This window comes from Anas acuta, chromosome 13 (assembly GCF_963932015.1).
Source record: "Anas acuta chromosome 13, bAnaAcu1.1, whole genome shotgun sequence".
Lineage (NCBI taxonomy): Eukaryota > Metazoa > Chordata > Aves > Anseriformes > Anatidae > Anas > Anas acuta.
In genome coordinates this window covers 21,259,414-21,329,712 of record NC_088991.1, presented here as the reverse complement: position 1 = coordinate 21,329,712, position 70,299 = coordinate 21,259,414, and the positions used below count along the sequence as shown (strand labels likewise).

General features: G+C 44.0%; 3 protein-coding genes and 1 long non-coding RNA gene across 8 annotated transcripts in view; 1 reads left to right on the top strand and 3 right to left on the bottom strand.

The window, feature by feature from the left end:
* The first annotated feature begins 18,566 nt into the window (after positions 1-18,566).
* On the top strand, positions 18,567-25,103 carry LOC137863621 (uncharacterized). Its single transcript, XR_011101003.1, has 3 exons — positions 18,567-18,673; positions 19,325-19,432; positions 24,629-25,103. It is a non-coding gene; the product is annotated as an uncharacterized lncRNA (long non-coding RNA).
* Positions 25,104-29,614: 4,511 nt separating this feature from the next.
* LOC137863620 (V-set and immunoglobulin domain-containing protein 4-like) lies at positions 29,615-37,213 on the bottom strand. The gene is made up of 8 exons (XM_068696920.1): positions 36,999-37,213; positions 34,175-34,531; positions 33,155-33,436; positions 32,836-32,931; positions 31,990-32,055; positions 31,421-31,534; positions 31,069-31,090; positions 29,615-30,731 (listed from the first exon to the last, which is right to left on the bottom strand). Exons 1-8 carry the CDS (start codon positions 37,051-37,053, stop codon positions 30,521-30,523), a joined length of 1,203 nt encoding a protein of 400 aa, XP_068553021.1. The 5' UTR covers positions 37,054-37,213; the 3' UTR covers positions 29,615-30,520.
* Positions 37,214-43,130: 5,917 nt separating this feature from the next.
* Positions 43,131-53,075, bottom strand: LOC137863749 (V-set and immunoglobulin domain-containing protein 4-like). Of its 4 annotated transcripts, none has more exons than XM_068697157.1 (11): positions 52,920-53,075; positions 52,371-52,565; positions 50,109-50,465; positions 49,219-49,500; positions 48,900-48,995; positions 48,054-48,119; positions 46,959-47,012; positions 45,888-45,956; positions 45,055-45,168; positions 44,652-44,673; positions 43,131-43,502 (listed from the first exon to the last, which is right to left on the bottom strand). In XM_068697157.1, exons 2-11 carry the CDS (start codon positions 52,423-52,425, stop codon positions 43,316-43,318), a joined length of 1,302 nt encoding a protein of 433 aa, XP_068553258.1. In that variant the 5' UTR covers positions 52,426-52,565; positions 52,920-53,075; the 3' UTR covers positions 43,131-43,315. The 4 variants fall into 4 exon arrangements, with proteins under 4 accessions (XP_068553258.1, XP_068553260.1, XP_068553262.1 ...); XM_068697160.1 differs by lacking the exon at positions 43,131-43,502 and adding an exon at positions 43,562-43,724; XM_068697159.1 differs by lacking the exon at positions 46,959-47,012.
* Positions 53,076-57,074: 3,999 nt separating this feature from the next.
* Positions 57,075-70,299, bottom strand: part of LOC137863869 (heat shock factor protein 3) — a 15,445-nt gene continuing 2,220 nt past the window's right edge. Inside the window, exons 1-12 of one of the 2 annotated variants that reach the window (XM_068697412.1) lie at positions 69,835-70,299; positions 69,604-69,731; positions 66,924-67,048; positions 66,004-66,079; positions 65,236-65,297; positions 64,763-64,844; positions 64,346-64,479; positions 62,997-63,242; positions 61,832-61,937; positions 61,385-61,450; positions 60,166-60,232; positions 57,075-59,601 (exon numbers count right to left, since the gene is read on the bottom strand). The exon at positions 69,835-70,299 is cut by the window's right edge and continues 18 nt beyond it. In XM_068697412.1, coding sequence (XP_068553513.1) covers positions 59,270-59,601; positions 60,166-60,232; positions 61,385-61,450; positions 61,832-61,937; positions 62,997-63,242; positions 64,346-64,479; positions 64,763-64,844; positions 65,236-65,297; positions 66,004-66,079; positions 66,924-67,048; positions 69,604-69,696 — 1,389 coding nt within the window. In that variant the 5' untranslated portion in view covers positions 69,697-69,731; positions 69,835-70,299 and the 3' untranslated portion in view covers positions 57,075-59,269. The remainder of the gene's footprint in view (positions 59,602-60,165; positions 60,233-61,384; positions 61,451-61,831; positions 61,938-62,996; positions 63,243-64,345; positions 64,480-64,762; positions 64,845-65,235; positions 65,298-66,003; positions 66,080-66,923; positions 67,049-69,603; positions 69,732-69,834) is intronic. The other variant, XM_068697411.1, reaches the window with a different exon arrangement.

Here is a 70,299-nt window from a genome sequence, read left to right as displayed (position 1 = left end):
TCAACAATTTGCATAAAAGCTTGAGGGAAGGTGGAATGGAGCTGTGAGGCCACCCCAGACCAATCGAAATCTTTTGGCACTATTTTTGTCGTTTTATGTATCTTCCCTTCAGACTGGGCATATGTGTGTGTGCAAGCACAAACATGTTTCACTCCTCTAAGGCCACTCTTTCCAATCCTGAAAAAAATTTTACACTACACTTGTATTTCCAGCCTTTTGTCTCAGTTGGAGTTTTAATAAATTGTAGTAGGTTTCTACAGTACTAGTGAAGTATTCTTGATCTAGGTGTTCCTGCTCCTGCAGGGGAATTGGACTAGATGTTCTTTCAACATCCATTCCAATCCCTAACATTCTGTGATTCTCTAAGAATATGCTCCAATGATTTATCTAGCGTAGGGTTAAAAGGCCCAAGAGATAGATTTAAAATCGCTTAGGGCTTGCAATGACATAAAAAAGTGCATGGTTAAAATACAAAGGCATTTTCTATTTCCCTTGGGAGCTTATATCTCACTATTAGGGTGCTTTACTTGTTAGTTTACTAGTTAGTTTAATGTTCCCTTTGTACAGTTTTCATAGTCCTCCCAGCTGAAGACTTCCAACCAAAAGATGCAATTTCCCACCATTCTTCCTATCTCTAAGTTTGTGCCTCTCCTGCCCCTCTGCTCCTCTGGTTACTCTTTACCTAGGGTTCCAGGGCTGCACAGTGTGTTCCTCAGGGGAGAAGTCGGCCATGTGATTTTATTTCCTGGATTAAGATCTATAAAAAGTTCCATTCCTGGAATTAGAAACCTCCCAAGCCCATCCTGTGCCCAGTGAGACACAGACGCCTTGCAGCAAAGAAACCTCTCCACCTTCCTTTTGTAAAGTTGGTAACAACAGCGTATGAATCTAAGAGCCTGTGTTAAAAATAAATGACGGGTCCTAAATAGAACAATTTCCCTGTCCCAGACCAGGGTAATTCTGCCTGTGAATTCTTCCAGTTTCCACTGTTAGCCTCCTTCCTTCTTGCAGGATCTTGTACAGGGTCTGTGTGCGGTCCAGGAGCAAAGCAGCCTCAGGCCTTGTAGGGTGCTAGGGGTGGATGGTGTACAGACCCAACCACCCCTTCTTCCTCTGCCTTTTCCCCTTTGCATCCAGTCAGAAATTTGTGCTGAGGGGGCCTGTCAGAGACAAGTGCCTTCCCTTCTGTGCGTCAGCCCTGCTCCAGGTTCCCTGTGCCTTGCCACTGTGGCCTTCCCTGGGGTTTCTGTCTCTTCTGCAAAGGCAGAGGAGAGTAGGGAACAAAGCCAGCTGCTGCATGGTTCAGCACCAACATCATGCTGCAGGTGCAGACATCTCTCTTCGTTCTTTTGTCATGATTTTAGTTATATCATTAAATCTTTGCAAATGAGTAACGATGCCCCTCAGACACGTATTTTTTTGCAGTGGGTGGTTTACATGGCACTGCATGGTGGCACCACTTGCACACATCTGAAGACAAATTTGTACAGGCATAAGGTAAAATTTAGGTGTCAGTAATCTCTGCTGGGTTCTCACTGCCCTAGGCTTGCTAGCATTATCTTCTGTAACAGCTCTACAGTAGCTTTGTAGATCTGCACAGTGGACACCATTTCAGGCTTTTGGATGGCTGACACATGTACAACACTTGCTGCCATGGATTTCATCTCCTTAAAAGGCATTGCTTTCAAGTCTTGTGGAAGCTGGAGGACCCCCATCCTATGCCATTGGTTGGGGAGATAAGAAGAAAACCAACAACCTAAAGTATTCACTTTCTCTTGAGAAGCCCTGCATTTCCAATTGTTCTCTGCAGGGTAGCAGAACTTTGGACCTAGGTGTGTGTCAGAGTTGTGATGGAGGGGGACCATAAGCTCTGTAGGAGGTCCTCAGGGCCTGGAGACATGGCTTAGCAAACAATTAGACTTCATTTTCATGTCCTGTTCCATCCAAACACACTCAATACCTTGTCCTGATCGTCAAAACTGTGGCCCTCTTGCTCACATAGAGAAGACAGTCATGCACAAAAAAAATAAAACTAGCCATCTCTCAGAGAAGGCAGGGCTATACTACAGCTCTTCCCGAATTATCTTTTACTCTAAACAGTGAAATAGTTTCCACTATTGTGATGAGCAATTGCACTTACCTAAAAGTCTCCTGAATTTACTCAGTATCAAAGGCTCAGAGGACCTGCTTCTCTTCCAAGCTTTTAGTATCCCTTGCAGATGACTCTGTATCCTAAGCCATTCTCTCCTGCTTTACTACCCAACCCAGAAAACAACAGCAACAAGTTTTGAAGTATAGCTATGTCCTGAAGTTATTATTTCATGGTGATGTAGGAGGCTAAATAGATCACAGTCTAGCTTTAGTGGATGTATTTAGTGCTGATAAAAAGGGTCTCCACAAACTGTGTAAAGTGACAGATTCTGCTTAGCTGTAGTATAGATACATGTTTATACATGTGTAGCAGCGGATGACCTGACAAACACTCGTCTATTTTATATAACTAATCAAGCAGACCGGCAGATTGTGCTGTCTTGCCTTGCATAGATGACAGACTGCAACAAAGCTGTGGCTGCAGACGAAAGACTTCCAGAGAAAGTAAAGTATCACTTGATATGCTTATGCCAGCAGAGGATTGCAAGGGCTACACTTTCCAAATCAATACTCCATCTTTCTTCCTTAGCTTCTTTATAAACACAGTTTCATGATTTATTTCACAACATTCATGAGTAGCTCCCTTAGCCACAGCAGAAGTGATATGGCCTGTCGTTTCTCCAGAAGAGTGTACTTCAGTTAAAGGCAAGAAGAAAAGAAGCAATGGAGGACAGGGGACAGCCGACAACAGGATGGATGGTAACATCCATTGCTGAGTGTAGAAAAGCAGCCAAAGAACTGCCAGGGTTTCAGGTCGTTTTGTGAGGGTGCACGTGAAGGTGGTTTCCAAAGACAACATGTACTGAACTTTGTGCTCTCTTTTTATGTATTAGTTTAATCCATCCAGGACTCACTGAAGGAAAAGTAAGATGAGATCTGATCCCCTCCAGGAACTAAGAAAGCAGAGGTCCTCCTGAGCTTTACCTGATACTTTACTGACCTCCTGCTCTAACACATCCATCAGCAAGATTGCTGGTCTTAAGACCTTGACACTGACTACAAACTCAGCACAGGCAGAGGTATCCCTACCCATTTCAGGATTGGGGCACAACTTTGCAAGTTTTGTAAGAAGACATTTCTGCAAACAGTTGGACTGTTGACACTCCCTGTTCTGTGAAATGGAAGTTCAGAGACATTGTGTAACTTCTGCCCTTTGATTTGAATGAAGTATTCATTGCAGGCAGACTCCCACCCAGACCCAGAGGTATAGACGCACCCCTGCAGGCATAACTGGACCTACAGTGTTTGATTAAGAACTCATGTCTCATGGCTTTCTGAATGTTTTTATTTTTTTGTGGCTTTTCCCCTCCCTTCTTTGCACTAGTGCCACGCACTTCCTAGGATAGAAATTAGTAGGAGAAAAAAATAATGGTGGAGACAGGCAAGCAGAAACATCTGTCAGCCAAATGGTCTCTCAAGACTGAAGCTCCAATTTTCAGTCTATGAACAGCACTTTTTGTCTCCTGCCAGAGGGTGAATCTGGATGGGTGCCCAGAAGTCAAACAAGGGCTGAGTAGAGAAAGCATCAGCACAGCCAGTAATACAGGAAAAGGCGGAATTTTTGTGGAATCTTCACTCTTTCCTGCTGGTTTCCTGCTTACTACATGTGAGTAACAGAGACAGCTTTTGTATTGGAAACTGAAGCAGAGCAGCTATTCTGGGATGGCCAGATTGAGAAAAATAGCCCCTGGATAACCCATTGCCACCAACCTGACTTTAACCTTCTTTGTGCTCTACAACTTGGCTAACTACTGCTCCAGTTTCCAGGAGTGTGGTCAAAGTGCTCTCTCTTTCTCTTTATTACTCTCATCCCTCTGCTAAAAGTCTGTCAGCCATCCATCATTAGGGAGGATGGGAATGCTGGAGGTCAGTGCAGCTACTGAACCTAATGATCTCCCTCACATCCACACAAGCAGCTCCAACTACATGGTTTTTCACTCTTGTGGTCATAAGAGTTTCTATTTACTGATATTATGTTGATGTATGTGATATATTTATTCAAGAAAATTTCCCTCTGGAGACCTCACAAACTTTTTTGGTGCAAGGACTAGTAACAGTCTTTCATTTGAGTTTCCTGCTTTTAAACAACAGCAACAACAAAAAACACAAACAAACAAACAAAGACACTACTTCCAGCCCCAGGATGGTGTAATTCATGTATGTTTGTATGTTTTTATAAAGAGGTTACTTTTAACTCAAAGCCATTAGCCTGGTGGAGGAGCTTGCTTGGGGTCCTGGCAGTATTTTGCACAGAAAGGAGGAAAAAAAACAACTCACAAAAATATATCATAAAGCAGGTTTAGAATGACTTGCACTGTAAACCTGACCTACCTGAGAATAAACCTCAGTTAAGCTAAATGAATCTACTTCTTTTGTATGAAAGAAAACAATTCATGTCCCATTTAAAGAAACTGGACTACAAGCAAGTGCCAGAGAGATGGGAAACAGAGATAATTCACTAACCAACGCTCTGTTACCGTTATAGTTCAAACGTGATTAATTCCTGTGGAATTTGTTGTAATATTAGTCCTGGTGACCTCATTTGTTATACATGTCGCTGCCATTAGGACTCCAATGTGTTGCCTAAAAGATACTGAGCTTGCAGTCATCTGTGCTGTACCTGCTGTGAGGATATCTTGGATCTCCCCATCTGCAATTCCTGCCTAGGTCTTCAACTGTGGCAGTGGTTTTGTAGATGAAGCTGTCAAAGGAAAACCACTGACAGTGATTCAGATTGTTTGGAGTTCAGGACAAGTCCAGTATTCCAGCATGTGTAGCCTTTGCCTTGCTGCTGCTCCACTCACTGAGAGATCCCCATTTCATTTAATTTGTCTTTGTTAAGTTTCAGTATTCTCTTTTTTGTTGTTCATCTTCCTGGTCAAATCTCTTCTCTTCATCCATCTTCTTACTTCTCTCTCCTGATGCATACCAGGGCCTGCTGGTCCAGACTGTCCTTCCACCCACAGCATTACTCTCATCTAAGCTTGATTAGTACATAAAGTGGGAAGGATTGAATCAGTTTTAAGATCTCTTTTTGTTGCAGAATGTATGTGGGATGACTGCACCTACTGTTAGAAGTTGCTGGACTCAGATCTGCCCAGGGTTTGGAATAGTCATCCATTTTCGATGAAGTGATTGCTGTGGTTTCCTCTAACATTAACATTTCCTCTAACATTAACATTTCTCTAACATTAAACTTTCATGCAATTAAACAGTTCACCAAACACCTAAAGTCAGATTAATGCACTGTTACTGAGTTTGAGCCCTGCTCCTAAAAGTTACCCAGTGTGTATCCAGCAAGCCAGCAGATCCAGGAGATTTTGTGTGGGTGCCTGGCACTTACTGTGTAGTAGCAGAACTCAGACCTGTTCAGTGTTTCACAAAATCTAGGCACACTTTCTAATCACAGACCTTAGTCTACCTTGATCCCAACTAGCCTATATTCACTTTGCAGGACTGCACAATAACTATGGTTAATGCACGCTGACTTCACAGCAGCTGTAAAACTTTGGTGTCTGCACCATGAGATATATTATTAATGATCGATTTCTTTGTCTTCCCAAGGACATTTTGTCCTGTTCTCTGAATGTACTCTGCAAAAATGACTTAATGCATTTCCCTTGGCTTCATTTCATATCATTCTTCTTAATTTTAGCCTCTATCTGAAACCATTGGGGTGAGACTGTGCAAAAGGACATATAAGATTGAAACCCAGTTAGAAAAGTGTCCTAGCAGCAAGATCTGTAAAATCTTGGCATCATTTCCCAAAGTAAGGAGATGGAAGCCCTATTACTTAAATCACGTTAACCTGGGCTTGGTAAGCAAGGGAATGTGCATCAGGAAACCAACTTATGCTGGGCCAAAGTGCCTTTCCTTTCATACATATCTTCCTACCCCAGGCGTGAGGATTGAAACATGCCATGGAGTGCAGATGTTTCTTTGTTGTCTTCCTTTTTGAAACTGAAATAGAGTTTGATTTCCTTTTGCCCTCATGTTCTATGGATGCTCCCTGGAAGAAGATTGGTAGAAATAAATAAGAAAACATGAACTCATGTCAAAGATTTGCTGAGCAAATATTGAATTATGGAATAGCAGAAGAAATGGCAGTTCCCTGGTAATGATCATCGCACTGGAAGCAGAGTGGCCCTGTATGAGCCAGTTGTATTTGCAATGCAGGTCAGTTTCTGACCAGTACATCCAAGCTGAGAGCTGCCTGTGAAGTGGAGAACATGTTCACAGGTTGGAACAAGAAAATAATTTAAAACAGTGAGTCAGTTAGGGAAAATAACATGGGGGCAAGGAAAAGTTACAGACAGAAGGTGAACTGTATTGAATACATTACTGACCATGAGTAGCTCCTGGTGCGTTCAAGAGAAGACGAGCTATTTAAAAGATTCTAACACCCTTCCAAACATATCAGAAGTCTTTCTTCTTAAATGACTTTTTTTTTTTTTTTTTTAACTTAATGACCCTGAAATAGTTTTAACTACTTGTCTACCACATGTGGACCAGCCTGGATTCTAGGAATAATCAAAGATTCTCTCCCAGTCCTGATACTGCTGCTCATGTATTTCTGTTCTCTACTAACAGTGGGAGCAAAGTAGCTTGCTGGGTATTTGAAGAAGAACAGCTAAGACCTGATGATCTCTTGAGGTCCCTTCTAACCCCTACAATTCTGTGTGATTCTGTGCCTTCAAAACCATTTCATCATCACATGCAGCCCTGATCCCAGTTTCTTTAGTATCAACAACACCTGAGCATGGCACCACTAGTGCTACATGTGATGCATAAATTGAATTTTGCTACACTCCCTGGTAAAAATCCTGCTCCTGTTCCCTAGGTGGCTTGCTTTCCTTGGCTTGCTGCACAGATCTGGCATGTCCACAACATCCCATTCCTGCCTGAGCTCCTCATGCAGTGTGCATCACTCACACTCTTGTTTTGCATCAATATGAACTTCATAGTAAAACTGATTTTGTGATGCTTCAGGCAAGAATACACATATTACAGGGCTTGAATCATTATATAGCAGCTGATGATCACTGAAAAAGAAGAAACAAAGAACAGTTTAGGAAGGCTGAAGGTTTCCTGATGCTGTTGGATGTCTCAGTTGGCAAAGCAATACATAAGGTACATGATGCCCTGATCACATCCCTGCACCATCAGTTGATTGCCAGGCTATGTTTATGTTATTAAACAAAACATTGTCAGCTTGTGAGCTTAAGCACTGGACCAGCGATCATCTGTCCTGCTTAATTATTAGCTCACACTCTGGCACTGTTTCAGCTGCTGCTAATTAATACTCTCTGAAATTATGCCTGGGCATTGTTTGGACAATATCATAAATCAGGAAGCACTGCCAAAAGGCAGCATAGGCAGTACAGTTCCATGCTGTGAAAACACTCCTCTGATGGATTGCAGCACAGGCTGTGTGCTCTTTCATGCTCTTTGAACTGGAAAGAAAACACACGAAAAGTTAAGGATTATGTCTTAGGACCACAAGGCCTCCACATGCTGGAGACCTGGTACCAAGAACTTACTTCATTACGTGGACACAATCAAAGCTGTGCTGTTTGGCCTCAAAGCTCAGAGAACGGCCTGTTGCATTTGGGGTTGTAGGCTGTGTTATCTGGGGGCTCTCCCAGAATACTGCTGTGTTGCAGTATGGGTTAAGAGGAAGGAAGAGGAAGGAAGGATTAAGGATTAAGAGAAAGGAAGTTTTTCATTTGGAAGGAAAAAACTCTCCTTTAAAGCCTGACAAGGGCTAGCAGGGAATGAAAGAAAATCAGAAATCATATTTGGGAAGTAGCTCCATTGTGCCACTTCAGCCTTACTGGTCTTCTTTGGACTTTATTGCTAGTATGTTGGACTTGATGATCCTTACTGGGTCCCTTCCAACTTGGGATATTCTATGATTCTATGATTCTATGTTTAAATCAGGCCCACAGCTAAATGCAAAAGTTCTTAGGAGCATTATGTTCAGAGTTTTCCTTGCTAGAAAGAGTTTCCCCTGGTGGTCTCAGCTGTTCAGGTAGGCGAGCAGCTCACTGGCCCTGCAGCAGGGCAAGCCCTGAGCCCCGGCCATCACAGCAGCGGCTGCCCAGGGCTGCCACAGTCCCGTGGTGTCCCTGGCCCCCAGGTGTTGGAGGACTCGCACTCTCAGCTGTGCTTTCAGCACCATCTGCTCTCTCTGCTGAGCTGCACGGAGGGAGCTGAGCATCAGCACAGAAGCCAATGGCCAGTTTTGTGTGGCAGGTACTGACCGTAAACGGTAGGTCCAGGAGCGGCACAGTCTAATCTGTCAAACATTTTCAGTGCATCGTAAGCTTGAGAGAGATGCTGAAGATGAGATTTTGTCAGAAGTGAAATGCTTCCAATTTTTGTTATGTAAAATAAAAAATATAGGGGAAGACAAACTTGCTTTCAAACTGTGGTTACACTGTATGTTTGTGAAAGTGTGTACGAACTGAGAAAAGTTTAAAAGACAAAAAGTAAACAAACTCTAAAAGCATGTGAAGCAAGGAAAGATTTTTATATTTTCTCATGGGAACATGATGCAAAAGGCAAAGAACCAATAACAGAAAGAAAAAAAAGTATCCCAAATATGCATTTATTTTATTCTTCCCATATTTTTGCAAGTGAAAAATGTTATATAGAGAACCTGGAGAAACCTTTCATTTTGTCAAGTAAATGAAAAGAGTAAATGAAATGCAGAGAACCATGCCCCACTCAGTATGAATATGTTTTATTGATGTTGTATTTATTGATATGTTTCATTGATTTCCAAATGATTGAAGTGAAAAAATGTGGTCTTGAATAGAGAAACAAAGAGTTTCTGTCCCTGAGAAAATGACATTGCAGAACATTTTCACTGACAAATTGCACCAGTGACAGCGTGACTCGGAAGGGCTAGATGATGACCTCTGGGTAGCTCTGGGCAGGAGAGCTTGTGGGACCCCAGGAAGGGAGCTAGAGCCCTGCACAGATCAGCAGGGGAACTCCAGGGCCTGCTGCAGGAGTGTGGTGCATTGGCAAGGCTGTGCAGCTTACAGAATACACTCTGCCATTTTATCAGCATTATCCTTTGCTCGCCATACCCTCGTGCTCATATGGATTATAAGGGGAGGGGGAGGGGGGGGGGGGGAGAAGGAGGATGGCACAACACTACTTTCTCCTAAGGCTAGCTCTACCTTCCTTGGGAAGGTTGAGGGTTGCTGCAGGTTGTGGGTCAGCTCAGTTCCTCACCTTGTTTCTCATCCTCTCTGCCCTGGCACCACTGCCGGCTCCTTTCCTGCAGGACATTCCAGTGGTGAGTACGCATTGCACCGCAGCTGACACCTCATCCGCATTCCAAGTGCTGGCTGTGTGGTGTGGTCTTTCACTCACCTATCCCTTTTGCCCCTCACACTTTCCCTGCCTGGAGGCACTAGTAGCATAAAACTTGTTCCAGCGCTCATCCGTACTGGAAACCATTGCAGAATTTACAGGACTGTAACTGCCAGATAAAGAGAATTACATTTGCCTGGGTCAGGCTGAAGGAAACTGAGCAAAGCAAATCGGGGAAAACAGTAGAGCTCATTTTTGTGTCTTGATGGTCAAAGCAGCTCTGCCTCTATGTGCTGGAAGTCTGCTTTGCCCTTGCAAAATGGATCCTGCACCTAAATCTGTCCTTTGTGAAGACTCTCCATTTTCTCTTACACCTGCCAAAATGAACCAGAGATAGTAGTTGTGTGGAAGAGCAGACAGCCCCCTTCCTCAAGTTCTCTGTCTTGGTGTCTCTGCTGTTCTGCTGAGGAAGGCAGCTACTGCTTGAGAAACACACCTGACGCTTACCTCTGTGCAGCAGCTCAGTGAGGTGACAGGTGCTTGACAAGAAGGCAACCTTGTGCAGACACAGAACATACCCTGTGAGCAGGCACCGGTCCATTCTGGGAGTCTGCCAGCATCTCTGCTCATAGAAGCTCAGGGAATAGAGTTGCTCTCCAAAACGCACTGTGCTTGGATGTCCAACTGAGATGTTGGGACTGGGAGGGATGAGGCAGGCAGCTGGCTGTGATGGTTCTGATAATTGCTTGGTTGGGATGTTGACATGAACCAGCTTCCTAGGATTACTGCAATTACCAGGCCCTTCTTTGTCTTCTTAATCAAGTTCTAGCAGAACTGACTGTCAGCTAGAGCCGACAAAATAATACTAAAGGTCACATTTAGCCGGTAGGATGGCAATTCCCAGAGCAAAGAATTCAGTACTGCTGCTTTGACTTCAGTAGCTGTTATTCAGCAGGACTGCTCTAAGCTGCCTGGGAAAATGTCTCTGCCACTGCTCCACCACTCCGTCTTCTGGGCTCCACGAGCAGGCACAAGCCTTTATTTGCATTATTTTTACACGAACTTTAAAAACAAAATCCAACCCCAGACTGAAAAGTCGCCCTTGTATTTTTCAGACCAGCAGCTCTTTCCCTGGAGAGATCGTAAGCCCAGGATTGCAAAGAATGTTCCCATGCAGTTCCCACAGCACCGCCCGTCATGGAAAAAGGGGCTCTGCCAAGCAGCCGGCCACCCGAGGCAGCGAAGGCAGCCGGACTCCTTCGGCACGCTGAGCGAGCAGCCCGCTCCGCACGGCACCGGCCAGGAGCCGCCCCGTGCCCCCGCGTGGCGGCCCCGTTAGCGCACAGCCGGGGGGGGCAGCGGCTGCGCTGCGCTCAGAGCCGCGCTGCAGCCCGGCGCGGCGCGGGGCTCGCGGCTGGCGTTGGGCGGCAGCGCCACCCCGCGGCGGAGCGGGGCCCTGCCGCCCTCAGCGCCCGGCCCCGCAGCCCTCGGAGCGGGGGCGCCTCGCGGTCGTTTCGGGTTCTCCCTCGAGTTTTCAAGGAGCGCGCTCGTCTTGGGCCTCCCCTCCTGAAACGCTCCGTGAGCACCGGTCGGGTCTGGCCGCCTGCCGGTGCCCGCTCATCTCGCTACAGGCGCGCGTGCTTTTTCCACTGACCACCTCTAAGAGCCAGGTGGCAGCCAGAGGTGGGCCCCGTGTGCTTTAAGAGCTCTGCTGGATGTGCAGATTGTTTTGGGCATGGAGACAGAAGGAGGGCAATGGAAATACAATCCTAGAGGAGGCCAGAGCAATTAGTAATGTGAGCACAGAGCAGTGGCTTCGGGTGCAAAGCATGTTCCCTGCCATGGAGGCACTTTCATGTATCAGTCACTCTAGATTTGGTCTCGTATCTACTAAAAGCTACAGATCTTTAGGTAAAGCCTTAATATAGCACGTAGAAGTGATACTCAGTAGAACAGTTTTAAGATTCAACATCCATATTTACCCAGTCTGTGACAGGAGGCCATGAGAACAGGCATGACCCTGTTAAGACCTCCCAGCCTGCCCTGCAGACAGCCTACAGGCAGCCTAATCGCCTGGTGGCATCGTAACCTGCTCAGCAGGGTAATTGGTGCTCTGACACTAATACCTTGCTCAGGCAATGTGCTCAGATGGGCAATTTTGTGTCTCTCTTGGTGCCGAATGTGCAAGTTCACAGTCTGGATAAGGTTGTGTAAAATCACTGGCTGCTTAAAATATTCTTTTTATATAACTTGATGGACTTGTGCAATGCTCCATAAGCTGCTTGTGAAAGAGTCATTTTTGTACTTATATATTTGAACTTTTCAGACTGGGGTTTTCAAAAGTTCACTCACATCATGGGATAAGATTAAGCCATTAGGCTCAATAGAACTTCTTTTCATTTTCTATGCTGTTGCTTGAAGGAGTCTTTGATTCATATCTGAATGAGTAAATGATGTCAAACAACTCAGATGCTCTGGGAAAGGTGGAGAAATTCTTGATGACTACGTGCTGGCATTTCAGCCTGCATCCCTGCTGTGGGCAATAGCCTGAGAAACATTCCAGTGTGAAGAGATGTGCTGATGGAATTTCCCTGGCATGGAAAATGCCCTGGAATGTCTCAAGAACTCCTTCACACAAGGAAAGATGTGCTGGAAATAGATACTGGGTGCTGGAGATATTTTGGTCTGTTTGGTGGGTCCATCCCGGGTCAGCTATAGTGTGGAGGCATACAATTTAATGAATATTCTCTTATGAGCCTTAAAGGAAGGAAAGAACTGCCCAGGTTATGATCTGTGATCTTTCTTTCTGTACTTTTCTCCTTAGGAAGGCTGGGAAGTGTAGCAGCCAGTCAAGGAAATACATACAGTAAAAAAAGGCTCCTACTCTTTTGAAACTTGTTAGCAACTATACCAGCACAATTTTGTTTGTGTCTTTCTTGCCCCATTGTGAAGCGGTCTGATGAAGCAGGTGGTCCTGATATGAGAGGTATTTAGGGGTAGGGTGGGAGAGGAACAGCTTTGGGGAGAACAGCTGCAAAGACCTTCCATGTCCAAGCAGGACAGGTTTGATCCCGTGGTTACAGGGATGCCCAGCAGCATGCCTGATGGATTGAGGCACAGGCATATGCTGTACAGCGACCCCCTTTTTGTTCTGTTACAATGGTTTCTGCAGCTGACAAGCTGCTCTGCGCTGGGGAAGCGCTTCATTGCCACAGAGGGCGATGGCTGATGTAAACCCAACCGTCACTGTTGAGCAACACAGCATGCTAGCTGCGAGCTGGAGCCCAGCGGTCACATACTTCCCTACGACAATGACTATGCAAGCAAAGGCAGCAGTGTTGAAATGCCCTCTGTGTGCTAAAAGGAGGGTGAGTGATAAGCTACACATCTCTCCTCCCGGAAGCCCGAAGCAGAGGGTCCAAGAGCAGCAAAAGCTGGCATCTTGGCGACACTGTGGTGGCTGCCTGCAGGCCTGTGCGAGTGCAGGACTGATAAATGCCCCATTTTGGTATTACAGGCATTCCTGGTACTGTTGGTCTCGTGTTGTTTCTGCAGTTGTGTCTGAGGCTTAACTGAACAGCAGAGCATCTGCCTGAGGTCAGACAAGGGGCCAGCCAAGCTGGCACCCTATCACTTAGGGTTTGCCAACAGCAGATGCCAAGGAAAGAACTGAAGAACAGAGTAACTGGTATCTGCATAGTGCACTTCCATTCTCCAGTTATCTGTGACTCAGAAGCCTGTCAGAATTAGTATCTGTGAACTTAAAAGTCCTGATGCATTTTTCTTTCCTGACTTTTCTAAGTACTTTTGCCAGCAATGGCCCCTTGAGCAACGACCATATCGGAATACTGCTCCGCAAAGCTGCTTTTCCTTATGCACTCCCATGCCAGAAAAGGCCTGGTATAGTTCAGATCCTCCAATAGCCACAGCATGAGAGTGTGCAAGTTTAACACAGACCTTTGCTTGTTATGCCGTGTAGCAACCAGACATGCTCTTTACCCAGGATGTTAATCTGATAAGATCACCAGAAACTGGCAGCAGAGAAACTTGGCTAATGCATTGTTTCTGAACGTAGCATGCAGAGAAAGGTAACTTATCACGATCAGTAAAAGATGATGATTAGTATCCAAAGCACTATCTCTTGTGGGGAGAGAATCAGCACAATCCTGGCTTTTTGATAACTTACATGCTTGTTAAAAAATTCTGCTACTAAAGAAAAAAAAGGTGAATCCATGGCTGTTTTCTTAGTATTCTAGGGCAGGATTCTGTTAATAGGGATAATGTGTATGATGTCAGTGTAAGTGCACTGACATCAGCAGTGAATAAAATAGATCTTTACAGATCCACATTTCTTTAAGAGATAGTCTATCAAAGTCTTACCCAGAGTAAGACTTATTCTTTGCCTAGCCACATAACAAGATTACTGCAAGAGAAAACATAGTCCTTTGAGGGAGCAAATACAGGAAAATATGGCTTTATTTTTCGAAGATGTGGTGGAATTAAGGAGATAGATAGCTGCAATATGAGCTTATTTTGAAGCAAAACCTCTAGGCGAGGTTATGATTCTTAGCACGTGAACAGAGAACTGGTCTCTGCAGAATGGGATGGCAGACTTGGGGAAAACAAAAGACGGTCTGGTTTTCCTCTCCTCATATAAAAATCTAGGTGTACTAACTGATGTGGAGTAGGAATGGACTCAAGCTACCTGAACCCACTTGACCTCTGCCTGACACCCTTTTTCTACTTCTTTGGAATTACAATATTTACACTGCTATTGTTCATTTTATACTACTATTATTAATAGTGTATGCTGTACAGAATATCTTTTGGGTCATTCAGCGACTGTGACAGTTAGTGGGGTTTTCTTATCTGTCACTGTCCATCTGAAAAACAGCTTTGAGCCTCTTGGTTTGTGCCCTTCTCTCTCTCTCCCTCTCTTTCCTTTACCAGAAGTCTAAAATAAAAGTGACAAACACATAATCAACCACGAACAGAAACATCCTCCATTTGGAGCCCAGCCTCTGATTCTTACCACTGTGTGCCTGCCTGAGAAGGGGGCAGGAAGGGAGGGAGATAACATTTACAGCAAAATGGAAGGTCCATGTAGCATGATTATTTTTTTTCTCTTTTTTGAATGAAGTAAGGATTCAAAATGGAAACAATATCTTCACATGACTCAAAGCTCAGGTTAGCCAGAGAGGCAGAGTTTACCCGAGTGTCTGTTTTGCAGGAGGAGCTAGCAAACAGGCAGACTAGCGGTGAAGTCTTATGTCCACAGGCAGACTGGTGGCAAGGATGCAACGTCTCTAACCTAGCTTGCTGGCCAAAGAGATTCTTCCCGAGGCCTGCTGCAGGGGTTAAAGGCCTTTGTCACAGGAGGTTCTCCCCAGTGAGCTCCTCCATCATTTACAGCTCATGTATCATCTACAGCTCCTCTGTCTTGTACTGCCTTTAAGAAATGGTTGTCATTTTTTTTCCTGCATTGGTGTAGGTGTGCTTTTTATTTGTTTGTTTGTTTTTTGTTTTGTGCCTAGAACTAAGCTGTGGCTTCATCCTCTGTCTTCTGGAGGTTGACAGCACTCATCCCCTCCCACTCCCTGGACGATCCAGGTCTGTAAGTGCTTCCAGATGTAAGGCTCAGAATTGCTCCTGGCCTCCCTTCTCCTCCTCTCCCCACCTCTCATAGTGGTATGGTCACTCATGCGAATGACCCTCTTTGTACTGTTTTTGTTTGTTTGTTTGTTTTTGTTTTGTTTTGTTTTGTTTTGTTTTTTCCCCCATGTACACATTTATGCTAGTCTCACACTGGACCTCTCAGCTTTGGCCATACACCACCTGTAACATGGAGAAGTGTAAGAGTTCAGTGACATTTGGAGAAATCACCAAGTGCTGTGCTCAGCTCTGACTGCTGGAGTGTGCGTTCCTGTCTTCTTTAGAGCCTCAGGCACTGACACTGTGCTGCCCGCAGGGTACATCAGCAACTGCTGCTCAGAGACAGCTCAGGAGAAAGTCCAGCAGTGACTGGCTCTTTGGGATTTAATCTGAAAGCTCCCCAAGACCCACGGATGGAGGCAAGTAAATTGAAAATGATACTGAAAATAGCCAGTACAGGGGCAAATAGCACTCTTCACATGAGAGGAGAATCTGAGTGAGAGTGGTTTGGTATTCTTTAGTTTGATATAGAAATAATTTGTGTTTGCATCACTTGGAATAGTGGTGTAGAAACTGTTGGTCTCAATTCTGGGTGCTGCAGGATGGCAGAACTGGGTTGTATGAGAAAACTGAAATGAAAGGCAGCCACTGATGATTGTCATCAGGCCTGATTTGGTCTATATAGCTTTAATTGCTTCATCAAGAGGAGCGTGTTGGCTTTGAAGATATTTATGCAATGAATTGTCCCAAGGGAAAATCTCCTGCTATCCTGTGAGGGTACACTGACTAGTGGTGCAAACTCAGCATTCATCTGGCCTTTACTAACTCAGTTAAGATTAATGAATACAGAGCAGTGAAGATGTAGAATGAGCCTGAATGTGTCTGTGTCCAGTACAAACCTGCTAATTCTTTATGGCTTCTTTTATGACAGGTAAAAAGTACAGTAACTTGAAACTAAAATGCAAAATAACTTACTGTGTTCTAATCAGACTGTCTCTGTGACCCATTTTAGCCACTTTTTTGTGTTGTTTTCCAAGACAATTTTGTGCTTTGGGGAACGACGTGTAAAGACCTCTGAGATGGTGTTTGTTGGCCATCTGTAATCCACCCGGCTTCTCTACCTCCCTTCTTCCTCTTCCCAGAGCAGGCCACAGAGCTGCATGCTGCAAATGTTCTGAAAAAGCTAGCTTGATTGGGAAATATTGAGTGCAATTTCAAGGCTATTGCACTGAGTGGGGTAGTGTGGTGACATTTGTAAGCTACAGAGGAAGTCAGCTTTGCAGTGAAACATCCACCTTATATATCAATATGGGTCTGCAGGACTGCACGGCAATTAGGTGCAGTGTGAAGAAAAGCATCCTGGCTGGAGAGGGGCACTAGATCAACCCGCTGCAAGGTTTAAAGGTCTGTGTTGGTACATTTGCTAGGAAGTCTGACAGAAGCTCATGCTGACATAACTGAATAAACTTCAGTTAGCTAGCTGATTTGGATGGTAGTGCAGATTGCAGACAGGGGATTCATTGCAGGTTGGTAGTGAAGAATCCCAGCTCCTAACACAAAGTTTGCAGTCATGCCCTTGTGCCTTTTTGTTGGATGTGAAATGATCTTGCTGCTTTTTACACTGGTGCAGTTTCATTACTGTTTTTTATCAGCCTGTTTCTTGCTCTGGACATGTAAAGTCGGCAATAATTTGTGTAACCACCCAAGGGGAGCATGAAATACCTAAAGAGCATTTTTCAGGGTGATTCTTTTCCTAGATTTGCAAGGCTTGCTATCAGGTGCAGCCAGGTGACACAAAAATGAGCAGGACAAAATCATGAGACTTGTAATAAGTCTCCCAGTCTCCTCTGTATTGCATTCCCACAAAGAGTGGAAATACAATATCTGCCATTTTTTTCTTTCCATAGTTCACCTCAAAGGTGACCCATTTCAAAGCCTTTTGGGTAGAAGCAGGAGAAAGGGAGAGTGAAAAAGAAACCTAGGAAAAAAACTATACAAACTACATGAACAAGCCTGTTTCTTTCCTCCAATTAAAACCAAAGCAAAACCAACCAGACCTTTCCATTCCTCTTTTATTATATATTTTAAAACACAGGCAGATGAAAGAGGAACTTGAGAGTAACTGTATTGCTCATTATCTAACTATCCCTCAGCACAAGGGCCAAGTTTTGCTTTTAGCAGGGAAGCTGGTCTCCCTGGCATCCACATGTAGGCTCAGAAGTAGCCTGTGAGCAGTCCCAAGGAACTCAGAGTACACAGTTGCTCACAGACACGTGTGTTTTCCAGATCAGGCGTTTGGACAGAACTGCAGAAGCATAATAAATATGTGGCTGCAGACCAAGCATGCTGATAATGTAACTGAAAGCTGCTGGAGATCCTCTAGCATTTGCTGCTGGGGCCTGCATTAGCAGGAGGATCTCTGTGCGGTTTGGCTGTAGAGCCAGGACAGAATTGGGGAAGCTGGGAAGGGAAACCTGTGAGGCAAAAATTGGAAAGATAGCAGCTGAGCATTGGGAGTGAGAAGATCAGTCCTGTAAGAAGGATAACAAAGTCTTCATCACACTGGCACTGCTAGCTGTTGGCAAACATGTCTTGAGACAGCGCAGGCACAAAGTGACATTTCTGATAAGTCTTCACCTGAAAAAATATAGTATGCCATATTGTCCACACTAAGGAATCTCTCTCTAAAACTTCTGCTTTTGCTTGCATCAGTTTGGCTTCTGTATTGATAGTTTGAGCACAGATAGCTCATTGGCTGCCGTTTTGAGTTGCGTTGACTGGCCTTGCTCCCAGGCAGGTTAGATGGAAGTAGTGCTAAGAGATGATGGTGCATCTACCTTAGGGCACCCAGTACTGCAGGCAGGCCATGAGAGGACAGGAGATGAGAAACAGAGGATCTTGCTTTGGTTATAGTTCCGAATGACTCTGAATAAAGCATTATTTCTTACTTTTCTGCATGAACCTCAGCAGCCCTTGTTCCTGCTCCTTATGCAGCCAAGAGACGTGACACCCCTCAGGGCCAAGCATGGCAATGAGCCTGTCCCCTGAGCCAAAGCCTTCCTGGCAGTCTCTGCCCTGCACTGTGACCCTCCTCACAGCTCCTCTGGTCCCCCACAGACTGTCTTTGCTGTGGGCTGGGCAGCCGAGGGGTGGCTGGCTGTGGGCAGCCAGCACAGCTGTCCAGGCCACTTCTCTGTGGAAATACCAGGGCCAGCAGGACAATGCCTTCAGCTGGGATATGAAGAGAGAAGCGGCACTGCTCCAGTGGCCCAAGCCTGCTGAGGCGACATGGCTGCTCTGAGCCTTGCACCCTGGCGCGGGATGGGAAGAACAGCTTTCACAACTTGGACGTGTTGTCACTCGCATCCAGACGTTTCCTTTTCCTGTTATCTAACCTCAGCCTTATCTTCCCCATTCGCAGCTTCCTCTCAAAGGAGGAGCGGCCCCTTCAAAAACGAGCTGTGTGCTTGGGCTGTGCCCCCACCACTGGGGCCAGCCCCACGCTGGTGCCCCTGCCCTGGTGGGGCCCAGCTAGCTCAGCACGGTAGGTGCCAGCTCCCCATCCAGCTGGCTGACGGGTGGCTGGGGATGGGGGGGATCGTCCCTGGGGGTGGTTGCCCCATGGACCACTGGTGGTGGGGTGCAAAAACATGTGCAATGTCTGCATCCCTGACAATGCAGAAAGCTGTTCTGCCTTCATTACACCACCAGCTTCCAGGAGACCAGAGCCAGCTCAGGTTTGGGTTGCCTCCCCTCCATGTTGGGAGCCCATCTTCCTAAACCAGAGGAGCTTTTTTGGTATTTCCCTTTGGGGAGGAGCTGTGGTGTGGGGCAGTGTATACTTCTGCAAGCACAGGGTTAGGGCATGCAGACATCTCCTATCTCAGACAGAGAGTGCTGTCCTTGGGACCCTGATTCATTGATGAGGGTGAATGACAATTTATATCATTAGCGATGTGTACATAGCCTACTCGGTACTGGGATGCACGTGCTTCCCACTGGGCTCGCACACATGCTACAGATGAGTTGCTGGCTGTAGGGAGATTTTGATCTCAATTAGTCATAGATGAGACACCGCAAACGAAGAGTGGGGGAAGTTGTGGGATGGAGGAGGGTTTTACCAGGGAGAGCTGGTGTCCCAGCCAGGCGCGGCCATGCCCTTCAGCTCCTTTTCTTCGCTGCCCATTGACCCCAGGCTGTCAGATGAGTGGTCACCCGCGCACCTCCTTCCCTCCCCTTCGCAGCTGAAGGCAGAGTCCTGTGAGCACCGCGGAGGAGCCAGAGCAGGGGCTGGAGATCAAAGGTGAGTACGGGGGGATGCGGGAGGGCACACAGACAGCAATGCCAGGTAACAGGTTTATCAGGCCCTTCTCGGTGCTTTTGCACAAGCTGTGAGGTGCTGGTTGCAGTGTTTCTGGTTCCTGCCCTTGCAAGCTGTTCCTGCAGCCGTAAGTGAAACCTACAATGTCCTCACCCGAGTGTTTGAATGGTGCTTTGTGCTTGTGACTCTCTGCGCACTGAGCTGTGGGGCAGACAGCATCCTGTTTTTCTGTCCCTTACAGCAATCCCAGGCCTGAGGTCTGGATCAGGGTTGCTTTTGAATGTCCCAGACCTCAGCTGTGTGTCTGCCAGGGGCGTACCTGCTCCTGAAGAGGGGGGATAGCAGGGTTGGCCCATCTACCTCGCTGTCCCACTGGACAGGTTTTACCACGAGTACAGTGCTGATCTGACAGGAGAGGCGGGTTTGATCTTGGGTGCTGCAGGAAAGCCTGTCCAGGACCTGGGCCTGGCGCTGAACTGCTGCAGTAGGGGTGCAGCTCTGCAAAGCCCTGCTGAGGAAGGCTCCAAGTGTGTGGTGAGGGCACCAACGCAGCACCGACGTGCTGTGCTGGGCAGAGGGGCGGGCGGCATTGCTGTCTCCTGTGTGACAGTGCCTGCCAGCGCAGTGCTGCGTGCGGACAGATGGACAGTGGTACCAGGAGAGCCTCCATGGCAAAAACAGAGGGAAGGTATGGGAAGGAGATGTTGAGGCACAAGGTAGGAGACTGTGTAGTTTCCCATTAGAAGTGGGGCTAATTTGTCTGTCGGGGAAAAGTGCTGGATTATGCTTTTCACTTTTAGGAGCAAGAGTGAAAGTCAGATTCACAGGACAAGATGGAGAAGACATTTATTGTGAAGCAGGGATAGGCAGAGGGGACAGACAGCTTGGGCTGAGCAAGGCAGGGGTGGTGGGGGGGCTGCTCTCAGTCTTTTGACAAAAGCAAGGACAAAAAACAACGTACACAGGGCTGTGTGGTAGAGGTAACAGGGTAGCACAGGAAGACAGTTCCAGGAACGTGTGGCTGGTTTATGCTTCCTGCAGCTGCTTAGGGATAGTCCTCACTGATGCACTTCAGGCTCTCACTCAGCGCCTCACCAAAACTGGGGCAGTGGCTGTACTCGCCAAGTCACAGTGCCTAGGAATTTTCCTTAGGACAAGGCAGCTGGTCAGCACTCTGTCCAGTAACCTGCAGCCCAAAGACCCCTGAAAGGAGAGGCAAGGGCCTTCCCAGTTGCTGCAGAGCCAGGAGGAGAAAAGGCCTCCAGGGATGGGGCTGTCCCTAAAGCTGCTGCCCTATGCTGCAGTTTCACAGCTCCTCCTGGGGAGCAAGCAATTCATATGCCACTGAAAAGGCTCTGTCTTCACCCCTGTGAGCCCTCTGGCAAAGCAGAATATGGTGCTGTTGGCTGCATCGGCTCAGACTGGAGCTGAACTGTATGGCAGAGCAGATAGCTTAGAGCTGCTTTGGGACCTGCCAGCTAAAGAGCAGGAGTTGTTAATGAACTGGCTGCAGCATTTGGCCTCTTGCTCTGTTTTTACGTTTTTAGCTGTCTTATCCAAGTCAGATGTGCTACAGGGAGATACACTTGCATATATAGCCCAGCTTGCCTGCAGTGAAGCAAACCCTTTGGGCTTCAGCTCCACACTTTGCTGGAGCCTGCCTTATAGATGAGATTAAACCTCCTGAGCCAAATATTCCAAAATTTGTCAGGCAAAGCTCACAGCAGTTTCAGCTGCAGGGTTGGGAGCATGAGAAGATCCTAAATGGATCAGAATGGCAGCCAGTGGAAGTCTGCCGTGAGCAAGCTCTCATTTGAATTTGATTTGGTCATAACAAAGAATTCTAGCTCCTAGGAGAAGCATGTCCCAAGGTTTACTGGTGGCCAGGATCAGCAGACCCCATTCACCACAGATCTGTGAGGATTCTTGCTTCCAATCCACACTGCCATTTGGGTTTAACTAAGCAGAAAACAGTGATGGCCTTGATTCCAGCTCAAATCTTGAATAATAACTGCATGTCCTGAAATTGCAGCAATCTGCATCTTAGGACGTTGTCACTCAGCATGTGAAAAACACACAGCCACATGTTTACACGTTATTAGGCTTAGAGTCAAACCTATGCAATATTTTTACTTTTCATTTATTTTCATCACAAGTTGCAGAGCTGTCTGACAGCCATGTAAAAATCCCTGAGAGATGGTACATGGCTTGGGGGGGGGGGGGGGGGGGGGGGCTGGAAACAAAGCATTGTGTGACTTCAGTAAGGGACTTACTGGAGAATGCAGGAAGAAAAACTCTTTCTGTTTTTCCCCCTGAGTATGCACTTGATTGCTCAGTCTGTTTTATGACACCAAGCCTTTAGTTGGAAATACCCATTTCAGCCTGAAACCAGAAGCTCTGACAATGAAAAATCCATTCAAATGAGATACTATCATTACAGGGTGGGGTAGAAAGCTCTGTTCCCATCTGCTGATAGAATTATCTCCACTGTGTGACCCTCCTCTTATCTGTTGCTGACAGCAACGTTTTTTGTGGCTGTTTTCCCCCTCAGAAAGCCGCAATGGGGGATTATTTTAAGCTGCAATAGCAGAAGCAATGCTGTGGGTTTTTTCTCTCTCCTCACCCCCCCACCCCTTCTTTTTTTTCCTCCTCTCAAGGCCAGATCTCCCACTGGTAGAAATCAGCATTGAAGTTGAGGCAAGTCTGGTAACTGATACCTGCAGAAAAGCCTGCTCAGTCTTTGTGCAGCTCAGCCTCTCCAACACACTTTGCTATGTCTGAGAGGTATTATGGGGGGACAGGTTTATTTTTCTTTTACCTCTGTGCTACCAGTAGTTAGCATGTGGTATCTAACTCTTTACTGAAAGCATTTTCAGGCAGAGAGAGCTCATCCTGGTGTTATTAAGACCAACAACAGCTATGTGAACCCTTCAGAACATTTTTTTCGTTTGCCATGGTACTGCAGAGTTTGATTTGAAAGGAGAGAAATTTGACCAACCACGCATCAGTTGGAATCGTGGTTAAACCAGTAAGTCTTTTGCTAGAATGATCTTAAATCAGCTTATTAGCACTGACAGGAATTTTCAAATACTCATGAAATGCACACACTTCGTCTATCCATTGCAACATGTTGCTTTTATCCACCGTGGTTGAAATCTATTCCGAATTAAGAGCCAGAACAAAGGGCTATTTGCTACCTACATCATACTAAAGGTGTAATGTGGAGGGTAGGGGGAATGTAAGAATTGCAAAGCTTTTGTAGTAACCTCATCTAGAAGTTGATTTAATCTTTAAAGTTGTAGCTGTTTCTTTACTGTTAAACCGTTTTTCATTCTGCTGGTTTTGGAGCTTGTATAAACAACACATATTTGTCATTTTTTATTTTGTATTTTTACATTAAAAAGAAAAAAATCCCTTTTCATATTGATGGGATCCTATGATCATCCTTTTAAAACAGAGCCCCAGAAGTCGGATAGAAAAGATTTAATAAATTGCTCTCTGTGGAATGCTGTTAGCATACCGCAGCTGATTTCTACTTTCATGTCTTTAATGGTCAGCCTTCCAAAATATAACTAGCATAACCATTTTAGTTTTTCATTTTGATACCAAAGATAGTTTGGCTGCTTTCTCAGAAACTGGTGCTGCTGGTCATGTGAAATTAAGATCAGGGGACTAGGAAGGAAGCTAAAAGTGCCATGATTAAAACTAGTCTACAGCTGGGCCTGGCCTGCAGAGAGCATGAATGACACTAAACTAGCATTATGCAAAATGTGTGCAGTTTAGGAGTCATGATAAATTTTCCCAAGAGTTGCACATGTCAGAATTTCAGATCGATTTTAAACTCAAGTTCTGAACTGTCAACATCCCTGAATGACATGGTGCATGGTAGTACTTAGCAATATCTTCTCTTGTGTATATTTTATTTAATTTTCTTCAAGTACTTTTGTGAATTTAATTAATACTCTTGTTAAAGGAATAGGGGTGTTGACAGCATCTTCTGGTCTTTGTGCTAAGGAATACTGGGAGGAGGAGGTTATATTCATACTTAAAGGAACATGGATTGTGTCAGTGTATTAGGGTGAAAAACTCCACTTATTGCAGGAGAGGCTTCTTCTATGAGCTCAAAATGAAGCAGAAGGGGGTTGGTTTGACAACGGAAGAGAAAGTTTCACTTCATTCCCAAAGAAGTTCGCAGTTTCTCTGTGTGGTGCTTTGGTCTTTATTTAATATCACAGTCTTTATAACATGTAACAGCGCAGCCTCATGCTGGCAGGCAGAGTTTGTGACTGAAATTTACAGGGACCAGAAGCTGCTGTGGTTGCTTTTTCTTTTCTTTACTTTTTTTTTTCTTTCTTTCTTTTTCAAAAGTGAACACACATTGCACTGGACTCTGAGCCAATGTTGGCAGCTGATCTTACTTCCAGAAGAACCAGTGGTGATCCTCTACATGCATGCACAGGGGCAGAGTTGTACCCTTTTTTCTTTTTCAGACAGTCTGGAAGGGTTCCTTCTTCAAATCTTTAGGTCTAGGTAAAAAGATTGTTTTTTAGCTATCAGTGGTACAATAAGAGGTAAAACCCTAAGGCTATTCCTGCCAAAAGGAACTTCATCTTTAGCATGTGTAGAGCCAGGATTTCACCCCAACCTGTACCATAGAGACCCAAATTAAAAATAAATAAATAAATCTGAGAAGCCTGAAAATCTTGTTTAAATTTAGAAGAATAAAAATGAAAGCTGTGAAAAGTCTGTTAGATTATCATGCCCTTATCTCTAACCAATGCAGAACTGTTCCATTGCAGTATGTTCTCAGGGTCTTTGTCTAGACTTTGTGTGTCTAGAGAGACATTGGTCTTCATGATGTTGTACCCAAATTGTATGTCTGAGCATTTGGATGGACATTTTGTCAATATTTCAAGCCACCAAGGTAGATGTATAGCTAAGGCAGAAGGCTAGTTTAAAACTTGGCATCATTTCCAGCTCCACAGAGCTTTAGCCTTGAACTAATATAGTGGACATTTCCCTCAGCAGAAGGCAATGTCTGCTTGTGTGGTTCTCCCTTACCCAAAGAAAAATGTTGGAGGGGGGAATGTGGGAGGGATGATGACAGTTTGTGAACTGGAAAAAGTCTCTGAAGTTAACAGCAGGTTCAATCCTTCTTTTCCCTTTTCATTTGTCCAGGACAGCATCTCAGTGAAGACTGTGAGCCTGGAGAGAGCTGCAGTGCAGCACTGCGTGTATTTGACAAGCTGAGTTTGACACTCAGTTTGGCAGAGTGTCAGTTTGTCAAATACCCCAAGTGAGGCACTTGCTGAGCAACACAGCTGCACACCGAGGGAACCGACTCCTTCCTTGACTTGGGCAGGAGCCTTTGCATCTGCATTCTGATCCTCTCTGTAAATGTGACGAGGTATTGAGCAAACTTGCTGAATGCCTGTCTGATGCCATGCTGTCAGGTTTCCTTTACACCCCAATTTCAGAAGTGCCTGTTGGGGTGTAATCTTAATGGCAAACTGTTGCAGAAGTGATGCTGGTACCATTCCTCTGTGTTGGGAAAACAGCCAAGGACAACACTGTTCTGTGTCACAGCACTGGCTAGCAAGCTATTAATAAATTTCCTGTTCAGTTAATAAAGGTTCTGGCAACTATAATAATACCAATGTGGGTAATGGAAACATTAGCCTTAATAGCATTTTTGGTGGATTTTTTTTTTTGATGTGTAGGAATCTTTTTTTTTTTTTTTTAATTGAAGCTGGAGTACAAATTAATGAGGTTTCTGTTTAACTTCCCCCTATTCTGTTAGCCAGTGTGAAGTGCTTGTTTGTTCCAGCTCTTTTTAAATAAGTCTATGGAGTCCATTGCTTTTTCTTGGAACCTTGTTGTTCGGAGAAGACTCCTTGTTTTTGTCTGATTATTCCTAGTCAGCACTTGCAACAAGGTTGCCTATTGTAGTTTTTGCTATATTTCTGCCATTTTATGAAAATAATTCCCTCTAAATCATCTACTTGAAGATCTAATGATCGGTCAACATTTTTAATAACTGATGTGATGTATCAGATATGTAGCTGGAGGTATTTCTTGGGGTGGGGGTAACAGAGGGTGAGTGCCTAACCCAGTATGACAAACCACACTCCCTGAAAGCATTTAAATTAAAAAATTCAGAAATTGAGAGAAATTCCCAACACTTCACTGACTCCTTTTTTAGGACAATACCACCAGTAAATTTCGCAACATTGATAAACTTTAATACTAAGACACTTTTTTTTTTGTTGCTGTTGCAACTATTTCTTGCTAAATATTTTCTAGAAGTTGGAGTTTGTACAATGTTGGGACCAATGAATATATGGCATTGCCTAAGCAAATTATGTTCTGCTTTCTGAATAAGTCCTATCAGTAGGGCTTATTGTATGCTTCTGGACAAACACAGTCCTAGTCACTGTGACTCACACTCCCGTGGTCTCTCTCTTGCACCTACGCATGACTCATGGACATCACCCTGATCTCTATCACTGAGGTCAGCTTCAGAAGAGAACAAAGTCTATTATTTCAGGGTTTGTTTTGTCTCCCTGTGGATCCTTAATGCAGCAGGCAGATATATCAATCCCAACCCTTTCTGCCTTCACAGACCTCAAGGTTTCAACAGGCCTGTCTTCTGCACAGCAGCTAGCTGAGCATTCCTTTTAAGCTCTTCACTGTTGTTTCCTCATTTATGGTTTTACTTTCAGAAAAGTTTGCCCCTCTGCTTTTTAGGGGAAGAAAGTTAACCCCTTCCTCTTCTACAGGAAATACCAAATTACAGTGGTACGAATTCCTTTATTGGATACTTCCTCTCTTTTCTCCGTGTTTAGAATGGCAGGTACAGAAGAGCTCTGAAGTCCAAGGCAAACTTGGCAGTTTAGAAGCCAACGTCCCCACAGTTGTACAAGCCCTGCAACTGCGCTCTGCTTTGAAGTAGAGCTGCAAGTCTCATGACAATGTGCTAGCCACTAGAAATAGTGTGTTTTTTTTTTCTGGAGACTTGGTAGTTTCAGAGAGGAAGCTGAGGTTTCCTTTCTGTGCTGGTGCGGAGCTGGCCTTTAGTGGATGAGTCATGTCACCGGGTAAGTGACCAGTGCAAGGAGGGGAGAAGTTCTTTTGTTTGATGGAGGTACACAACAGCAAAGCCCTTTTCAGCTTTCAGAAGAAAAATGTTGTTTCCAACAGTTTTTACTGCCAAACATGCCAAAGATTTAAATAAAATACAACCACACTCACTGCATAGAGAAAAACAACAACCTATGCACTGGAGAAAGGCTTTTTGTTTCCATTGGTCTGTTGCTGATGACCAAAGACATTTTGCTGCCCCATCTCGAGGGCAACTGAGGTACTTGAGATGTGTTCACCTGGGGCATCTGCTACTTTTTTTTTTTTTTTTTCCTGTGCAGCCTCTTCTAGACTTCAGGGCTTCTGAAGAAACTGTCTGAAGCTCCTCAGAGCAGATCAGTGCTGGGATGAACCAAAATTTGGAAAAATAATGGTGTTATATAGTAATGGAAAATTGAAGTCATGAGCTTATAAAGGCAGCAAATCTTGCAAAAACCATTAGGCTAGCTGTAAATGAATGAGAATGGACTTTGGAGAGGAGAAAGAGAGTGTCTCATCCTGCATTTTGGGGCTGGATCTGCAGTGTTGAGGATGGGGAAGCTGAGAAGTTTTCAGTTCCTCTCCCACATAACATTGACCTCACACCAGATGCTTTTATCCTGCATGCACAGAGCTGCAGCTCCCCATTCCCCTGTTTTTTTGTTTTGTTTTGTTTTTTTTTTTTTTTTGTTTGTTTGTTTTGTTTCGTTTTTGTTTTTGTTTTTGTTTTGCTTTACCCCTGAGACCACTAATGCCAACAGCTTCTGTTTCAACCTGGTGTCTCCAAGGTCAGCTTCTGGGAGGTGCGCTCTGCAGTGAATGCATGAGCTACAATGAACACACAGCAATGCAGGGATGGCCTACCTCAGTCCTAGGTGCAAGGCAGAAGAGCCCCTCACACATATTTCTAGGGGTTCCAGCACTGCTTGTCCTTGGCAGAGGGCAGCTAGCCAAGTGGGAGGGCAGCGCCAGCATGCAAGCCCAGAGCAGGTGCTGTGCAGCCTGGGAGCATGGCCAGGCCCCGCTGGCTGCTGCTGGGAAGCACAGCAGCCTGGCAGTGCAGCACAACTGCCCCTCAGTGCCCACTGCTGTGGATGTGAAACCCTGCAAAAGACACAGTAAAATTTTCTCTCTGATCTTATAATCACTAATGTCCTAAAGATGTGTCATTGTAATTCAGGGCTCTGAAGGTAAAAGCAAGGTTCTGTTCTTCCCAGCACTCAGGCCATAAAAATCTGCCTGACCTTGCTCTTAGGCTGCTGGCCCAGGGAAAGGGAAGAGCTGAGTGAGCGGAGACAACAGCCATGAGGGTTCCAGTTAGTGCTGAGAACTCCTTCTCAGCATGACCCCAAGCTCGTCTGCTTTCACCATGCTCCCCCAGCTGCTCTGATGGGTTTAACAGAAGCCACTGTTAAATCTTAACAGAAGATTTTACTTGGCACTTAACAGAAGCCAAGTGACTGTCCCTAAAAATCTGCTTTACTTAAGGCAGCATCCCCATCCCTACTGGTGATCTGCCTGCCGAGTCCATAGGACGGCAGCCGGTGTCCAGAGGGGTCTGACAGACAGAGGGCCCCGCACCATGGCAGCACACCAGCAGTGCCAGTACATGTAAGATGCTAATGATAAACAAAGAGTAAACAAACCAGGCTATTGGGTAACAAAGCTTCCTGCAGGAAATGTGCTTCAGCTGAAGTCAGGAACAGCTAAGCACGCAGCTTGCTGCCTTTGTAAAAAGGAACATACCCTCTGTTTTATTTTTGCAAGAGACCCAGGAATGCCCTAGAGTATGTTTAAGCACAGGTAAGAGATCACACACCCCACAGCCAAGCCTACACCCCATTAGCACTGGGTTTATAGACTAAGGGCTCCTTGTCAGGGCTGCATGTAATCTGAAGTTCATGAGCCCGGCTAGCGTTGCATTAAAGATTGACCTCAAAGATCAGCCCTCCTGATTGAGAGGAAGGCCTTGGCAGTGCAAAGTATGGCCTTGTAGCACAGGAACCACCTGGCAAAACAAAAAAGCCAAAATCCACATTCTAAGAAGAGTTTTAAAACTAACGTAGGGAATGTGGGCTTCCTATTTTTAAGTGGATCTTGTGATTTTAGAGCAGTTGGCAGCAGAAGCATGGCAGATCTGTAAGAGTCACTAGCCAAGCAGCTCTAAAGCCTGCAAGCCGCAAATTGCGCTGCCCCCCCCCCCCCGGCTTCAGTCTCTTGCAAGGAAAATCATTTGCAGTGTGGGCTGGTAGAAAACAGCTGTTTTTTGCTGGGATGAAAATGTTCAAGTCCTTGAGGAAACAGTAAATAGGGAGCTGCACAACATTTTTTTTAGGTAACTGCCTTTTAGAGCAATGTATTGAGCAATGCTATGACGTGGAAGTTAAGGATTCTGACACTTGAGCTAAATCACAGGCAGTTTTTTATATCCTTTAGATGACCTCTCTTCTAACCCTTTTAACCTCTTACAGTGATGTAGCAGCATTACATTTACCTCCCTACTGTGAGTCGTGCATTCCTAAAAAAAAATAGAGCTAGCTGAAGCATCTGGAAGAAAAGCAATATTGGAAACCCTTCAGCCCTAAACTTGCCCAGCTCGAGTATTGCTGTTTCTAACAAACTCACTGAAATGGGAGTTCTTCCATCGGCTTCAGGTCTGTCTGCTGTCATCACTGTTCCAAGAGACTACTGCTGTACCCTAGTGTGCTTATACTGCAGCAGTAGGTGGCTGCAAGCTTGTGAATGTGCATGTGGAGGCAGCACCACAACTGTGACATGTACCATTTTGGGGTGTGGAGAGGGCTGTAGTGATGAGAGCAGTCTGATGTGGGCTGACTCGATGCCTCCCTTCTGTCCTCTCCTGTTTAAAAGGTTAAGCTCAACTCAGACTTCCAAGTCAAACCGTGGCCATGACTGTACCCCTCCCTACCTGCTCTGCAGAACTAAACGAGAAGACAGAGCAAAAGCATAAATTTGCCAGCATCAGAAGAATGAAGGCGCTGGATGGTAAAACAACGAGGAAGTCAGAATCCATATGCCACAAAATCCTTTGAAGCATTTCATATTTGCCCTGGGAAAGAAATTGCATTGCACTAACCAAGCACTTTTCAAGGCATTTTACAAACATGAATGCTCACAGCATCCCCATAATGTAGATCAGCGTAACTATCACAGTTGTAACCAGACTTCGGAACCAGTGTCATGTCCCACACAGCAAATCAGTGCCAGTCTGTTGAGTCCAGAGAGGTTCCTTGAACAATTGCTATTACAAATGTCTCAAATTTTTCTCTGCAGTGCTTCTATTTTATCATGCCTCTGTCTTCCACATTGAAAATTAAAATGTTATAATTTTTTTCAACACCAGCTCTGCTTTTTCAGGAGAAAAACAAGGTGGCAGTTAGGAGGTTCATTACCTACAGGGCCATTTCCAGTTTGATTGTAAAAGTGATATTCCTGGCATATCAACCCCCTCTGCTGTCCCCATACTATCCTCTGTAAGATTCAAGGCAAAAAACAAGCTGTAAAACCAGTATTTGCTGAACTGCAAAATCCAGGGGACATCCATTTCTAGCACAATTCCTGACTCCTCACCTGCCGGCATGTCCTAACAGGGGAACATGCACTTGAGAGTACATCTTGCTGGTATTATTAGCTAAGTGTTGCACCCAGCAACATTTTGACCTGGAGGCTGCTCAGAAATTATTTTTTATATTAAAAAAATAAAAGTAGGTAGGTAGATAAGCACTTGGCTGAGTGTTTCTGCACCAACTGCAGGGACTCATTTGCCAAAGACTAAGGTGGTTACGCAGTTCCCCTGGATTTAAAAAAAAAAAAAAAGGCAAAAAGACTGGTATATTTATCAGAGGAGAAGGCAGGCAGGAAGAATAGTTTCCCTTGGTAAAGTTTACCATTCACTATCTGCAGCTGCTCATGTGGAAATGTGGTACTCTGCTAAAAGTTTTGCACTTCATATTCTGATTCCATGGAATTCAAAAGGGTCTCATACTCAGGATTTTTGCCCTTGCATACATTGTCATAGTTGTTGTCTTTCACGGTGACAATTTCATAGGATGTTTCAGCCTCCAAATTTATCTTTTCTTTTAGGCACTGAACAGGTACTTCTGCATTAGTGTCCAGTCTTGTGACATCTGCAGTGCTATGGCTGAAATAAAGAAACATTAAAAAGGAGGACTAAATCAGAAGTAATTATATAGATATAGATATAACTCTTAATAGAAAAGTAATATGAAGTGTTTACAGGTTAAGATTAGCATGAGTTACTACTCCTGCACTAAAACATTAATGTCCTGATGCTGCTAATAAATGAGACTGTCAAGGTATTCAGTACCTGCCCCTGCCCTTCCCCTCCCCCCCCCCCCCAAATAAAAATTCAAAGAAATCTTTGGCTTTTCACTGAATAAATAAGCTTTTCTGAAACAAATGTCAGTATGATACCCTCAAAGCCTTCTCAACATCACAGATGAAAAAAATATACTCACAAAGCAACTTCATAGGTGGGTTCTGGGAAAAAAAAATAATCAAAGAAATGTATCAATAAATTTTATGATTAATGTGCCACAGGGAGAAACAAGAAACAAACAAAAATAAACCAACCAAACCCAGCTGCTCCCGGGTATTCCCACCTTCAGGAGTCACCCTCCCACCCTGCCTCTCCCTGCGGGAGGACGGCTGGGGCTGGGGCAGGACAGGGGCCGAGGCAGGGTGACGGGGAACACGGGGGCCAAGGGGAGGAAGGGGGCCAAGGGGAGGAAGGGGATATGGAGCTGCGGAGGGCTCAGCACCGCCCAGCGCCCCGCCGCCCCCCGTGCCGCGCCCGGTGCCGCTGCTCACCCGCCTTGGTCCGCCGCCGGCACAGCAGCGCTGCCAGGAGCCCGCCGATCGCCACGCCGCCGAGGGCGGCCGCCAGCGCGTAGAGGTGCGGGGAGAGCGCGGCCCGCGGCGGCCCTGCGGGAGGGGCGGGGGGTGCGGTGAGGGGACCGCAGCCCGCGCTGTGCCAAGCGGACCGGAGCCCTCTGAGCAGCGCGGGTGGCGGGGACCCTCGGGCTGCTGAAAGCTCCCAGTGACCGCTGACTTTGCTTGACAGCCCGGTGAAAGCCTCAGCCGTGGCCAAAACACGGACAAACTGTGAAGGCTGGGGCTGAGATCGTTGTTAACGTTTTCATCCCCGTTAAGGCACAATCAGAAAGCAAACATCAGGCACTACATGAACTCTGGAAGGCCTGTGGATAGGCGGCCGAGAGGGCAGCTCCTGCCTGCGTTTGACAGGCCCGGGGTTTGCTCCCAGCAGCAATGCAAAATGCAAAATGGGGCAGTCGGTTTCAGGGTCTGGTCTGCGGAGTGTTTGCCAGCCTGCCCCTCCCCGTGCAAATCGTGCGTGTTTCACCAAGGGGCTTGCTCACCTGTGGCAGCGGGAGCCCTCTCTGAAACGACATCATTCCTGGCGGACAGCGTTGCTGTGGACAGATCTGCCAAGGCACAAGGGTGAACGCACTGCAAGGGGTCCCAGGGCTCCCCTGCAGTGTCAGCCAGAGCAGCCTTTTCCTGGTGAAGCCACTGCAGCGAGGCAGGCAGTGAGCTCTGCCCGGGCAGTCTGCATTATCTAAGGCTGTCACTGCTGAGGTGCACGGAAAGAAAACACCCATCTCACCTGCTCCCATACTGACGAGCCATAATTTTCTCTCTGCCGTGTCATCCTGTATGTTCTCTGGCAGCAGGCTCGCACACTACCTGTGGCACTCATGCTGTCCTCTCCCTGGCCATCAACCCCTGCCAATGGCAGCCCTGTGGCTCTCGGCACCAGCACCTGCGGCTGGCTACACCACAGCCAGGGATGCCTCAGCTTTGCCTCGCTGGGACTCACCCAGGTTGCTGCGGGACTTCCCCACTCCCTCCCTCCCCGGCTGGCCCGGGGTGCTTCACCACAGGCAGCAGCACCTTAAGGCTCCCCAGGGCACGGAGCCCTAAGGCAGGTCTTGCCCCGGGCGACTCCCGGTGAAGCTGTGTGACCCCTGGTTTCCCAGCCCATGGTCTCCCAAGCTCTGGCTCGGCTGCTGTTGGGGGGCTCTGCCCCACCACCCCCATCTGAGCTCCTGCTTGCAGGCAACAGGAGGGACCATTTCTATCCTTCTCCAGAGAGGATGTGCAGCCCCAGAGGGCCAGCACGTGGACTTGTCTCACTGACAGCCTGTGCCATTTGCATGCCAGCAGGGTGGAACCAGCCCGTCGCTGCCGCCCAGGTCACTCACCTCCCAGCGCATGGGGAGCTTCGCTGCCTTCTGAGGGGAGTGGGGGTCCTGTGTGCCGGCTGGTCCCAGGCGTGGGTGGCTGTGTGACTGGGGACCCTGTGGGACAGACCGCTCATCAGACGGTTTGCTGCACGCCCTGCCTGGGTTCCAAGCCAGGCAAAAGCGAGATGTGCCAAGGGCAGAGCCGGGCTCCCCTCCTGAGCAGCGATCCAGACACGATTCACATTCGGTGCTACGTGCCTGATCCCTGGGCGAACGGGAACCATTTGCCTCACTGGTTCCTGCCGCTGAGGTGAGGAGCTACAGGCTGGGGACTCACCTCTCACCACCAGCTCAACGGCATCGCTCCGCTGCACCACCCCTGCCCCGACTCTGTTCTCTGCCTCGCAGTAGTATGTCCCCGCGTCGGAAGGCCGCAGGCTGTCCCACGTCAGCTCGGCCTGGCTGCTCAGCGGCAGGGCTGTCCCCCCTGGCACTGCCCGGAACCAGCGGTAGCTGATGGGTGGGGAGCCGTGGGCCACGCAGGTCAGGCTGGTCCTGGCTCCCACTGGCACCGTCAGCCCCAGCGCGCCGGCCCTGATGGTGGGCTTGGTTGCTGGCACTGGAAGACAAAGCAGAGGGACCTGGGTTGTGCTGACCCCGGCAGTGATGGGGGCAGGTTTCCCTTTCTCCATGGCAGCTCGCGCTCTAGCCCTAAGCCTTTTTCCTGAAGGGGCAGAGGCAGCATCGCCTCTCCACTGCATTGCATAGGTTGAGCTCTACACACCTGTGCCTAGGGCAGGTTCACACCAGCCTTGCCACCCGTTGCTACTGCCACATCACAGAAGGCCTGCTCTGTTGGTTCGGTGCCTGTCCCATCCCTCCCAGTAGCCCCCCTGAGAAAGACTGGTTTTTAAATGCACACTGAGGATGCTTGCAAAAGGGAGAAGGCACATTTGGCTAGTATGACACCCGCTTGCTCTCCCGTTTGCTATAAGAACCAGAGACACTGCTTATCGGCACAGAAAGAAACCCAGACCTGGGTGCTATCTCAAACACCTATGGATCAAGTGGCCCATTGGTAGATCCAGACCAGGGTGCTGACTAACTGCTCCCCCTTCCCCGATCCATCCGTACCCCTCCACAGTGCCTCCACAGAGCATCAGTTCCTCCTTGGTTGGTGAGAGGGACTAACACAGCCAGGGACAGGAGAGGCTCTTCTCATCCAGCTACCTCAACTCTTAGCTTGGATATGGGTAGACAGTATGGGGAGAAAGACATCCTGCCAGCTCCCTTTTCTCCTACATGCTCCATGGATTAGGCTGTTTATACAAGAGCAGGGCTTTATTGCTGGATTTACCTTTGATGACTCTAACTGTAGTGGTCACATCCTTTGTTATCAAGCTGTTATTTTTAGACCTCCAGATGACTTGACAGGTGTAGTGTCCGCTGTCGGGGATTTCAAGGTTCGTGATATGGAGTGAGACATCCCCTGGGCTGCGCTTTGGGACACTGACCCGGTCTCGGAACCGAGCCAACAAGATGTGGTCACCAGATTCATCCCTCCGAAAGATGGTGGAGGTGCTGTGGTCTCGCTCCATGCTCCAGGCGAGTGTTTGCTGTGTGAAACCTTCTGAGGGCACGTATGTACATGGTAAAGTGGTGGAGCCCATCCATTCCCCTTCCACCTGGTGGACAGCAGACAGGTCCAGGAGGGCTGCAGGGAACAAGAGTTGAAGGGAAGAAATAAGAACGCATCAGGAGAGGGGAAAGTCCTTAGGACAGATAGGAATCACCAGGCAGTGGAAGCCAGCATGCATCTTAGGTGTGCTGTAGCCCACCCACAGCCAGCTAAATCGGGGCCTGACCCCATCTCACTGAGCATAGGGAAGTGAACAGTTTCTTTGAATTCATGGCTATTTTTATTGCTTCTCTCTGGGTGCTTGCCAGTTCTCAATTCCTTCTCAGTATCGAGAGGCACAAATCCTGCTCCTGGTAGCAGCATCACAGCTACAGTCTTCACAAGACCTTAAGCAGTATTTCTTATTCCTGCTCCCTAGCCCCACTTCATGCCCTGCTTCTGCTGCTTGGCTTTCTGCTTATGCTTGCAGGATGAGTCAAGCAGCAGTGGCCTTCCCCCCATTGCTGACACTGACTGTTCTGACAGTAATAATTGCAGTTACCCCGTACCCTCTGTATGGGAGGAAGGATGAACAAATCAAATGTATTGTGTCACTGCAACTAAACATGCTCATTAGGCTCCAGGTTTGCACTTGTTAACATCACTAACTTCTTATGCAGCTTCCCTGATGCTCACAGAACCCAGCAGTACAGCTGTGCAAGCACTTCTCTCTGCAGCAGCACGTCCCAGAGCTGACAGGAGGGGCCACGCAGGGTGGGGAGAGGGTCTGCGGATCTCTGTCCACAGGAGCAGCTGAAGGGACTGCTGGGGTTGAGCACTGTGGAAACTTGTTTCTGACATGGAACACTGGTTTTCCTTTACTATATGACTTTCAGTGGGCAGGCACAGCTCCATTCTTCAAATCTCACATCCCAAACACAGTTCCTTGCTATATCAGCTTTTAAAGGTTTTTTCCATTTCTCTTCTTCCTTTTTTCACAGACTCCCATCATAAAAAACTAAGGATGGAAGCTATTTAGAATTCTGCTGAGAAATACCCTCAGAGTATTTGTTTCACTCAAGTTCAAGCACATTGGCTACCGAGTGTATTCATCTGGACAGAGTTTTGTTTAAAAATCTCTTCGGTACTGTTTTGCACTGCTGTGTGCCATGTAATTGCTGCTAGCATCCACTGATTCCCTGTGGAGTCAGCCACTCTGTGTGTGCCCAAATTCAGCATTAGCTAGGATGACCTTAAAGGAGAACTGACTGAAGGAATGGGAGAAACTCAGCAATATAAAAATCTCTGAGACACCATTCTTAAAAGAGACATTTCCTCCCTGTGACACTTATCAAACTGGATGTAGACTTCCAGACAAATTATGTGAATTCTCCCAGCAGGGGGACATAGAGCTGGACAAGACAAAAACCTGAAGAGCTACATTTAAAATTAGCAGACTGGTCAGAGGAAGTTGTATTACCTGTAATAAACAGGGTGGAGGGGGATGGAACAGGATGGGACACGATGACAAACAACAACAATAAAAACTGTTATACTCTGGTCCATTTTGTAAAAGAGCTGATCACATTCCTTCCTAGCTTGCCAGCACCAGCTTTCCTGGTGGTGTGGAAGTGGTATGCAGGCAACAGCCCTTAAGTATCTGGTCTGAATTACTGGACCTGGAACTGGAACAGTGGACCAAAACCAATCTTTTTGCTTTAGCTTTGGAGGACTTCAGATCTCACCTAGAATTCTTGGTTCATATCTGTCTCCACCAGATGAACACACTGCCAAAGGCTCAAGTGGGCACAGGAGAAGAGGGTGCGGATTTTGTGGTATCTAGTTTACTCTCCTGGTCTGTCCAGCTGTCTGTCCACTAAGACCACAGCTCCTGGGAAGTGCCTCATGTAAGCAGCAGATTACCTGAGTTTAGCTGGACTTGACTCACCTCTGTCTATGCCCTTTTATCTCATTCCCCCTTCCCCTCTCTCCCCAGAAAGGCACGGGTTATGTTCCACTGCATTAACTCCCAACAAGTAGCTTAAGAGACAGATCCTAGAAATCTGCAGAGCTGCTTTGTGAGTTAACAGGGTACATACTTCCACCCATTTTTCTAAATATCAGGAGCAGTTCTGCGCTTGTGTGTGCACCTTGTCAAAGCACCTTTCTCAAGGTTTCTCAGATCCTTCCTCTGCCAGTGTCAGTTGCCCTGGGAGCAACTGATTCTAGAAGAAAGTGCATATTCCAGCTTCACAAAAACAGTTATGGAAGGTAACTCACCACACCAGAGCAGGTCCTCTCCAAGGGTCCTGAACAATGTTGTTTTGTTCTTGCTTTGGTGCATGGGAGCTGACCTGCCTAATACTGCCCCGCTCTCAGAAGCCCCTCGTTGTACCCAGTACTGAGGAAGACTTGTGAATTGTCAGGCTCTATTTTTCAAACAAGAAACTAAGGACTTTCCACATGTAACAACTTTTAAAAATAAGACACTATAATTCAGAGGAATTTCCCTCCCCTCTTAATACTCTGATTTTTCTTCTTGTGCAAGGAAGCATTTACTCACCATTGCAGCTGATGAAAGCCATCACAAACACCGCTAGCCACACCACTTCTCCCATTCTCCCAGAACTGCAGGTCTGCTCTCCTTTTTCTGCACTTTGTGAGAGACACCCTCACGCCTTAGACCAGAAGGCAAGTCACCAACACTTCCCTTTCTTCTGTCCTGTGTCATCTAGGATTCAGGCTGTGCTGCCCTTTTTCCTTCCTTCTTTCTGAAATATCACGAGTCCATTTCACTGATGGCTGAGGTGAAGGGTGAAGGATGAACAAAGACTGTAAGCAACTTTCTGGTTCCATTTCATATCCCCATCCCCACCCACTTCTCTTACCATTCTTTTGACTTTTCTGGCTAATAATCTATTTTTTTTTCCCTCATAATAGTGTGTATATTTGTTCTTTCCCTTTCCTTTATTTTTTTTATTTTTCACTTCTTCCATATTTGTATTCACTTCATAAGGAAAGAGGTTTATGATGGCTACATAGTCAAGTAATCAGTAACAAGGGAAAACAAACCTGAGAATGCTTGAAAGGTATGAATTCAGTTACCTCTGACTTGTCTGTGATGGTATGGCCCAGCAGGATACTCAGCACCTCTTTCCATTGCACTGTAAGTGCTCCAAACTGGGCATCCAGAGCTGGAAAAGCACAGTACCCTTCATTTGGGAGGCCTGACTGCATTGACTCATTGAACACCATGCAGGAGCATGAGGCAGAGACCAACCTGTTGTGGCTCAGTTCAGTTCCTTGAGTGTCTTCTCCTACTGATAGCAGTTAATTATTTTACCATGCACATTTACTCACTTCTGCAGCAGCTTCTGAGTAGGCCAGTCTGTGGCCTGAGTGAGGAAGAAAACCAGCCTTAGTTTCTTTGCCTAAGTCTGAGACTTTTAGACCAGAAAAAAGTAGGATGCCTTTTTTTTTTTCTTTTTTTTTTTCTTTTTTTTTTTTTTTCTGTTTCAACAGAAGTATGTAGAGAAGTATTCAAAACCCAACATCCTGCTCTTTACTATGGTAGGAATTTCCCTGCAAAAGCTGCATTTTCCACTACCTGCCTAGAAACTGTGATTTACTGCAGTGCAGCTGCAACTGCAGTTGTATTTGGCAGGGACATGGAGCAGGTGCATAGTGAAATGAGAGATTAACAACCTAGAGTCATCTGAATTTAATGTTATATAAGTTTTTACCATCTACGGGTGAGCAAATGGTCACTGCCTGGTGCTCTCATTTTCACAGTATCAGAGATTATCTTAGTAGACATTTCTGCAGCAATTGTCTAGCGCCTGAGTCTTTATACTTACCATGTTTCGTGCTCTGCAAGCACATGCAGTGTTTGTTTTCTGAGAAGGTGACTTGAATCTAGGAAGTGTTCTGGGCACACTCTGTAAGGGCACTTTTAAAAGTAGATCCAAAAGTTATCAATAGGTGTTATGAACAGAATTATTAAGAATTTAATATGTGGTTAACATTATCAAAAGGAGAAAGAATTAAAGATAAGAAACATGTATAAAAGCAAGCCTACTGACCTAGTGAATTCTGTTGTAGGCCTGTAATTAGTCATGAAAGCAACTTTTTAATATTTACACAATAGTCATGCCACAGCATATAGTTTTAACTGCACCATTCAACACCACACATTGAAATGCTTCCAAGAAATAATTCAATTTCCCTTGCCATTCCTCATTATTTGGTCAGTGGAGAAGATTTCTGTCTGCACAGACTTCTTGACTTGAAAGAAAAGTGTAATGAAGGAAAAGAAACAGCAGACTCCCCTGGAATACTTCTCTCACAGATGTCAATATGGGGGTCTAAGGTTTGCAAGAAATTCAGAATAGTTTCTTTGAGCAGGAGGCAGGTATCTGAAATATAAGGAGCCATTTTCTGTTGGAGCTAGGACAAAAGCTCCAACAGAGCTTCCAGCAGCAATTTGTGTAGTTTTACCGCAGCTTTGACCCATCATGACAGGTATCTGTTTGGTTTAGCTGGTTACACTGAAGCCAAGTTCAGACGATTTTCAGGAAGTGTTGCAGTTCAACAGTGATGTCTGGCTCCTTTTCTGTGCAAGGTAATGAACACTGGTGACTGTCTTCATTTTCCAAAGTCAGTAAACTGATGAGAACGGTGAAGGTTTTATTCACTGTTTGGGCAGAGGCACATCCACACTTGGATGATTTGCTGAATGTGATTTCAGCTGAGCTCTGCTTATTGCTGCAGTAAGACTTGCAGCAGTACAATTTGCAGTAAAACTATGGCAAGCATGGGCACCCTGGAGGAAAAAGCTGAATGTGGTGTGGCAAGACCTGGTGCAAAAAATTCTTATGAGTCTCCAGGCTAAGAGCTACCTCCAGCTGTCATCTTTCTGAGAAAAATAACAGGCAATGGTACCATCCATTTGTGCAGAGCATGTCCTTGCTGATACAATGAAGACTTGATTTAGGTTGCCTTTTGTTCTTGACTTCTCTGATGATACCATTCCATTCTGTCTGTACCTCATCTGCCCACTCTCTGCCATCAGGAAGCCACTAGCTATGTTTGAGTGCTCTCTAAAATCAATCAATCAAACATAAAAAAGCAATTGTTAATATTCAGGCATTTTTTTTGAGAACGAATGAGTCCATTTTCAGGGAGGTGATTTTAAACCAACATTGTGCACAATTTTGTCCATGACTAGTAATAGAAGCTTGTGCTAGTAACCTACCTCCTATTCAAAAGACTATGAAAGAAGACTATTTGGATTTTGGGGAACGTGCTCTGGAGCAAGCTGAAAACCCAAGCTAGAACTGCTGATATGGCAATTTTTTGAACCGGACATGCAAGACTTCCTGAAGATGTAATCATACAGGATAAAAGTTGACTACTTCGCTAAACCAAGCATAAAGAACTGTAGTTCCTAAAATGTGATTTGCATGACATCTTTGTCTCCCTGGGGCAGAGATGTAGCTGCTAGTGTTCTTCTCCCTGAGTCCCGTGGTTTGTCTATTTCTTCAGGGGCACTCCTTGTGGTTTTGCATCTGACCACATGAAGAAAAACCCTTTTACGTCTATGTAGTTGCAGTGCCTCTGTATTTCAGTGCTTTGGATTGAATCCACTGCTTTCACCCTTGTAGTGCCAGTCAGGAAAAATGCCTGGCAGCCTTTCCCCACACAGGCACCCACATTCCCACTGCACACTGGGTATAACACAACCCCAAGAATCATTTCTTCAACTCAAAGTGACCAATATCACTCTCTGGTCTGGAATTTCTGCCACTACATCTCTGGCTATTTAGAGGTAGTGTAGCAAAGACGCCTGTTTCATAACAAAATGAGTGCAGGTGGGACCTCCGACCCCACTCATAGGGCTCAGCTGTGCAGAGCCTGGATCTTACCCTCAAGTTTTGAGTCTGCCAGGGGCCAAACAGGTTTTCTGCAGTTCTCCAGTTGTGATTGATGCAAATAAGTTTTTTAGTCTGCAAGAGGATGAAATGCAACACCAAGCTTTGTGCAAACCACCAAGTAGGTAACTGAAAAAGAAAGTTCTCAAAGTGCTCTTTATAAACAATCCACACTTGGGGAAAAAAGGCCAAATTTTGCTGCAAAACAAGACATTCTTATTTGGTCTAGCCATAGCCAACTTACAGATCTGGCTAAACAAAGTGTAAATGTTTCTTGGATGTCCCACAGAAGCTAACTCCAGGAGTCTTTACAGTTGCGTGTACCACAGTTCTCTCACATTTACCATTGCAATTTTTTAATTGTGTATTAAAAAATACACAATTTTTTAATACCCTTTTTAAACAAAGAGAACATTATTGCAAGGTCCCAAAAACTGTAAGGTCATCTAGAGCTGAAATGTAAAGAAAACATGAGTTTCCCAGGAAATTTCAATGCTGCCAATTTTTCATGACTTTGACACATTATTCAGTCATGATTTTTCTGTTATCCTCTGGAAAAGCCTTTTGGTGATAGTTGTGTGTCTTGCAATATTACTGAAACAATTTTCCTTTCCTACTCACTTTCCTCCTTAGGAAGAAGGAAAGATCATAAGAGTGCACTGACTTTTTATACTCTCCACAATAAAGCTCATTTTCTTTTACAGGCTAAAATAACTCTTTTTCACTAACTCTTAACCTCAGATTGGACTAGCAGCAACTTTTACACCTTCTATTCCCTAAACCGTGGCTGACTGAAATCTATAAATATCACTTAACACAACATCCAAAGCCTATCCCAGCTTCAACAGATTCACAATAATTCCTGTGGTTTTAAGTAGAGGAACACTATATGCTTCCTCATCACACATCAGACATTCATGTACATGTACATCTATATGGTCAAAATATAGAGAAGTAGAACAAAATCTGCTACCTCTGCAGTCCTGAAGTTTAATGAACTTCATTTGATTCCCCATATTTGCAAGAAGCTGCATGTACACATCTACATTTTTTTCCAAGACATAATCACCAACAAAAGTTGCTGTCTCTTCCCTTTTAATTTTGTAAACAAGGTTTCCTCGACCTGGATTTTAAGTATATTTTTTATAACAAGAAATAAAACTTGTGACAGAAATCCATGGAGAAAGTGTAGTATCACTTGTATCTGTAAAGCATCCCTGGTGGCTTGTGAATTCTGAAGAACTTTTATGTAATTGATTCATCAAATTACTCATTGGAGTTCCATATACTTTGTTTTTTAATGGAAATTAATGAATAACATTGTGCTCCAAATTTATGTATATATTGCATGTAAGAAGTACTTCTCTCCTTTTAGAAGCTATACCAGGCAATTTTTTTCTAATGTCTGCTTCATTTTCCATTCGGAGAAACTGTAAACAGACCCTATTCATCTTCTCCCCACTGGTCGTGACTTAGTACACTCAGCTCATTCTGACTCATTCCTCTTTTTTTTCTTTTAATTTTATTTTTTGAAGCTGAGAAATTTTAATGCATTTGTGCAGGAGTTTTGTATCACTAATCATCCTTTACTGTTGTTCTCGGTATCTTTCAGAACAGTCTGCTGCAAGCACACGTAAAGTGAAAGCATTCCATGGGGTTTTACAGTCTTACAATTGTGTTTTCTAATGCAGTTGGATTCATTTCCTAATAGCTTCTAATCCTCTTTTTGAATGCTGGTGAGTTTTGAGTTGATGCTTCTGAGAACTGTACACCGGAATGCAGATCTTTCCCGAGTGGTAGCAGCAGATTTTAGCCCCACAAATCCACCATCTATGCAAATAATATTTCCCTTGCACCTTAAGAGCACCTCTTTATTTTACATCTGTCCACTGTGCTTTTCAGCAGACATGGTATTGCCCTGTCATCCATTATGAAAAGATTCTTCCTTAAGTCTGCAGTATCCACGTTACAGACTTACTTAGGTTGGTAAAAATTATGATAAGAAAGCTTGTCATCTCTCTGCTTATCCTTCAAGCTCTCTAAGCTGTGAGGTACTTTATGAATAACTACAGAGAAGTTAATATTATGATCTTGCTGGCATTTTGAAGACAAATGAGTCATACAAAATATTCATGTCAAAATAATTTGCAAACTTAAGGAAAAGTATCTAATTTCTTTGAAATACTAAACATCCATTGAAAGAATAGAGACTGTTATTTCTGAAAGAACATGCCTTGTTGCAATATAAGAGTCTCCCAACCTGCCCAGCTACAAAACTGACAGAATTTGCTTTGTCATAGAAAGTGCGTCTGTATGTTATTGTGAGAGTGCTTCAGGAAGGTGTACTGAACATAGCACGGTTCGTTCACAAGGAATTTCTTCCTTTAAGTCTGCTGCTCCAAATGTGATAAGATTCTTGGTTTTATCCTAGCTTTAATCTCTCTTTCAGGTCACCTTTCACAGTTGTCTCACATTTAAAAGGACAATATCACCCATGAAGCACTTCAGACAGATGGGAGGAGAAACATCACTTCCCACACCAGTTTCCTTCTGCACTTCTTATATAAAGGGAGATGTTTAACAACATCTCATGCCATTTCTACTCCAATCAGAAAAGAACTGTTTGTAAAGAGGATGCAATTCCTTTTGGTCATATAAAACAGTAAGTTCAATACAGTGCTCTCGGCCTGTGATCTGCATGCTCCAGCTTTCACAGGGTTTTCTTCAACAGAAGTTGTTAAATAGGAACCAAGAAAAGCAAAATGGAAAGACAGCAATGTATAATTCAGAAGTTTATTCAAGAGGCTTGCATTTTAACTACAGAGATTTATTTATTTATTTATTTTTTAAGGCTCCAATTATTCATAAAGGAGCAAAACCAGCTTGTGCAAAGATTGTGTCTAGATTAAGGTACTCTTCAGGATTACTACATGTAGAAAAGAGTTGGTTCTCATTTAGAATCCCCTACTTCATATTCAGATTCTTGGGTGTTTCCAACATTCTTATATTCATTTTCTTTATTTCTTCCATTTTTCATGGGTTCCATCACATAGTTGTTTTCAGTAGAGGAGAGTAGTTCCTCATAATGAGCCACACTATCATACCTTGAAGAAGCCCCTGCTTTCATTGAGTTAGAGCTGAAATCAAAATAGAAAAACACAAAATATGAAAGAAGAATTGCAAATAGAGTACACATAGCATCTCCTAACAATGAAGATTTTGAGCAAGGTGGTGATCTGATTCAAACCCATGTGAACCTTGGCTATTGGATTATGACAGTCTCCTGAAGAAGAGAGTCTTTTCCTCTGCTTTCATGAAGCAAGAGAACCTTGAGCACTACATCAGCATTGAAGCTCTCCCTGGATTTGAGACGGGGACAGCAAAAGGTAAGTAAGCAACACAGGGATTTCCACCATCTCTTGGAATGGCACAAACAGACAAATGCTGTTTGTAAAACGAAGATATAGATTTTAAAAAGCACTGGAGGAATGGTAAACAGTGAGCTGAACGCAGCCTACATCCACCATAGAACTTATGATATCAAATATCTTTAAAATTAAAAGGTAAATACTCTGAAAAGAAGTACCATCACACCATCTAGTTGCTTAGGGTTCAACTGTTATTTGAACATGCTGCTTTATAGAGTGCTGGCACAGTAGAGTATGTGTAAATTCATTGGCATGTCCTTTCACAGCACTCCAGTCATCATCATAAATAAATATATACATATACATACATATATATATATTAGTTGTCACACAGTCCTTGCATGTTCTGGCTGCATTCAGTCTTTGCAGTTTGGCTAGTTACAAGTAGATCAGTACGCTGATGTTTAGAAACAGCTCTAACTTCCTGCCACATCCATGATTAAATATTAAATAGGCACTTTCAGCCATGGGTATTCTGGGGATAAACTGAAGTATAATCTGTGTATCACAAGCCTTAGCTCTCTGGAATGGGAATTCCTTCTCTTTACATTTTAAAGAACACTGGGAATTTTCCCCTGGCAATTCAGTATTAACTCAGCTAGATGAGGCTTAAACAGCTTTCCTTCGTTTTTACAATTCCAATACTGCAAAGGAAAACATCTCTTCCTACATTATGCCTTGATGTAGAAAGCCCACAAATCATCAGTAAAACATACCACAGAGCTAACTTTCAACCTCTTCACGCATACTGCTTGGGAGGATTTTCATTTTGACAGCTAAGTAGCATTAATGTTTTTTTCCTGCTCTGATAATAATGAATCTTTGGGGACTGTATGTTAAATGAAGGATTATACTCACTGTTCTACTTCATAGACTTGAGCTGGAAGAGAGCAGTTAGAAATGTGTCAGCAATTTGCATTTATATTCTGGAAAGAAAATTTCTACTTTGTCTCTTCTTGACATAAGAAAACAACCTCTGAGATCTGGGATCCTTAAAGATCACGTTAAGTGGGTCATGATTCTTATTCCCAGAATTCAGTCCAAGAAAATTAAAACAACTTGTATCCAAGAAGGAGCACAACTAGGTCAGAATAACTGGCCAGAAGTCAAAGGTAAAGTTGAATTTAGAAACTAGAAGTTCCCAGTTCCCACAATTTTCCTATTCATTATAAGCTTAAAAAAAAAAAGATAGTTTAGAAAGACATTAAAACCAAGCTGTGCACACACAACATATTCAAGCTCTCCAGAACAGCCCACTCACCTTCTTTGGGCTTTCTAACGCAAACAATAGTGAAAATGACGAGGAAAACCACGGCGCCACACAACACAGCAATCAGGATGACCATATACAGAGGCAGGTGAGTCTTCTTGAGACCTAGAACAGTGCAGCACAGGACTTTCAAATAGAGCAGCCCTCCCAGGTTGCAATAGCAGCAGCCCCCACATGATGCTGACCACCTCCTGGAGGCTGCTCAGCCAGCCTTTGAAATGGGCACACAAGATTGTACTACACATTTGTGTCCCTGCTCAGACTTAAAGATCAGGCAGTCGGACTTACAGTGCATGCATCTTGCTGAGAGGCTAGGGCCATGAAGATGCCATGCTGTCTCTTACTCAGAGACACTGAGGCTGCAGCTGTGAGCTGGGCAGGAGAGTTTCAGCGCAAGTCATGAAACAGAGCCTCAGCCCGTATCATCACCCCTTTTCATTCAAGGATGCTGCCCAATTGCATTTGGATCACGTTTAAACCTACCATGGTACTTCATACCTAGGTGAGGTACAGGAGGTAGTTGCTCAAAGGCTTTGCTGCTGTTCCAACTTTGACACTCAAAAGACAAGAATGGATTACTGTTTGGGAATGCAACAAGCACCCTGGATGCTCCAGTTATGAAACTCCACCCCCCCCAGAAAACATCCAGTTTATTTTAAGAGTCACTATAGAACATCCAGGTCCCTTGAGAACAGCTAATAATACCATTTGCAGCTAAAATGCAGAATGCTAATTTTGGGGTGGAAGATACTGGCTACTAAGTGGTCAGTTGGTCAGTTTGGGTCCCTAATCTTGTTCCTAGTTTTGTTTCTCTCTCCACTTACTCTGAGTTGTGTAATTCTTTCCCGTATAACCCACACCTTTCTCAGTATTCACTGCTGTTACGGGCAAATCTGCAAAACAAAAACAAGGATGAAAAGCTCACAATGTATTTTCAGTCAATAGGCAAACTCTAGAAACAAGTAATACCTATACACACACGTACATTCCCCCCTCTGCCCCAGTAACAGTGGTGGGAGCCCATGGAGTCCAAGAGATTACTGTAGTACTACATAACACCATCTCTGTTTTTTTCTCGCCCCCACCCCATACAATCAACAATTGTCAATATCTTCTCTTAGCTTCTAGCTACTGAAGATGATTCACATAACCTGCTATGATGGGGCACTATTAATTTTTGGGTCATATTTCATTTGAATTTAAGTTTCCACAAGTAGATCTACTTGAATCCAGCTCCGAGTTCCCACAACCCACAAAGATGAATTGCAAACTGTAAGTACTTCCTCAAAACAGCTATCCTTGGTAAGTAGACTGCTTCTAGTCATGAAAGAAAAGCTGCTTCAAACATCTGTCTCTGTTGTTTCTCTTCAGTCCTTTCTGAGGTCTAAAGGGAGTCTGAGGTGACGTGTCTAATTGTAGATGTGTTTTATGCATTGCTGCAAACTGCCCCATCCTTCAGGCCAGTTTTGAGCTGACATCATTGAGCTTGTGTTCCCAAAGTTGGCTGTCAAGAGACTGTTGTCAGGGACAAAACCGGCAATGCACAGCCTACACAGGCTATTGAGAAGGATTACAGGCATGGCATCAGCTTGTTTTATTGGTGACTTTTGGATTGACTTTAAGCATCCCCCCCAAGTACATTTTTGTTACTATTTATTTATCCATCAATATCAGCTGAAAGGAACATCCCCCCTCCACCCCTGCCCCCACCAAGAGTAAGCTAAAATCCTGCAGACATTCAGAAACATCTGTATTAAAAACCAAGGCATATGGACTAAAAAAAGCAATATAGTCAAATGTGTATTCCCCAGCAAAACAGTCCATTGCTGAACACTGGGATCAAACCCTTCACCTGACACTGTCCTTGCTGTCAGCTGTAACTGCTGCCCCCTAACCTGTGGTTGGGCTGTACGTCTCCGAGGTTCCCACGTCACTCTGAGAGGGAGGATCTGCAGGTTAAAAAAGAGAGGGAGGCTCACCAAAGAGTTTGGCCAGGTTTGTAATGCGTGCAGCAATAGAGGAGAACTTTTTGACTTGCAGGACAATGAAAAAACAGCCATCTAGAGGACAGGTATGGGACTGCCTGCTGCAGTGTTGACAAGAATGGCTATAATTAATTCCTATCACCTGGCTCTACACTCCTACATGCAGTTGCAGCTGCTGGGAAGACCAATGCTTCCTTTCAGCATAACCTTCATACCACTGGAGCTCAGCAAGCTTCACCTTTTCCAGAGGTCACTGATTTCACTATGGTATCTATGCCTGGATCTGTTATTACTGACTTCATGGCTCTGAGTAACCAGCCAGGGAGAGCAGCAAGCCCTCCCCAGGACAGCCATCATTTGACCCACAGAGCTGGGGCCCACTAGACTGCAAAGAGTACAGTGCAGTGCACTTCCCTGAAGTGCTTGGCAAATTATAATGAACAAAGGCTGTTTTAATTTTTCCCCACTTACTGAATTACCTCTCATTTGTATTCAAAATCAAATCCTGATTTCTTGTCTAAATTTACTATTCTTTTACCTTCGTAACCCACCGTGAGAGTCGGCATTACATGACAACAACTATTTCAAAACAAGCTAAGAGGAATAAATATTTTAAATAGAAACATATTTTGCATCAAGAAAGAGTCATTCCTCTGAAGAGGAGAAGGGAAATAAAGGGTGCTAGACAGCCCGGTGAAAGCCTCAGCCGTGGCCAAAACACGGACAAACTGTGAAGGCTGGGGCTGAGATCGTTGTTAACGTTTTCATCCCCGTTAAGGCACAATCAGAAAGCAAACATCAGGCACTACATGAACTCTGGAAGGCCTGTGGATGGGCGGCCGAGAGGGCAGCTCCTGCCTGCGTTTGACAGGCCCGGGGTTTGCTCCCAGCAGCAATGCAAAATGCAAAATGGGGCAGTCGGTTTCAGGGTCTGGTCTGCGGAGTGTTTGCCAGCCTGCCCCTCCCCGTGCAAATCGTGCGTGTTTCACCAAGGGGCTTGCTCACCTGTGGCAGCGGGAGCCCTCTCTGAAACGACATCATTCCTGGCGGACAGCGTTGCTGTGGACAGATCTGCCAAGGCACAAGGGTGAACGCACTGCAAGGGGTCCCAGGGCTCCCCTGCAGTGTCAGCCAGAGCAGCCTTTTCCTGGTGAAGCCACTGCAGCGAGGCAGGGAGCGAGCTCTGCCCGGGCAGTCTGCATTATCTAAGGCTGTCACTGCTGAGGTGCACGGAAAGAAAACACCCATCTCACCTGCTCCCATACTGACGAGCCATAATTTTCTCTCTGCCGTGTCATCCTGTATGTTCTCTGACAGCAGGCTCGCACACTACCTGTGGCACTCATGCTGTCCTCTCCCTGGCCATCAACCCCTGCCAATGGCAGCCCTGTGGCTCTCGGCACCAGCACCTGCGGCTGGCTACACCACAGCCAGGGATGCCTCAGCTTTGCCTTGCTGGGACTCACCCAGGTTGCTGCGGGACTTCCCCACTCCCTCCCTCCCCGGCTGGCCCGGGGTGCTTCACCACAGGCAGCAGCACCTTAAGGCTCCCCAGGGCACGGAGCCCTAAGGCAGGTCTTGCCCCGGGTGACTCCCGGTGAAGCTGTGTGACCCCTGTTTTCCCAGCCCATGGTCTCCCAAGCTCTGGCTCGGCTGCTGTTGGGGGGCTCTGCCCCATCACCCCCATCTGAGCTCCTGCTTGCAGGCAACAGGAGGGACCATTTCTATCCTTCTCCAGAGAGGATGTGCAGCCCCAGAGGGCCAGCACGTGGACTTGTCTCACTGACAGCCTGTGCCATTTGCATGCCAGCAGGGTGGAACCAGCCCGTCGCTGCCGCCCAGGTCACTCACCTCCCAGCGCATGGGGAGCTTCGCTGCCTTCTGAGGGGAGTGGGGGTCCTGTGTGCCGGCTGGTCCCAGGCGTGGGTGGCTGTGTGACTGGGGACCCTGTGGGACAGACCGCTCATCAGACGGTTTGCTGCACGCCCTGCCTGGGTTCCAAGCCAGGCAAAAGCGAGATGTGCCAAGGGCAGAGCCGGGCTCCCCTCCTGAGCAGCGATCCAGACACGATTCACATTCGGTGCTACGTGCCTGATCCCTGGGCGAACGGGAACCATTTGCCTCACTGGTTCCTGCCGCTGAGGTGAGGAGCTACAGGCTGGGGACTCACCTCTCACCACCAGCTCAACGGCATCGCTCCGCTGCACCACCCCTGCCCCGACTCTGTTCTCTGCCTCGCAGTAGTATGTCCCCGCGTCGGAAGGCCGCAGGCTGTCCCACGTCAGCTCGGCCTGGCTGCTCAGCGGCAGGGCTGTCCCCCCTGGCACTGCCCGGAACCAGCGGTAGCTGATGGGTGGGGACCCGTGGGCCACGCAGGTCAGGCTGGTCCTGGCTCCCACTGGCACCGTCAGCCCCAGCGCGCCGGCCCTGATGATGGGCTTGGTTGCTGGCACTGGAAGACAAAGCAGAGGGACCTGGGTTGTGCTGAGCCCGGCAGTGATGGGGGCAGGTTTCCTTTGCTCCATGGCAGCTCACGCTCTAGCCCTAAGCCTTTTTTCCTGAAGGGGCAGAGGCAGCATCGCCTCTCCACTGCTCTGTGCTGTTTGAGCTCGGTTTAGTTACACATGCACCAGCCTTGCCACCCTTTGCAGCTCCTGTGCTGAATGTCTCTTCTGATGGTTGTCACCACCTCCATTCCTCTGTAAGTGACCACTACCCAAGCAAAGGAAATTCTGATATTTTATAATGCAATATCCCAGTTACTTCCCTTCTGGTGCACATCCCACAGAAACACTGGGTAATCCAGTACCAGTAGTTCCCTGGTTCTAACTGTACGTGAGAAGCCACAAATCTATCCCCCAGCCCTTGTACCAAAGGCTGTGGTGGGTCTGAACTCCTTTCTTTGATCTCTTTTCTGCTTTGCTGGGGTGTCTGACACTTCTCAACACAATACTCCTGCGTTGGAAGCAGGCGGGCACTGGGCACATGATCTATTCAATTTTTTAAAAACCTTCCCAAGTAAGAAGTTCCAGTTTTACATAGTTTCCTTGTTGAATTTACCTTTGACAACCTCAACTTTAGTGCTGATCTCTTTTGCTATCAGACTGTTGTTGCTGGCTGTCCAGGTGACATGGCAAGTGTAGGTTCCCCTGTCGGAGATTTCCAGTTTCAGGATGTGGAGAGACACATTTCCCGGCAGGTTCTTTGGGACTTCAACCCTGTTTCTGTACTCAGACAGGAGAACATGATCCCCAGAGGCATCCCTCCGGAAGACAGTACCAGAACTCTGGTCATGCACTACAGACCACGTGAGGGTGTGCTGCACAAAGCCCTCCCCAGGCACATAGGTGCATGGCAGGACAGCAGACCCCTTCCATACGCCTTCCATCTCATTGGGGCCCATCAGGTCCAGGAGAGCTGCAGGGAAAAATATAAAAAAAAAAGAAAAATAAGCAGTTAAGGTAAAGGCAGCTCCTGGATGACTAGAGATTGGCAAGAACACCAACAGGTAGATTCCAGCAAATCAGAAGCATGGGCAGGTCAGTGTAAGTGGAGACTGATGGTCTTTTCAGGTATGAGGTAACAGAAAAGCCATATGATATGAGGAAGGCAAGTGGGAGACAGCTGATTGTCAGAACTGTCTATTTGTGCTGAATTTGGTCTTCTGCTCTGCCTGGTGCTTATTCTGGTGCTACCTGCCTATTCCTTCAGGCAAAATAAGCAAGTAAGCACCAGGCAGAGCATCAGATCAGAATTAGGAAGAGGTTCAGACTTGAGGGAATTGGTTTGATTCATTCAGTTACGCAGCTCCCCTCTCACCTAATGTCACTCTGCGGGCTTTCTTGGGAAGCACCGCACATTAACAGCAAACCACAGTTTCAGTGCTTTTCTCTCCTCCAATGCCTACTTGTTCTTCTGAAAGACACTGCTTTTCCTTGCTGATGTGAATTTAAGCAATGGATTGAAGACATAAAATTCTTTAAACTTTCCTGTAAGGAAGAGGCCCATTGCTTTTGACCCAGTACATTTTCATTGCTCTTAGGGCTGAACCAATGTTTCTAGAGATACTTCTTCACCCTTCCCTCCTGGTTTCCAAACTTCCTCTTTGTCATTGCCATCCTACAGATGTTACACATGATGTCAGACTGCAGGGCTCAACAAATCTAGTCTCAGCCTTCAAGTTTCTTCTCTCATGAGAACTGATAATTGATAGACCAGGGTCAGACCTAAATTAACTGTGTGGCTGTGTTTCAAGCCTTGTGATTACAACAATACCCATCTTCCTTGCCACTTGGCCCAGATTTAACAGCTATTTATGCTTCTTTTCACACTGAGCTGTTTGAAAACTTGTAGAATCTTAGAATTATTTAGGTTGGAAAAAACCCTTCAAGATCACCAAGTCCAACCATCAACTTGATCTACTGAGTTCTGCCTTAGTGCCACCTGTTCCTTTCTCTTACACGCCTATATTCCTTCATACCTTCAGGAATGAGGACTCCACTATCTCCCTGAGCAGCCTGTTCTAACATCTAACCATCTTCTTCATGAATAAATTCTTCCTAATATCTGAGCTAAACCTCCTCGGGAACAACTTAAGACCTTTTCCTCACATCCCATCAACTGTCACTCGAGAAAAGAGACTGACACCCACCTTGCTACAACCTCCTTTCAGGTAGTTGTAGAGAGCAAAGAGATCTTCCCTCTGTCTCCTTTTCTCCAAAGGAAACAAACCCAATTGCCTCAGCTGCTTCTCTTAAGCCTTTTTTTTTTCCCCTCTAATCCCTTCACTAGCTATGTTGCTTTCTCTATATAGGCTCCCTATGGGCCTTCCAAGATCTACCACATTAGTTTATTCTTTTTCACTAGCCCTCTCCGCAGTACAGCAAAGCAATGGGTGAGATACAAGAAAAGCATTCCAAATAAAAATTTTTGTTTTTAAATGTTTTCTGTCACATCAGAGCAGCATCTCTCCAAGCATCACGGACTGTCCTTTTTGGTTCCAGCTCTGGAAGCACAAGAATTAACCAGACTCTCAGTGTTGGGCTGCTTTCTGCATTCTTTGAAGTAATCCATCACAACATACACAGGATCTTTGTACTAGAAGTGCAGGGACAACATTTCCATAGGCTTTACACACCGTTGCACTCTGCAGCCACAGGATTTGAAACAGCTGAACACTGAGTGAGCAGCATGCAAAAACATGGGCTATTTTGCCATATTTCTATTCCTGAAGCAGAGCCTCCCCTGTACCAACACACACTCTGACACAGCAGTGCCAGGGAAGGAACTGCCTCGGAGCAGGAGACCTTCCCACGTACTCACCGTTGCAGAACAGAAGCAGGCTTACAAGCACAGCTGCTCTCGCCAGCATTTCCATCTTTCAGGGCTGCAGCTTTGTCCCTCAAATAAAGCTAGTCTGCTCTCTCAAAGTCAGGAGGCAAATCAGGAGTGACTTTTTTTTCTTTGCTCACTCTGTCATCAAGAATCCAGAACAGCTACTGGTGGTGCTTCCTTCCTCTTTTTAAGAAAAAAAAAAAAAAAAAAAAAAAAAAGATTGTCTTAGCAACAGAGGTGTGTGCTGAAGTGAAGTCCTACTGGACAGTGAAAAGAAAGTTTAAGAATTGCTTCTACTCTATTTCATATTTTCTACTGCATATGCCTTTCCCACTTTTTTTTTTGAATTCTACTTAATTAAAATAATTGTTTGCTTTTTTCCTCATGAGCACTTATTTGCTCTTCTTTTCCACCTTGCTTTGTTTACTAACACATTTAATGTAACCATAATACACAAGAAGCTCAGAGAACTTAAGAAACTGAATAAAAGGTGTTAAGAAGATGAAAAACCAAGATCCATAGTATTCATTTTCTTACCAACTTTTCCATGACGCTCCCAACTGTATTTTAAATAAAGATTCATAAAACACCTTAAATCTTTACATTACCACCACAAAACAGAAAATACCATAAGAACCTATTTAAGAGGAGTGGAATTTATGTATTTAAATCTGAATGCACATAATTTCCAGGAATTGCAGACACCTGGTTTGACCATCCCAGTCTATGTTACAGATTGATCCTCCTTTCTCACATAGCAATTCAGCTGTAAAATTTAATTAGTGATTTAGCTGTTTAATTTGATTGGTTAATTGTATTCAATTAATGTCATGAATTAGGGTCATATGTACCTGCATTTCCCTGTGGACTACTTCGGAAGCACGTTAACGATTATATACATAGAAAGAAAAAAAAGAAACTTACCAAAGTAGAAACTTTTTGAGACAAGGCAATCATGATTTCTTAACTCTAATGAGATCTATTATTATTTGTTAAAAATAGTACTAGTCACTCTTTAGTGTTAAGTAGTTTGAGCACTAGATCTGTATAGAAGAAATATTTATTACATATGGAAACATTATGTTCAAGAGATTTAATATATTTTTGTCTTCTACAGCTCTTCACTTACCCTCTTAATGGCAGAAATACTTACGCTTCATTATATTCAGCTAAATTGATGTAAGCACTTTGCTATTGCTACTTCCAAATTCAACATTCAGTCCTCAAATGAAAGTAACCAAAATAATTAAACAATCAACAAAATCTTAAACCACATCCTAAAATACAATCACCTTTAATGACAATAAGGCAGTGTTTGCATCTGTAGAAGCACGGTGTAGGATACCAGCACAAGTAATGTTGCATACCTGATTCTGAAGTAGCGGAAATACAGGGAAAAAAATAGTTCTTGTAGTCTTATATATAGCTTAAAGACAGCCCCACCTACATTATCATTTGTGGGCAGCTTCATTAGATTATTATGTAGTTTAACATTAAAAACAGGAGATTTGTGTATGCAGTCTTGGGAGCTCTGATATTATCTTGTTCCCTTCCTTTCAAGGTCTTTGCTTTCAATAGGGTTGCTTACTTTTACATACATTCATATTTTGAGTCACTAATAGTTCATTCTGCAAAATATTGGTGCTTAAAAGCCTGGATATGTATATGAATATAAATTTTTTTGACTACTTTGATCTAATAATAGCAATATTATTGGTATGAGTCTGAATTTGTTTCTTTTCAGATCATTACATTCTGATCTATGTTTCCCTGAAGATGATGGTTTTCCTATACACAATTTTCATGCCTTTATTAGGTTAGAAAAGTCTTTTTTTTTTTTTTTCCACAAGATGTCATCAGTCACAGCCCAGAGAATCATCAGTTCAGCTAATTTCTTATTGTCTACTGTATTTGCAGCTATGCCTGCAATTAAAGAGGACATCTAACCAGCTTAAAGTGTAAATGCTTCTGAAAATATTGTACATGATAAAACAGACAAGAAGATTCAACAGCAGTTCAAAAGATTTTGGGGACCTGATTTCACATGCTCCTCCCTTGTAGCCTTCTATTCTTCCGTTATTAGTTTTCCATGAGATGCAGTTCCAATCTGCAGCCTTTGAGCTGGGAAGAGGAAGGAAACACTTGTGCAGGTTGCAGTGTTCACACACTTCTTGGTTCAAAGAAGGAGGAGAAAGGAACATGCTAAATTTCAGATTAATTGCACTGTTTCCTGGGGAAAGGAAAAGTCATAAGGAAACCTACCACTAGCAGGGTACACACTGGAAGCTTTTAGACTGAACTAACACCACCTGACAAAAAAAAAAAAAACAAAACCAAAACAGGTATGTGTATTTATACTTACATTTACATTTGTGGTTATGTGAGACAGTGGCAGGAAAAATTTCTTGTCATTTACAGGATGCAGGCATAGACACCTGTACACGGAGATGAACACTGGCATTGAGTTCTTGCTTTTACTTTGTGGAAGTGTAATAATACAAATACTGTGTTTTAAAATGGCAATCTTGCTTTAGGAGACAGCACAACACACTGAGCATGATATGGATGAGGTGCCATCATACAGCTCAGGAGAGACAGGAATCACAGAACATTGCCGTAAACTCTGAAGACCATCATGAGCTGAGATACCTCGCTGCCTGAACCTCCAGAAGAGGATTTATCTAAGTTTTATTGGACTGTGGTGTTTCTCCTCAAGAAGTTGGGGATGTCATAGGCACTGCATGGCTTGTTATCCTTCCTCTTGCAAGTCACGCAGTTAGCTCATACTCTGAAATGCTCTGCGTTAGCAAGTACAAAGCAACATGAATTAAAAATGGATGGATATGGTGAAATGGGCTGTGTGTGGAGTGCTAGTCTGAAAGAGTATGAGAAAAGATGCCGACAGGAGAATGTGGTTGGAGTTACTCACACGGTGCTTGTCATACCTAGGTGTGTTCTGTGAATTCTTAGAACAGACAAGGCAGGGAACAGCAACTCTTCCTTCCCCTAACAGTGTGATACAGCAGAATAAAACCAGAAGGAAAAGCAGTGGCCCTGGACATCGGTGCTGGGGGAGGAAGCAAACTTGCACTATAGTGAAGCAACTTTGCTCATTGGTAACACGAACTTGTTATGCATAAAGTTGCAATGGTGTTGTGGTCCTAATCAGGCTTGTACATCAAGGGACTGGTGATCTGCTACTGTCTCACCTGTTGTGCTGCACACGTGGTTTCACTTTCAGGCCTGTGCAGTGCAGCAGATATCAGCTGGCTGCAGATAGACTGCCTGTGGCTTCCAGTGATAACACCAGTGGCGAGCCCTTGTCTTTATCTTGAAGTGAAGCAGCACTTTTTCATACAAACATCCCTTTTCTCAGCAGCAGAAAAGATGAACAGAGTTCTTGACTTCTAGAAAAATCCTACAAAAACTCTTACAGTGTCAGTTAACCATGGCACAAATAGGATCCGCAGTGTGCCACATCAAGGCTAGAGGTCTGCTGATCTCTAAAGTGATGTAAAATTACCTATGCTGTTCCCTAAGTTCCAGTAAATGGTATTTCAGTCAATACCTTATGGTATCTGTGAGCCTTTCTTACTAGAACCTGTCATGAGCACTTGCAGTGGTGCATTCCATCTGGCATAGCTGGCACAATCCCGATGAGAAATGCCTTTCAGAGAAGAGGACAGTGGAGAATAGACAGTGTGGGTGCCTGGCTGGACCTACACACAGGTGCAGAGGCAGCCATGCAAACTTTGGTCTGAGTGACCTCAGTGAGCTGTTACATGGGAAGAATTATCTAGGTGTCCTGCTGAAGCTGAAATGCTGCCTGCAAAAAGAATGGGTGGGAAAAGGAATAACTCAGCAGGATTGACATTGTAACTGGTGGTTACTAATGTACTTGAGAAACCTGGGAAAGCTTGGACCAGACAGAAGACTTACAGAAGGCTTTCAGTAATGGGAAGAACTGATGCAGGTATGCCAGCAACAAGACATGCTGCTAAAAGCACGCCGCCGCCCATACCACCTGAGGCACAGCAGGCAGCATGCACAGCTGGTATGAGGCAGAGGCTGTGATCCTGCAACACAGGACCAACCTGGGCTCAGAGGAGGGGGGGGAAATCCCTGGATCCTGAATCCTCTGGGACCATGCACCTCTCTAAAGGGCTGAAACATTTTTTGTGTTGCAAATGTACCCAAATACCAAACATGATTGAACTCTGTACATAAGCACATTCAGAATTATCCCAACTGTTGAAACAGCAAAATATGCTGGTGATGGAACAGGCAGAAGGCCTAAGAATCATCGTCTATGAAAGATCACTTAGTATCAGGTCCCCTCAGTGCTTAGATATGAAGGCTGGCATCCAGCAAACTATACAAAGGCAATGAACAAACTCACAAATGTGACCTGACCTAACACAATCAGTGGCAGTCAGTCCTACTGCCATAAGCTTTGATTCTACGGGTTAATAAATCTGAACTTCCTTCTTTCTCAGGCTCAGATCTCTGATAGCAGCTGCCAGGCTAACCTTAGTACATGAGTTATTGAACAAGCAGCAGCTGCATATTGAAATGGGTTAGTGAGCATTGACGTTCTTCCTTCTAGATAGTTCAGTAAGCTGGTTTGGGAAGTGTGTTGGCAGAAGAGGAACAAAGAACAGACGTCAAAGTAACATACAAGAAACACCCTAACAGTTTTGCAATTCAATAGTTTAATTACTTCAGTGCATGATGGTGTTTTTCCTTGCTATTCAACCTTCCCCTTTTCATTGCAATTTTGTAAACAAACTTGCAAATACATATATTTCTTAGACCAGTACACAAACCAGACTTAGATTCACAAATTCTTATTTGAAGCTTTCTTAAGCCTTAACTTCTTAAGAGACGAATTGTGTTAAAAAAATATTATGCAGTTCAATCAAACAGCTGATGGCAAGATGCAGTGAGATCAGATTCCATCATGGAAGAACACGACATTAATCCATTACAGGAATTATTCTTCAGTTTAACCTATTCAGGAAGTGGACATTACAGAAAATCTACCCTTCAAAGAACTTTGTTTTCTGCACTATGCTGCCAAAATACTGCAGAAGAAGTCTCTAAATTTTTTTACTGTTTCACTCTTGGCAAAATTGAGGCCTTTGGGAATAAAAACAAAACAAAACAAAACAAAAACAACACTCCACCAGAACCCAATTCATTTTTCCCTCAGCTCAGGAAAACTTAAGACCATCCAGCCCTTTGTTTCAAGAAAGAAAAGTAAGCAAAAAGAAAGACTGAGACAGGCTAGAATAAGACATACTTGACAAAAGGCATTTCATCAAATACGAACACGAAGGGTCATAGAGGCGAGGAAGTAATAAACAATGGAATAAAACAATACTGAAGGTGTTACAGGTATACACACACATACACTCAGTAGAAAGATCCTCCCTTGTCAACTCAAAAGATTTAAAAATGAAGCACAAACCCAATCTAACCAGGCCAGCATAGATAACATGCATTATCTTGTAGGCTTCAGTATATCAAAATAACTTGGTTTCTTGAGCATAGAAGAACTATCAGTTCAGAAATTTCAGAGAATAAAGCCTGTAGGTAGACTTTTTCCTAAAACTGATTTTTTCCAAGTAATTGCAGCAGTAGAAAATACCACATGGCATTACACAGCTCTTTTTCTACTTGTCTCCAGGCCTTTTCAAGCCCCAACATTTTTGTATGACTATGGCAAATTTCAGGTTTGTGTGGGCTTCCAATAGACTGTTAGAGATTTGGTATCAGTGAAAGAGCACTTGCTGTCCCACTGACAACAGCGGATAAAGGCTGATGTCTACATTACAGCTGTTCAAAGAAGTTTGGAAAACAGTGTAGGACAGAATTCTGGGAAAAGTTTAATTAGGCAGACACCAGTTTGTCATTCATTGTCAATGGAGTCAAATGATTTTAGTCAATTTAGCTTTAAAATCCCATGAACAGAAAATGCAGGACAAAGTCCACTGTTCATGTGAGGTCAGATAAACAAGTACATACTGCAAGCAGAAGAGAAAATGAATGTCCTATGTCAGCGCAAGTTACCCCATACCTTTTTTGTTTTAAGGATTATTTTTTTTTAAAGACATTTTAAGGATAGCTGCTAGACTTCAGTAGACACGAATCAGTTCTACTCACAATTTTCAAGAACAAATGACCTATGTGCAAGTTACCCTAGAAGAGCTGCCACGCAATGTGCATGAGAAATCAGCATTACGCACGGTGGCAAGCACTTCCTACTGCAACACCTACAATCCATGGCAATGGATGCATGTTAGGATGTTAAAAAGTAATATTCCAGAGTTAAAATATAATTTTCCATAGGAAAAAATGTTCCCTGTACCTAGGAGCAAATCTAGGAGTAGGAAAGTAATCTAAGCAGGTGCAAACAATTGTAGCCACAAACTATTAAAAAAAAACTCAAATTAAAAAAAAATAAATCCAAACAATAGACAAGCCACCTCTTGAAACATCTCAGAAAGAGTAAAACTCAGGTTTGAAACATTACACACAACATTACTACACAGCTAATAAAAAACAGCCAGATTTTACAAACAGGATACAAACAGATTTCCTTTTGCAATAAGGATATCAGATTAAAACAGTTATGGAATACATTGTGGTATGTTTACAGAAAGGCTGCCCTTCCCTCCTCCCCATGTCTTCATTCCCATTATCTCTTGCTTTGAGCTTGTTTTCAGCTTTTCCACATGCACTCCTTGCTTGTAGAAAGAGAACTTTCTCTTGTCTATATAGAATATGACACCCAGTAAGCAGGATAGGAGAGAGAAGATCAAACTTCTTGCTGATCCATTTATCCTTGCTGTCTGTTTCACACCACTTATACATATTACATGAGTTCAAGAAGTTTCTATCTCAGAGGCCTCTTCTATGAAGTTAGCAACAGGACTGAGGAGCAAGAGTGGAAACAGTTTATACTCTCCATTCCCATCTTCTGAGAGGAGAGGAGGATCGCCCATTCCCAGAGCATCCGGAGGCTCTGCCTGGTTTTCTGGAGCTGCTAATGGCAAGACAGTTTCACCACCTGAAGGAGGTTGGAGAGCAGGTTTTTCCTCCAGCGGGGCCAAGAGGAGGTCTTTTGGATCCTCTGTCTTCCCTGTGGCTTCACTGGAAGGTAGTTCTTCAAATAATGAAAGCAGAGGATTGGCCCTGTACTGTATCAGCTGCATATCTGAGGGAAAACAAACATTTTAAACTCCAGGATCCTATGACACTTAAAGTGAAAGGCTTTAAAGGAACGCAAGGAACACTGGAAAAGGTGCTTCAAAACTTGGTTCACTAAAGAAAACCACACAGCTGAGCTCTGAAAGACCACATCTGCATTTGGAAATGACTAAGACCTACAGCTAAGATCAGTATCTAAAACACACTTCAGGCCCCTAAATATATTGCATGCACTGGCATCACTAAAGTAGAATGAGTAGCACTTCATTTGTGGGTGTTGTAGCCCATATACGAGATACTTCCACAATGACATTTGCAGTTCTGCTCCTTATTGTGGCACTCCGTCACATACAAGAAAAGAGGAGCGGTTAACACCAACATGGGGAACAGAACGGGGCCTGTAAGATTGAGGTACAGCTTCATTAAAGTCAGTGAAACATCCCAGTCTTCAAGAACTTTTTAAGCCCAGGCCAAAGAAGGAATTAAGCCGCATTACAAGCTAGAAAAATTCCATTTCAATACATAGTTTTGGAAGAGTTTGGAATTGTCACAGCTGTTCCTTCCTGCCCACCTTTGCTTCCTGCTGTTTCTCTCTCACTTGCTCCTAGATCTTCAGTGCTGTCTGCCAAGTTCGCAATCTGAAGCAAAATGGACAAAGAATAAAACAGAATGCTTAACAAAAATATCCAGTTCTTAATTGTCTGGTTAACATAATTAAAGGTGAAAGGAGGAGGGAATAGGAATGACACCGCTGAGTAATGTAAACTCCTGACCCCACAAACCCATTATTCCACAGAGGCCAGCGAACAGGAACTCTCAGAAAAGTGCAAGATGAAATACAGACAAACTTAACTTACCAGAGCCAAACAATCTCATGATTAGCAAATATTCAGTTTACCCACCCAGCCCAAAGCTTGCTTACGGCCTGCTTTGTTGGAATAACACTGTTACACATGATTTCAGCAATAAAATCAAGTTTTACAAGCACTGCTCGAACACAACAGGATTTTACCTCAGTTGTGATGTAAACTCCCATGACAGAGAAGTCCTAGTTCAAATAGTATTGCTGAGTTACAAAATAAATGACACTTGCAAGGCTTTTTTGTAACATAAGACATTCTATTGAATGGGGCCCAAAAAAGGAAACTTGTACTGAGCTTTAGCACGTCCTCTGAGGAAGTTTTATGCAGACATGTTTGGAATAAATACTGCATACCACATTACTTTTTTTTTTTCCTTTGTTTAATACTTTTTCTTCAGCCTTCCAGCAGATGAAGGCACACAATCTGAACTACAATCCCAGGTGTAGTTATTACTTGACTAAAAGACAAAACAAGAAACTCTTTTCACATAGACCAAAAACAGAGACTAGATTTTCCAACCTGTTCTTTCTAAACAGATGATACAGAATTAATAGACAGGAATAATTAAAAAAGTTCCTCAGTGCAGGCAGACAGCTCATTCAGCAAACACCAGTGTGTTTCCCTCTTCCTTATGCTCTCAGGTACATTTATAAAGCAAAGAACGTTATTCTAAGCAAAGCATCAATTGAAGTCAGCACACTGAGTGTGTTACTGCAGCTAGAAATATAAGAAGCTTATTTTGAGAACCTTATTACATTCCTGTACACCAACAGTAATAACAGAAAACTTGAAGTCATAAGGATTAAATAAAATGTCAGTTTCATCCTGTGCTATCAGTCTGGTCCCTACCCTTAAACTGCATCAGGAAAGTTTAGCTCTTAGAATCACTTTAGCCCTCCCCACCACAGAAGCAAATCTTACTCTTACATTTTCCATACCAGGGGGAGTTTCCATCAAGTTCATATCCAGAGCTGGCAGCTCAGGATTAAATGTCTGAAAACAGAAACAGACCATATGTAGGAGAGTTTATGACATAATAAGGTTATTAAAACTTCTGAGAGATCCTACTTCATCTGCCCAAGGAAGCACATGGATCAGTAATCAGGATGTGATGATAAACAGCAAGAAGAAGAGAAGTTGGTTGTTTTTAAGTTATATGAAATGAAAGTACTGTATAAACTGAAAAAGGCTCTCAGCATTACCTTATATTTTGTTAGACTCCTCGGATGACTATGTACAAATCTATCCATAACTATTTGCTTTTCAAGATTTTCTTCTCACTTGCCCATTACGACATGGAACAAATCCATAAATTCTTGTAACACAACCTAAACTGTACTTTTCAGAAACCAGAATAAATGAAAAGCCACTCACATCGCTGAAAGCTTCAGAGCCAAAGTTATACTGCTTCCCAGACAACATTGCTTGAAGCTCTTCAAGGCTGGCATCAATACAATTAAGAAAATCTTGAATTTCCTCTCTGAAAAAAAGAAAATTACCACAAGCAACAGTCAGCAATTAGGTTCTTCTTTTACACTGCAGGACAGGAAAAACCTCTTATAAGCTGCTAATTGGTTGGTTATTACAGCTGTTGGGCAAGATGACAGCCAGACAGGGTTGCTCACAATCCAGAACAGCTTATGGCCAAATTAACAAAACCACATTGCTGTATCAATTTCCATGGCCCAATTCTTTGCAGAACACATGCAAGGAAAGCCATCTGTACAGCAAGTATCGTAACAGCTATCATTTCAAAAAAGCAACCCTCCTCATGTAACTATTTCCTCTTTCATGTTAATATCTTTTGAATGTTCTCAGAATTCAGTCTATGGACTAGTATCTGTTTAGGATAAGGTCCAAAAGCTTTTACCTGTGAACAATAAATGATAAGCAAAGGACTACAGATAATCTGCATCTGAAGGAACACTAGGTATCTATTTTGAAACAGGAACACCAGATTGTTACCTAATTGGATGTGTTTGTAAGGACTGGGGTCAGGATACAAGGGACAATAAATGAAGTAGAAAGGAAGTGGCACACGTGGCCCAGTACTGAGTTTCTCACTGTGCTGCAAGCTTACTCCTGTATTGGAATACTTAGCTACAAATAATGTACAATTTCAAGGCAGTCCTAAGAAACAAGGAAGTGCATGGTTCCCTACTGAAATCTTTAGTCTGATCTGCTGTTGGGCAGCACACTTGGCAACAACAGTAGTTGGCGACACAAGGGCTGACAGGACAGACCAACCACACTAATACTCCAAAAGAAATACCAGAAGACAAGGCAAACTTGTGACAGCTGACAGAACAGATTCCAGATGAACTTGCCCTGCTTTTAGTCTATGCTAACGCTTGTCTTTTTCAAGGCCTATTAGAAAAGGGGGAGAAAACTCAGTTCATTGGAGATGTTTGAAAAGCAATTTCACTATGTTCTGCTAGATACATCCTCTAAAACTATGACACAGAACTGTTTAATGATGACATTCCGCAAGACAACTGCATAAGTGTCCAGAAATAAGTGAATATAGTGATCTGCGTACCTGTCCAGTAAAGGATCACTTTGGTTTCCAGAGTTATTCTCATTCAAGATGGAGTCAATCACTGATGCAGGGTCTTCTGGAGCATTAGCTTGTGCAGCATGGAGTTCCACAGCAACATTTCCTATTTCACCGGATTTGCTGACATCATTTATATGAACTGGAGGGATAGGTTCTACGCAATTTAACTCATTTGGCTGTGATACTTGACAAATAGGTAAGCCAGGATCCAGAGCTGTCTGTGTCTCTCTAAAATGCAACCCACAGAGAAACAAGACACAGGAGAATATCAACTGTGTTAGTGCTCACTGGAAGCTTAGTATTTTACATCTTAATACCTAGTGAGGTCAAGCCTATTAAGAGCTCAAATAACCAACTGGTCTTGTAAAAGAAAGTGCCTTCCTAAAGGCAGATGAAGCATCAGTTGTTACAATTTATATGGACAGCATGTATCAGAGCAGAACACCCCATTTTCATACAATCATAGAATGGTTTGGGTAGGAAAGGACCTTTAAAGATCATCCAGTCCAAACACTCTGCCATAGGCAGGGACATCTTTCACTAGATCAAGTTGCTCGAAAGTCCTGTCCAACCTGACATGGAACACTTTCAATCATGGGGCATCCATGATCTTTTCTGGACAGGCTGTTAGAGCACCTCCCTACCCTAATCACAAAATAAATTCTTCTTAATATCCAAGCTAAATCTACCCTCTGTCAGTTTAAAACCATTGCCTTTTGCCCTGCCACTGGAGACACTGATAAAAATCTCTCTCCATCTCTTATAACCCCCCTTTTTATACTGACAGTCACAGTCACGCATTTTCAGTTTCTATAAAGAAAAGCCCCCCTTTAAGCCTTTTATTTGCATTTATTTCATACCTGCTATACAGAATACACCAGAATAAAATGTGATTTTTTTTAAAAAAGGTTCGATTCTTATAGGTTTTTGGGTTTTGTTTTTTTTTAGTTTGCTAACAAAACCTCATGTTTTTTTCTTCCAGCATGGTGATCAAACACCGGCTCTGTAACTCTTCAGATTGATAATGAGTTCATATAGAGAACATATGTGAAGTCAAGCTGTTCTTTTCCATAACTAAATTCTGACAGACCAAAGAGGGCATAAGAATACATGGACATTTAGTGGGAGGGAAACTCACAACATTGCATCTCTGGAACTAAAAGATTTCAAATTGGTCTACTTTTTAGTCTAGAGAGCCTACAAACAGACCTATAATGTACAAATAGAGCAGAAACTCAGAGGTGGGTTCCCAAAACGTATTGGGTAACTTACATTAACATAACTACTAGGATTTATGCTTCAGTTGTGAACTTTCACATCCCTATACGTACCTGGCTCTGCCACTTGTGTGTGCCACAGCAAGGAGACCATTGGTGGCATTTTCCAGGGTATCAGTGATATCTCGAATGATGAGACCTGTACCATTTCCATCCTCATCATCTGAATTATGTTCAGAAAAAGCCATCTGCAATATACAGCAAATAGAATGAATAAACCAAAAAAGTCTGTTATTTTTAATGTTTAATCTCCTTTCTTCTTGAAGCTTCTATCTCCCGTTCAGATTTCATCTATGCCAAGTTGTATGGATTGGTGGGATTTTGCAGACAGAGCAATGTTTTAAATCAGCCCATTTCAAAATAGAGTGCATTTGATTATAAGATCAGAATATTAACAGTTGTAAGGAAGACTTCAAGATCACTGTACAGCATCCTGTCCAACCCAGTGTCTCCTTCCCTAGAAAGACTTACTGCTTGGCCACTCTCCACAGGTATGCGAACATACTGACGGCTGTATTTGGAAGGTGAAGCACCTGCAGCATCCGTTAGAGACCTGAGACAAAGTATGACTTTAGTGTATACTTCTGTAGTAAACAGATGTAGCAATGCCAAATATGTGCAGTAACAGTAAGAACTACTCTTTGATTTCTAAAAGTGGCTTTTTTGAAATTGTTTATTTAAACGTACTGCAGACAGACTACACTCCAAGCACACTTTTTGTTTTGCAATACGTCAGTAACACTGGTGCTTTTTTTTTTTTTTTTTTAAAGAGCTACTATTTCTGGCAACCGTTTCCTTCAAACCTCAAAATGCATAGTATATTCTCTTCCCATCCTATGTAAAAATATTCATCATGCACCTTGAGAAAAGTATCTTGCTTCTAGAAGTTGATTCATCCCCATAATGCACATCTGACACTAGTTTGTGACCTATCCAGTAATTACCTTTTCCTTTTGACCCCAACAATATAATTTCCTCGCATCAAACTTAGTATAAATTGAAGAATCTAAAAAGAAAAAACAGAGAGCCAAAACCAAGTGATTAGCTTAGCAATCAGAATATTAAATTATTAACTCAGAATTTATTTTTGTGATTGAAATTAACAGGTAAATTAAATATCCATTCGTACCTTTATGTTAAAAGAAAAAAAGTTACAAAAGGCATTGAAAAATTATTTCACTTGCACAGATTTTTACAAAAATATAATATAACACCGCAAGTCACTATGGAAAACTCCAGACCAGAAAAAGCTAAGGGATAAACCAGAGAAAATTTGATCCAGTGCAGCAACTCCTTTTGTTTCCAGGTTCCAAGTTGACTTCTTGAATGTTCTAAGTCTGCCTTGGTTCGTTCTTTCACAGACTCCATTCTGTGTGCCTGCAATATCTTGCTCATTACCATGACTCCTGCCCCACATTTACCCCAGGTCAACTTGATTTAATTATTTCTCTCCAAATAAGATTCACTGAGATTTCAACGCATTAAAATTGTTTTTACTAAGATTTTCCTTAGTAAAAGGAAAAATCCATTGCTTGGGATTCTTTGCTGTGCTACTTCTTGGACACTCAGGAACTGTGAACATTTTCTTTGTGCTGTATTAATATAGCCTGTTCAGCTCTGTGTCATTTATCATTCTACATAAGCAAAGAATGCCATCAAGTATCACAGAGGCAGGAATAAGGATGGTAGCACTGAAGATGCTGCAATGGTACCTTAGACAGCAGCTTCTGTTGTTGACTGTGCTTCTGCCTTAGAACTGCCACTTCTTTCCACAGGGCCTTATTTTCTCTGCAATGCAGAATAAATCAGAAGACAGAGGATGAACAGAGTTTACTTTATATGATTTAGTTTCACAGCTTTCAAACTTTCACAGTACCTTGCAGGACCAATGGCAACATTCCTTCTGTGGATAACTAACAATTAGTTAGTCAGATCCACTAATATAAGCCCTGGGTTAAACTAACTCCATTCTCCACCAAGCAGGACCAAATGCTCACTAATTAGCACATTCTCATTCTCTGCTGCTCCATCAATAATCTTGATCTGAGGTATTCCTTCCTTCAAAGCCTCTAAAGCTTAGAATTAAGACTTGGTGTTTGGAAACAGGCTACTTGTAACACAGACCACCTCAGAAGTTTCAAAATATTAAAAAACAAACAAAACAATATGAACAGAGGGAGTAAATTCATCTTCTGAGCTTTGGTTGATACCCACTTGCATGCCAGTGATCTGAGTGAACTCCCAGTGCCCATGCAAAAAGCATATGAAGGAACAGAGATGAGGACACACAAAGTCCACTTCTGATCAGAAAGAAAATCAAATATTAATTCTCCCTTGTTGCATCTAGCCCTGTTTTGTGTTTAGAACAGGAAATTATTTGATACCCCTAAAAAAATACTATAGATGATGGCAACTAAATTGACATCTCAAGATAGACAAGAAACTCCCAGTTTGAATTTCTGGTCTGTTACTGAATTATGAAAACAAACTATTTAAAATGCTGTGTGGCACAGAATGCAGATTCATAAAAAAAGAATATACCATCACCTGTTTCAATTGAAACACATTTAAGTCAAGCTCCATTAGCTATAAACCCCATTCAATGCCTAAGTGCTTCTGAAACAGAGCGTACCTCTTCATGTTAGCCAGTCTGACATCCATGTTGTTCTGCTGCTCTCTCATTTCCTGGACTTCAGAGAGTACTTTGTGTAAATCCTCTGCACAGACCTTGAGATCCTCAGTTCTTACTGCAGATACCTAAAATAGGATCAAGTTACACATTCTTTACCAAGAACAGTGCCTTTCATACTTTTTTTCTGAATGAACAGTGTAGTTAGTCTGTAGAAGAGGTATAAACTCCATTAAAATATTAGGTAAGATCATATAAAACTTGTGTATCATAAAACACGACAATTGTTATACATGACAGCCTTTAGGACAGTCTCAACCATGTGAAAAAAACAAGATGTCAATGAAATCAAGAGAATGGCACCATTGTAATTCACGCTAAAATCCCTACCAGTGGTTGAAAACTGCCTTTCATAAGGGGTTCTCTCTGACATGTCTGAAGAAAGCTTGCCCTCTAGTGTCAAAGTGTAAGCCACCAGCCAAAAGCAGAACAAATAATAGAGGAGTAAAAGAGGGTATGGTCACATTCATTTTTAACTGTGGATAAATCTGCCAGCACAGGAGTAACAAATTTCCATTAAGTTATTGGGGAAAAAACGGGAATCTACTTACATGACACCTACCTGATTGGAAAATTTGTCCTACACCAGCTGAACCACAGATCCCTATACCGTTGTTTCCTGTATTACAATTCCACGCAGTAACTTTACAAGATTACAGAGGCTTGTCTCCAGAAAGTCAGGGTCCAAACTGCTTTTCTACCCACAGCAAAATCTATAAACGCTTCCTCTTCAAATGATGGTGGAAGAGTAATCAGAAAGCAAAAAGCACGTTTTTGCCTCTTCACACTTCCACAGTCATAATTCTCTGATTTCCTTCAGTAACTCTGTGGTGGTGGCATTGATGGTTTATATACAATTCAGGGTTTTGAAAATGATAGGTCTCATCACAAATATGAATAGTATGTACAGGTTTTGTAGACATAATTTTGCAAAACATTCAGCCAAATACTGACCATAATCAAATAAAATGAAGTTGTACCAGACAGCCATCAGATGCCCCTTCCAACCTACAGCATGCTATGATCTTACTTATTATTCTCTTAAAGTCCAAGAGAGAGGTGGAAGCATCTGAGATTAGCTTAATGAAGTGTCAGATAGCTTCCATGCAGGTTGTTGGCTTACAGATCCCCCCCCTTTCCCAGTTCATTAAGTGGTCAGAAATTGACAAACTGTGTTATAAAATAATATTCCATCACTTCATGGTGGAACAACACAATTATAACATTCAACAATCACTGCACAGATATAACTGTTTTCTCTGGTCCAGTGTTACAAAGGATGGAATGAATGGCCCAACAGTTCTCTGACTACATTTTCGGACCCTTCGCTGTTTGTTGTAGATAATACCTTATGCTAAGGCACACAATGCTTATCCCAAATGAATTCAAGACTGATTCCTCTTAGCATACCACCTGTCCATGGCAAAGACATGCAAAAGATGCAGACAGAAGGTAGGAATTTCAAATACCATAGGCCTGCCTCTAGATAGAAGAGCCAACAAACTAAAGCATTCTGCCGAGTACAAGGAACTACTTTTTTCAGAGTCCGTAACTAGATAATAAGGGTGTCAAGACTGACGCGCATCAGCAGAAAACGTAGAGCTAACAGTAAAATAGAGTAAGTCAAGGAAGCCCTGCATTCAAACTTGAACTCCTGTTGGAGGCCTGAAAGCCAGTTTATAGCACAAACTGAAATATTACTTAATTCCAGGCTGTAAAGAGCAAGAAAAGCTAACAGACATTGCAAAAATCACATTTCCTGTGCAACAAAGAGTATGTTTCACCAGCATGTTCAACCATTTTGTGTGAATGTCTTTGGCACTAACTAGAGCTTTTGTCTCCCCGTCTAGAATACTCCACCCAGTGCAACGCTCATGGGATACATGGTGCCATACATAACGTCAGCAGCTGACTGTCTCAACATACCAGAAAGCAGGGTGTGCAAGCTAAGACAAGTTAGCAGTTACAGCATCTGGGAAAAGCACAGGCCTGTGTCAGAGAAGCAACCGTGCAACTGTATCTGACCATTTGTGATTCTGCACAGAGACAGCGCAGTGAAGAATCAATCAAAACACAATTATGGCTCCCCAGCTAATCCTCAAGCCTACCCTGTTCTTTCATTAACTTGGGCAATGTAGCTACCATATTACGACATTCCAACGAAAAGACTGAAGTTCAAATGTCAACATGATGTACCACGATAGTGTCTTTCTCTGGCAGCCAGGATGTTATGGGCTGAAATGCGCAAGTACAAGATAAATATCTGTGCAGAAACAGGTCAGACAAGGCCCGAATGTACAAAAGAAAATATTAAGTGCTAAAACCAGATGTAGCTTATTGGTGATATGATTGAGGAACAATATAAATCATACAAGCTTGTCCAAATGAACCGATTACTGCTGCCCTTGCTGTAGCCCTTGCTAATTTTCAATGACCACCAAGTGACAATATATCTTCTTTTACTTCTTTCATTCTGTGACTCTTTTTACAAAGAGTTGACAACACATAAGCTTGGTTCACGTGGAATTTGTTGGCTGTAATGTGTTTGACACCCCCATACTTCCTCTAGATAAGCTTCTTTTCATAAGGAAAAAGGCAAAGTAAATACATGCATAGACCATACCTTGCGCTTGATGTTTTCCAATAAATGTGCCTTCCCTTGCTTGAAGAATGCATGCTGGAATTCAATGACTGAGCTTTTCTCTGCTGTAATCATACCATTCTCCAGAGCAATCACCTTCCTGAAACCATCTGTGGAGAGGGATTAAAAAAAAGAAAAGTCATTTCTTTCAGTGTAAAGCTTACTGCTATAGAACATAGCTAAAGAAAACCCCAGAACTACTGAAATACCTACAGCTATACAGTTAATAGGTGCTGGAACTTTTGGTGTTCAGTCATTTCACTGCTCCAATTGTCACAGACAGGGGACGCATCTACAATGCCACCCAACAATCTTGCAGGCTGTACAAGCAGCATGCATGGCAGAGCCTTTCCAGTATCCAATGGCAAGACAATAATGTTCAAATAATCACAGAAGACAGTCAAAAGTGAGATTTATTAGGACATTACAACTAAAATATTATCGTTGCACCTCTCCTTTCATGTTAACAATCTCAGGCAACTACATATCAAAACAAATGCTGTCATCTACCACCAGGGTCTACAGAACAATGCAAGGGGAAATTAGCCCTCGACCTATGGAAACACACGCACATGCAGTACCTTTTTCATTAAAGACTACCTGCTTGAAATACAACATTGCCAGCCCAATTTCCACAATGGCTTGAAATACCAAAGGGTAGATGCAAATTAGTTGACA

Bases quoted from the DNA above. Each gene is read 5' to 3' on its own strand.
- LOC137863620 (XM_068696920.1), bottom strand. From the start codon at position 37,053: ATGGGAGAAGTGGTGTGGCTAGCGGTGTTTGTGATGGCTTTCATCAGC. The intron at 32,056-32,835 runs GTGAGTGACCTG...GTGCCTTGGCAG, and splicing joins AGCTCCCCATGCGCTGGGAG to ATCTGTCCACAGCAACGCTG. The intron at 31,535-31,989 runs GTGAGCAAGCCC...CCCCTCCCGCAG, and splicing joins GAGGGCTCCCGCTGCCACAG to GGCCGCCGCGGGCCGCGCTC.
- LOC137863749 (XM_068697157.1), bottom strand. From the start codon at position 52,425: ATGGAAATGCTGGCGAGAGCAGCTGTGCTTGTAAGCCTGCTTCTGTTC. The intron at 50,466-52,370 runs GTGAGTACGTGG...TTTTCCCTGCAG, and splicing joins CCTGCTTCTGTTCTGCAACG to CTCTCCTGGACCTGATGGGC. The intron at 49,501-50,108 runs GTAAATTCAACA...TTTGTCTTCCAG, and splicing joins TAAAGTTGAGGTTGTCAAAG to TGCCAGCAACCAAGCCCATC.